At 35.9% G+C, this 72,089-nt stretch overlaps 1 protein-coding gene across 2 annotated transcripts; it reads right to left on the bottom strand.

Annotated features, from left to right (window-relative positions):
- Window positions 1-40,574: 40,574 nt before the first annotated feature.
- LOC150102079 (uncharacterized protein CG3556-like) lies at window positions 40,575-66,557 on the bottom strand. Of its 2 annotated transcripts, none has more exons than XM_090400727.1 (10): window positions 66,463-66,557; window positions 63,184-63,300; window positions 62,772-62,906; window positions 55,383-55,599; window positions 51,730-51,986; window positions 44,265-44,497; window positions 43,829-44,021; window positions 43,487-43,661; window positions 42,107-42,240; window positions 40,575-40,759 (listed from the first exon to the last, which is right to left on the bottom strand). In XM_090400727.1, exons 1-10 carry the CDS (start codon window positions 66,512-66,514, stop codon window positions 40,695-40,697), a joined length of 1,578 nt encoding a protein of 525 aa, XP_090256853.1. In that variant the 5' UTR covers window positions 66,515-66,557; the 3' UTR covers window positions 40,575-40,694. The 2 variants fall into 2 exon arrangements, with proteins under 2 accessions (XP_090256853.1, XP_090256854.1); XM_090400728.1 differs by having other exon boundaries at window positions 62,772-62,885.
- Between the last annotated feature and the right edge of the window lie 5,532 nt (window positions 66,558-72,089).

Genomic DNA, 72,089 nt, shown 5'->3' with positions numbered 1-72,089 from the left:
AATCGCCATCGATTCGTGTACCGTTGATGCGATTAGGTCGTGGAGTTCATTCGCGGACAAATGTGAACTAGCTTGCGGTGCTGATCGTCAATTAGTTCAAGCTTAGCTTCAGGCGTTCCTATTTTGATGAAAAAATTTAGATCATAGCATGGATGTGCTGCTCGAAATATTCGAGTCGTCGCCGAAGTTCAGGAGCTGTTTTACCGAAGGGAGGCACAGCGAACTGAAAAAGAGATGTTTGAGGTCGATAATATCTTGTGCGCTGTTTCATCTATTTTTGCGAGGGAAAGCTGTAGCCAGTAGCAAAATAACTCGCAAAACATAGCTTTTTTTTCATTGCTGATATCAATTTAATTGTTGCGTACTGTATTAAGGTATGGGTTAACCACCACAACAAATACAGCATGTTAAAAAGGGTTACCAATAAAGAAGACATCTAGAGCGCTGGAAACTGGTTTCTTCCTCATCTTTGGTGCATCAATTCGATAATTGGTAAATATAGCAGCACATCACAACATCCTGTCTTGTGACTTCCTTTTTATCTCTTCATAACTCTTAGCGCCAGTTAGCATCATTATGTTATTTATATATGAAATTCTTGGTCTGCCTCATGACCTCTTTCCTTCTACCGTCCCCTCCATTATTTCTGTAATCAGTCCCCCATGCCTCAAATGGTGTCCAATTAAGGTTTTTCTTCTCTTCTTGATGTGTTTCATTAATGACCGCTCTTCATGAATTATATTCAGAACTTCTTCATTACTTTTCTTTTCTGTCCAACTAATTTTCATTATCTTTCTCCAGCACCAAATTTCAAATGCCTCCAACTTTTTCATGTCTTGTTTTGTTAGAGTCCAGGCCTCACAACCATATAATGCAACGCTCCATATGTATGTTTTCTCTAGCCTTTTTTTGAGCTGGATGCTAAGTCCTTTACTGGTAAAAATGTTTCTTCTCTTATAGAATGCTTTTTTGGCTAGGATTATCTGTGCTTTAATATCTGATTGGTTTCTTCCATCTTCTGTGATAAGACTTCCAAGATATTTAAAAGGGGATACCTGTTGTAGTAGGTTATTATTTATTTCCAGGTTTATTTTCATTGGATTTGCTTTACTTGTAATTAATAATTTTGTTTTCTTATAATTTTCTTCCATCTTTGTTAGGGTGGCTTTCTGTTTGCTTTCGTTATCAGCTAAAACTGCTATATCACCCGCAAACCGTAGCCAGTTAATATCAATTCCATTTATCTCAGTTCCGGTTTCTATTAGTTCTTTCAGTTTATTTATTGCATCTTCAATGTACAGATTAAACAATATGGGTGAAAGAGAGCACCCCTGTCTTATACCTCTATGTATTTTTGCTATTGCGGTTTTTTGTTGTATTGCTGGCAGCTTCTATTAGGGCTTATTGGTGCTTGTAAAGATTAAATATCAGCGTTCTATCTCTCCAATCTACCTTTATTGTTTTTAGGAGGGGAAACACTTGATTCCAATCAGTACTATCGAAGGCTTTCTCCAAAGTCACACAAGTGAAGTTTAATACACATATGAATAATTTGATAGTAAAGGTTTCAGTAAACTTGAAGCCAAATCATTCTGCAAATCGTGTCCTAGGTTATTGGATGAATGGTAATACTACAGAAACCTTAGGGATAAGGTTTCTGTAGTATTACCATTAGGTTTTAGATCCAGTCTGCATTCCAGTTCGATGAATTTACAGAATGATTTTTAAATGTTGAATCCTGTTATTGGATGAATGGTAATACTACAGAAACCTTAGGGATAAGGTTTCTGTAGTATTACCATTAGGTTTTAGATCCAGTCTGCATTCCAGTTCGATGAATTTACAGAATGATTTTTAAATGTTGAATCCTGGAAAATAAATGTTCAGTCTTTCATGATGTGTAACCTCTGAAGACGTCATTCATATTTCAAGCAGCTTGAAAAGAAGAAACAAAAAAATTATATTTGTCCAATTAATCCAAGTAAAAGACAGCTTCGAAATGTTTAAGACACCTTAAAGTGTATTTTTTCTTTGATCTTCACAAATCGTATCAAACAATCGATTTGGAACTAATTTGGAATACAATACATAGAATGAATTGATTACGCTTCCCAGAGAATTTAACTCACATCAGACAAAACTAGGTGTGAAAGTGAGAGAGATATGTTTCACAGACGATTATATAACTAACATCGACGAAAACAGTGGCTTAAAGTATCCCGAAAAATTTAGCATTAATATGTGAAGAGTGCTCACTGTCCTTGCTGATATATTTACAGCAGCATCTTTCAATCCTTTGCAATGTATTGGGAAGAAATTCGGAGAGCAATTGCAATTTTATGCTGCTTAAGAATGCTGGATATTTTCTGCATAACTTGGCCAAAACAGTAAGAAGGTTCAAGAAATTTCGACCAGCAAGTTGTTGATTGCATTACCAATTTCTTCTAAAAATAAAAAAATAAGTGACATTTGAAACAAGTCTCGTAGATGAGGCAAATAATGTGGATGAAGAAGGGTAGCCACAGTTTAGAATCAGTCACTTGTCTAACATTATAAAATTCTGAAAAATACTTTAACATGCAGAGACAAACAAGTTGTTGTTCCTCTGTATCGAGCCTTGATAAGACCCCATCTGGACGAATGTGCCCAGTTATGGGCACCAGGATTTCTTCGTGATGGGGAGGAAGTGGAGAGGATCCAGAGACGAGTGACCAAGATGGGAGCAGGGCTGTGGAATGAACCTTATGAGAACAGGTTGAAGATTAGTGGGTTGCAGAAATTGGTCGATAGGCGAAGGAGGGGTGATATGATTGAGACATTCAAATTACTGAAGGGTTTCTATAAGATTGATCTAGAAGATATTTTTGAAAATATGACTGGTGGTGGGAGGACTAGGGGCCATGAATGGAAGCTAGGCAAGAGCGTGGTTGACAAGCGTGTTAGAGCTAGGTTTTTTACTTGGAGAGTAGTGAATGAGAGGAATAGGCTTCCAGAGTCTGTTGTGGGTGCTACGACCGTGAATGAGTTCAAGGCAAGGTAGGATAGATACTGTGTGAATGTCGAATAGTTGTTCTTGACATGATGTTAGGGCCTCCCTCGATGAGTCTGTCGACTCCTTGGAGTTGCCCGGAACAATAATAATAATAATTATTATTATTGCTTTAATCGTGTCATATGTAAATTCCCCTCTGAAAATTGAAGTACCCCATGGTTAGCAACAATAATTACTATTAATTATTAAGAACAGTGTGCAGTAAATTTACTATATGTAAATTGGAGCCATCTTTGTGCTTCTTCATTGCTTAATTAGCTTTTTTTTTTTTTTTTTACAAATAAGCTTCATGTTTTCTACGGCTATTGGAAATATTAAAACAAAATCAACAGAATTGAAGACAGACCCCATCAATGTTAGAGATACGAAGCTAACAGGAAAGGGAAATAATGCCATACAAAACCCCGGATTCGATGTGACTCGAAGAACCCTTATAAGGGTTTATCAACTGAAGTTGATACCTGTATGTAACGAACGAAATAATCGTAAAAAACACAGACAACTCACAAACTGGAAGTTTGTAAGACAGTGGCCAAGTAGTTGCATAGGGGGAAATGTTTACATTAATATAAATACAATATAGTTAATAAACGACGTATAATGTAAACTTGCTCTAAATTAATTCCTCATTGTTTGGTAAACCTGCAGATTTGATAATATAGTCCAAGTATTACGGACAAAGTACTGTACTTACTCTTCTGTTTTAACACGGACTTTATCGTGAATATAATTTTATTTTATTTATTATTTTTTAATGGGGAAGATGGACTGTGGATTGTTTGTCCCAGGAAAAGTGATGCAAGTTCACAATCTAAGGTAAAAACCAACTGATTGAAAGAATGAAGTAATTTTGTCTAAATGGATCGATAAATTACACCTTCACGAAGGTTTCAAGTCGTTAAAAGGAAGTCCACGGAGGAATAAATCACGTGAAAAGTAATGTATGCTTAGTTTGATAGATAGAAAAATGTAAGATAGCGAAGCAGTGTGGAAAACTAGTATTGTTATTGGCGTGTCGAGTGTCCGGGACTACCAATATTGGCATTTGGATCCGAGATGAGATATTAGTCATGAGTTGCCACTCCATATCCAGGAGCCATTGCAGGCTGCGTTCATTCCACGAAATATTTAATGTATGTAGGTGTGGTTGTTCGCCGGGGAGATTTTCCCGTGTGAATGATATAAAAACAGAGTTTCTAGTAAATAAAAATAAAAAAAAACCCTCCACTTCTGTATGAAGTGGCCGAATAACTCACCTTTAGTTGAAATTCGATAAGGTTATTCACCTCATAGACGGGATTGGAACCATTTATTTATATTTATTATTTTTGAATTGTGAATAACAATAGAACAAATTCACTTTTAATTATTATTATTGAATTTCTGACTTACGATTAAATTTTATTCCTTTTTTTTCGTCTTTTGATTAATTCAACGAAACTGATTTTTGCTGTAAAATGAAATTTGGCCTAATTCATGTAACTCGAAATTAGTAAGGATTTATCTCTTCGATTCAAAAAGTGTTTTAAAATTCATTGAAAATTGCATTTTTTAAAAGTTTGTGTTGAACAGGAGATACCGACTGATTTCTTTTTATTTATAAGTTCGTATTATATACAATGAAAGCATTTTTCCCATTTCGCAATCTCTATCTGCATTGTCTGTCATTAACAACGTTTTTTCTTTTCCGATCCGGGAATTAACGCGAAGCAAAACTAATTGTTCTTCAGTAGGTGTTCGTGCCATAAACGTTTTTTTTTTATTATTCGAGAAAATAAGGCAATGTTCCTTCAAGTTAAATCATTACAATGTTTTATATTTAACATCACACGGATCTCACTTTTTTAAATCAATCCATTTTTGTCGTTCTACCTGGTATGTATCTGTCGTCGTCTATAATAGTGAGATCGAAATATAAGCTCTTCAACAAATATTATTAGTTAATATGTTATGTTTTTGGTGTGATCTAATACTTTGTGAATGAATATCTGTAAATATCATTTAAGGGTGCAGTCTCTTAATTTAATCATGAAGATCGAAGAACAAGTGGATTTTATCCCTACTTGGATTTCAGTTTGAATCTATGATCAATAAATTTACAACATGAAATCTTACAAAATCCACATAAAACAGAAGGCTATTTTAAAAATTTTAAATAAAAAATAAATATATTATGAAAAGTTCTGACAATTTAAAATACAGTTGCAATGTAAGAGTATTTTAAAATACTCTTAAAAGCTAAACAATGCCGTCATAGCATTATGACGTCATTTTATATTCTCGAAAGCAAAATGCCAAATTTTTCAATAAATATTATGTCATCATTTAGCTGAAACGTTTACCGGATTGGTGTAAACATAATAATTCTAAACTATCGGTTCGAGAGTATGAACTCATATATATATATATATATATATATATAAGCAATATAGCTTTTGTTTCACTTGTTTTCTGAGATTCTTACTTCACTCTCAAATTATCGAGTTAAAGTTGGCAAATTGCAGAATTTATAGGAAAGAATAAGAAAGGTAAGAATTTATTTAATTTTTATAAATCGTTATATGTTTTATCTTACAGATTAATTTTAATTAACAATATAATGTCTTAAACAAGCCTAACAAGTTTTTGATAATTTTAACTGTTTTTTTAATAAATTACTTTAATTCATACTTCGAAGACAAAACATTTATATAATTCTCGTAATAATGATTTAATCACTTTAATGGTGGTCTATTTCTTTACTGTAACATACAACTAAAACTCGTTTATCTTTCTTTTTTGTTTAGATTGTTTCATTTGGATTTAAAGGATGGCCGATCAGCCACTCAACGCAAGTCTTCCAAACTCCGTGTCGGAATCAGAAGAGAAACTGCCTTTAACTGGTAATGCCGATACGATCCAGCCGAAATTTACAGACAATGGGCCAAGAAGATTTCTACTTCATTTGAATGGGGGATGTGTTGCTGAAAAATTACTGATGAAAACTGACGAAGCACAGCCTGGAAAATGCAAAGGAGTAGGCAAGCAAGGAAAGGAAGAAGCAAATGAATATAACGAAGCACAGCCTGCATTACCCAAAATAATCGGCGAAATGTGTACTTTGCTAGAAAAGAATTTGACATATTATTACATTTTCCAACAGCATCGCCATCAAGATTCATCAGCTGCACGTAAATCTGATTCCATTCGTGAGGAACTGAAAGGGTTTGCAAGGAATTTCCGTTTGCGAAACTCCCCAGAACCATCGGAAGGAAAAGAAAAGGATGCACCCTTGCAAGTAAAAGAAGGCGAAAATGAAATTCACAAACATAATTTGGGATTTCCGCTCTTTGCAGAAAAAAATTCAAATCTGGATACCTCTTCCTGCGTTGATCCTCCTATCCATAAAACCTACGAAGGCTCTGAAACATCAGCAGTCTCCACCAAATCGGTAATGCATTCCTCACTACTTCCCAAAAAGATGCTTGAAATGTTCACAGATAAAGGCCTTAATGGAAAAACAGAGAAACTACGCAGAGGGAGTCAAACGCAACTTCTGCAGGTCAAAGAGGCAGCTTGTTGTAGGCAAATCATAAAAGAATTTGATGGTGAAACGGATTTTCGTAAAATCTTTGTAGGCAACGTGCCTAGCAGTGCAACCGAGGAAAACCTTAAAGAACACTTCATCTCCTGCGGTCGCATTCTTCGAGTGAATATTCTACAGGGCAGGAAAACGGGAGATTCAAAGCGATGTGCGTTTATAAAATTCACCAGTCCAGAACACGTTTCAAAAGCACTGGAACTGAACGGATCGCCCTTCATGGGATCGAGATTGTTCATTGAAAGAATGAAATCCGACGTCAATCGGTATCCTGAAGAAAATCTGACAAATGATGTCATCGGAAAGAAGCAGCAAGAAAGCAACATCCGTCGAGAAGTTGATTGCATGAAGGATTCCCTCAAGGTGTTCGTATACAACGTTCCCACCAGTGCCACAGAGGAAGGGCTTAAGGAGCATTTCGTTTCGTGCGGAGATGTTATTGGCGTTAAAATCTTTCGCAACAGGAAAACGGGAGAGTCGGAAAAATATGCAATTGTACAATTTTCAGTTCTGGAACATGTTTGTCAAGCGCTGAAACTTAGCGGGTTACGGTTCATGGGGTCAAAACTATTAATTAAATCCCGAGTGAGAGCTCGAATGACGTCCTAGTTACTTGTAAGATGCCGTCAGAATGATGTGTAAGAGATTGACCAACTTTATATTTTAATGTCTTAAATAAATGAATTTTTGTTATTTTCATTCTCGACTTGCGTCATTTCTTTTAACCTTAATTTAACTTTAATAATAATTTAGTTAATTATTTATTAAATTATCACATTTAATAAACCATCATGTTTAAAAACTAAAATGTTGATTGGGTATAATATATTGAAAACCATTTCAAGCAGAATGGCTTTTCTAAGTATGATGAAAAAATTAATTTTAAGAAGAGAATTCATCAAGCACATTCCTTATATCTACACAGATTTATCGTGCGTTGGACAGATTGCGAGAGAAATTTCTTTCTTCTTAATTTATTTTAAGGTGCAATTCTTACCTGCATTATCAATAAAAGGCAAAAGATTTTTATCCACGTGATCCAAATAATATAAAACATCTCAGATATGATAAATTTGCAAACATATTGTTCGATATATTAATAATAATCAGAACACGAAAGAACATCCTTCGTTCTTTATGTTGATGGATTATAAGTTCGGATAAAAGAATTCTTTATAGGGATCAGCATGAGTTTGTTAAAGGGAGGTCTTGTTTTGCAAATATGCTAACATTTCATAATAAGGTGACCACCGCTTCGGAGAGGGGTGATTCATATAGAGTGATACTTCTGGATTTTACAAAGGAATTTGAAAGGCTACCACATAATAAACTAGTATTATGTGATAGCCTTTAAAGTAGTATGTAAATTAAGGTAAATAAATGGAACTGGAAAATCAGTTGGTTGTTGAATTGCAGACTGGCTTTCTAAACGATATCAAACAGTTGTGTATTGAGGTGTCACTTCTCTCACGAGGAGAGTTGCCAGTAGAGCCCAAAGGGTTCTGTTCTAGGGCCGATGCTGTTCAATTTGTTTATTAATGGTATTGTAAATTGTCTGCGAGCTGATATTCAGCTGTTTGCTGATGATGCAAATCTGGGAAATGTTCTTAGGAATGATGGTGATGTACTGGTGCTTCAGAGCGATTTGAATAAAGTAGCTATGTGGGTAGACAGGTGGGGATGTCAGTTTAATACCAGTAAGTGTAAAGTTTTACGTTTTGGATCTCAAAAAATTTAAGCTGCTTATCTTGTTGGAGTAGCTGTATTACAGGAGGTGGAGGAAGAGAGAGGTCTTGGGATATACTCGGAGAGAATTCAAGTTGAAGGTATTGCGAAAATGCCAGTATACTAAGAAAAACATTGATCAGTAGATATAAGGATGTGGTCATTCCGCTGTACAAGGCTTTGATTAGATCACATCTGGACTACTGTGCATCGATTTGGTCATCTGCATTTCTAGGTGAAAAGCATTCTGTGGAAAGAGATTTAGAGGCGAATAACGAAATCAATATCGAGATTGTGGAACACCAAATATGACGAGTGGTTGAGAGAATGTGTATTACAGACGCTAGTCAGTAGGCGGAAGAGGGGCGATATGATTGGGACATATAAATCCTAAGGGCTGCTTATCAAATAGATACCGATGATCCATTTTAAGATAAGGTATGACAAGAATAACTTTGTTAGAATACATCTTACTATAGCCTCCCTTGATGAGTCTTGAATCCAGGAGGTGTTTTTATAATAATAATAATAATTCACGGAAGATGTCCCACTTGGAATTGCTATAGTCGCAAACTACCCTTGTATGGGCGTGTTTGTGTAAGCGTTATTGCATTTGGGAAAATATGAGCACCAGATTGTGATCAGAATTGCCGAAGGGGGGGGGGGGGCACTACATTCACACTGCATTTGGAATGGTCGTTGTGGAAGAAGAGATCTAAGATGTTCGAAAAGTTGTTCGGGTTAATGTGGCATACTTGCGTTTGAACAAGTTGTGTAAGGACGTTGGTGATGGCAAATGTTTCATCATCTCTGCCTTCAAGATCTGTACAACTGAGGATGAAACAAGTTGGTGTTGTGGACATTAAAATCTGTTAAGAGGATAATTTCTCTGTTGGGAAAAAGGGACTGCAGAAAATCAATTTTTAAGGGGAGGAAATTAAAGTGCTCAGAGTGGTTAACTTGCATTATGGGAGTGATAGAGACAGCCAATGAATTTTACTGAGTGGGGGAGGCATATTTTCAACAAACGAAGGTCGAAATTGGGCGAGTTTGGGTTGGGATCTCTGGAAAGTAATATCAGAACGGATGTATGCACATTCGCTACCCATGTTAAAACTACACGTCTTCACGTTCGCCTTCTCTGAGTCACTCTGACATTCTCTAATGTCAGAATAACTCAGAGACTTTCTATAAATAATGATCTGCTGGAAATTTGCCAATATCAAATTTATAGAAGATCATTATATTTTAATAAGAGGAAATTAAGACTTTTTAAGGAGCGTAAATTAAATAGCTCAGAATGGTTAACTTGCGTTATGGGAGCGATAGAAACAGCAAATGAATGTGGTTGAGTGGGGAAGGGATGTTTTCAACAAAAGATGGTCAAACTTGGACAACTCTAGGTTGTCCAAGTTTGGACAACCTAGAGTTGTTCTGTTTCATCTATTTTTGCGCGGGAAACCTCTAGCCAGTGACAAAATAACTAGCACAGCATAGCCTCTTTTTTTTATTGGTGACATAAATTTAATTGCTGTTAAATGTTTCAGTAAACGTGAACCCAAATCATTCTGCAAATCGTGTTCCAGGTTATTGGCTGACTGATCTCTAAGCTTTCTGTGGCATTACCATTAGGTTTTAGATCCAGTCTGCAATTCAGTTCGGTGAATGTACGGAATGATTTTTAAATGTTGTATCCTGGAAAATGAATGTTCAGTCTTTCATGATGTGTAACCTCTGAAGACGTCATTCGTATTTTAAGCAGCTTGAAAAGAAGAAATAAAATAAAATTATATATTTGTCCAATTATATCCAAGTAAGAGACAGCACTTCGAAATGTTGAAAAGACACCTGAAAGTGTCTTTTTTCTTCGATCTTCACAAGTCATATCACTCAATCGATTTGGAACTAATTTGGAATACTGTATTGATTGCTCTTCCCCGAGAATTTAAACCAAATCTGATAAATCTAGTTGTGAAAGTGAGAGAGATATGTTTCGCAGACTCTTATATAACCCATATCGACCAAATCGGTGGCTAAAAGTATCCCGAAAAATTCGGCAGGAATATGAGAAGAGTGCGCACTTTCCTTGCTGATACATTTATAGTCGCATCTGTCAATCCTTTGCGGTGTATTGGGAAGAAATTTGGAAAACATTTGCACTTTTACACTACTTAAGAATGCTGGATATTTCTGCATAATTGGGCCAAAACGGTAAGAAGGTTCGAGGAATTATGACCGGCTAATTGTTGATTGCATTACCAATTTCTTCTAAAAATAAAAAAATAAGTGACATTTAAACAAGTCTCGTAGATGAGGCAAATAATGTGCACGAAGAAGGATAGCCACAGTTTAGAAGCAGCCACTTGTCTAACATTAGTGCTTTAATCGTGTCATGTGTAAATTCCCCTCTGAAATTTAAAGTACCCCATGGTTAGCAACAATAATTACCATTAATTATTAAGAACAGTGTGCAGTACTTCATTGCTTAATTAGCTTTTTCTTTTTTTTTTACAAATAAGATTCTTCATGTTTTCTACGGCTATTGGAAATATTGAAACAAAATTAACAGAATTGAAGACAAACAACATCAAAGTTAGAGATACGAAGCTAACAGGAAATGGAAATAATGCCATATAAAACCCCGGATTCGATGTGACTCGAAGAACCCTTATAAGGGTTTATCAAGTGAGTTGCGTTAACCTGTATATACCCAACGAAATAATCGTAGAAAACGAAGACTACTCAGAAACCGCAAGTTTGTAAGACTAAGCAGCTGCACAAGGGGAAATGTTTACATTAATATAAATACAATGTAGTCAATAAACGACTTATAATGTAAACTTACTGTAAACTAAGTTCTCTTTGTTTGGTAAACCTGCAGATATGATAATATAGTCCAAATATTACTGACAAACTACTGCTACTTTCTCTTCTGTTGGAACACGGACTTTATCTTGAATAAAATTTTATTTTATTTTTATTTTTTAATGGGGAAGATGGAGTGTGGATTGTTTGTGCCGGGAATGGCGATGCAAGTTCACTATCGAAGGTAAACACCAAATGGTTGAAAGTAGGAAGCACGTTTGTCTAAATGGATCGATAAATTACACTTTCACGAAGGTTTTCAAGTCATTAAAAGGCAGTCCTAGAAAGAAAGATATCACGTGAAAAGTTCCAGATATCCCAAGAGGTAAATCATAATGTATGTTTGGATGATAGATAGAAAATGCAAGAAAGCGAAGCATTGTAGCAAAACAAGTGTGCTCTGCCAGGTTGGCAGGAAAACGAACCAGAGGAAGACCAAGATATAGGTGGAGTGATACAGTACAAAGTGCCTTAGACAATAGAAATATAAGATCTGATAATGTTGGAGTCTTGACAAGTAACAGACTGATTTGGAAGAAAATTGTAGATAGGAAGTTAGTAATGATGTAATTTTTGTCATGTAGTACTATCATATCCTGTACACCCCTTGAGGGTACATGGCAGGAATTTGATGATGATGATGCGAAGCAATGTGGAAAACTAGTGTTGTTATTAGCGTGCCGGGTGTGCGGGACACCAATATTGGCATTTGGATCCGAGATGAGGCATTGGTGATGAGTTACCATTCCAGGAGCCATTGTATGCTGCGTTCATTCTGCGAAGTATTCAATGTATGTAGATTTGTGGGGGTGAGTTCGCCGGGGCGGTTTTCCCGTTTGAATGATGAAAAACCAGGGTTTCTATTAAAAAAAAAAATAATCCTCCACTTCTGTATGAAGACGGCTAACTCACCTTCAGTTGAAATTCGATAAGGTTACTCAACTCATAGACGGGATTTGAACCAAGATCCTTCTGATCAATGGGCGTTGTTTGTACCGGCTGAGCTACGGAGGTTCCTGAAAGTAAACAAAAGTAATGGAAAGGATTTTGGTAAAAATATAAATAAAACGAACCTGCTAAATTTTCTGGTAGCTATTCAAGAAGCTGAAAAAAAGGCGAAAAGGTGTAAATTGAATCAGAGATAATTAATAATAAGATAAAATATGCAAGCCAATTTTAGATTATTCTCAAATTTCACTTGGTAACTCAGGAAAGTAATTTAAGTTTACAAATGCTCAATAGAACAAACAAGCGGATAGGGTGAAAAGCCTGAAGAATTTATATGCAATAACAGAGGAATCAAAAAAAACGTTTAACTAACTGTATACAAGGTACATCAAACCAATTCTAACTTATGTATACAATAGCTCGGTTAGAAATGAAACGTGATCAAAAGGTGGAGATCACAATTGATTCTGAGAAAAATTACGGAGGTTTATTTATTTATTCATATAGCGTTTCCCCCCGTCCTTATTGGGACGTGTTGAGCCCCCTCATGGGGGGTTAAATATTTATGGCTGTAGATCCGTGTGTTCACAGGGACGGTTTGCTTGCTTGCGAGATGAAAAACCCCAGATAAACTGGCGTAAAAATCCCTACTGACCGCGCCCAAGACCGGCTAACTTGGCTATGGCTGAGGAAGATCCTTAAGCTCCTCACGTCGGAAAAGGGAATCGAACCCAGTACACTCCTTTCCAGGCATATGGTTGCGAAGCGCAAAGCCACTAAACTAGCAGCCCTGACATTACGGAGGTGAATGTCAGTGGCAGAATCGGATACCGATGTTCTGTCGTAGAAGTTTCCACGGGTGATGTTGCACCATATCCGATATCCTCCCCGCAGAACTTTGCACGGTAGCTCCACCCGCGAGTTATGTTTTAAACCAAACCGTTGAAATTTATTTATATATTTCAAGTGAACTGTAGTTATGCGTGAAATGAAACCTCACCCTGGGTAGTGTGACATTTGCTTTATTTTTTGGATATGAAATGGTAAACTAAGCGTGACTGAAAACGTTAGCCATTAATTGAGAGTTTTACAATTGCTTACTACTTCGTAGGTGATTACTTAAATAGGACTTAATTGCATCAGACTTAATTGCAATAACAAGAAGAAAAAGAAGGGATGTTTTTGGAACAGACATTACAAATTTCAAACAGCGTATAATTTGATCTTCAGCAAAAGGAAATATTGATTCTAATTTCGAAAAATTCCAAAAACGAAAAAAGCATTCCGACTTTACTGAAACTAACATTAATTAAGAAGGAAGTTTTGGAATTCCAAATTTCGTCAGGTAAAACACGCCTAATACAATCGTTTTTGTGAGCGCATGCAAACCTATCATATTCATTTGAAAAGCTGGGGTAGAAACTCCCCGGAAACCACGGAGGTTCCTAGAGACATTGGCGGTTAATCAGGACTTCCAACTAATCTACAATGAGGCCAGGCCATGTTCTTAGCTCACGCCTCAGATGAAATTCATACACAACCGAAAATGGAATTCTAATTCTGGAAGACCAGGGGGTTTAAAACATTGCATTCCCAGCATAAGAAATTTTAGCGAAGGCCTACCAGCTGCAAAGCTGGTAGGCATTCACTACCAGAAAATGCTGTATAGAAACTGAAACCAAATATTCTGTTCAATAATACCGCTTTATACATAATTGTCGTCCTTATAATCCTCAGGGCTGGTGCAAAAATATAGTCGGGGCAAAATATTTTTTCCTTGAAGAGATATAACACTTTGTTGTTTATATTCTGACATCCAAATAGAATCATCTTTGGCTAGGAAACAGCTGCATAATATCTCCTAATTTCTTGTTTATTTTCTGATTTAGTTTTCTAATTTATTCATGGGTCTCTTTGTTTGGACCTCTCGTTCCTTTAACGTTTCTTGATTCACAGAAGGCAGGCAGAACCACATGTTCCCACAGCACAACGGAAGAAATTTCTAAATTTAAAAGGATTTCACTTCATTAGGAAAAGATATATCAGTCTCTTTGTGCAGTCCGCCCGACACATGCACTTTTCGTAGAGAGATGATGCAGGTTCGTTTCGTGTAGTTTTTGGAGAGAAACGTGTGAGGTTTTTGAACAATTTTTGCTACGTTAACTTTTTTTTTAAAGACAAAAAATTTACGAAATTTTAATTCTCATTCCATAAACATGCATGTTGAAAATCAGAATCTTCAATGCAGGAGGAGTCTGCTTAAAAACGAAAAGAATGTCACCAACGTAGGATCATCTGCTAGTGTTCAGCGAAATATATAAAAAGAATGCTAAACAGCACATGAATTCATTACAATGAAAGGACTTTTCTCTGTACTTTTTTCATCTTTCTAATTCATGAAATGTATGAATGGAAGACTGTGGGAGACATTCGTCCACCAGTAGACAGAAATATTTGAAGAGGAAGGTGATGATTGTCATTAAGTTACATATCTCAATGGGCAGAGTCAATACAATGGCATGTACGGATAGGCATATTGCTGTTACTCCTCAAACTACATGTTTGCTTTCATCAACTGAGGTGTGAATACATTGACAGCCTCGAATATATCACACTGCATCACGACGATGTGCCTCTGAGGGCTGGACAAACACATGAATACGAATACTACCGTCGACCGGGCAGCACAGAGGCAGCCTGCCTCACAGCACGACTGAATGAGGACGCTCGTTCAGCCATATTGCGCAAAAGCCGCCGTGGCCACGCTAACAATTTTTATTAGTGAAGCAAGTGCGGAAAGAAGTTTTTCCAAGCTTAAACTGATTTGGAATTATTTGCGAACAGCAATGACCCAAGAAAGACTGGTTGGCCCAGCAACTATATTGATAGAGGCGGACATAACTTATAATTTAAATTTAGAAGCGCTTGTAAATAGTTTTATTGTGCAATATCCGCGTAGAGCACACATTTGATTAATAATGAAATTGTTTTGCATTAATGTTTCTCTTGTAATAAAAACAAAATAGCAATTGGAGATTTTCTTATATTTTTGTCTTATAATCCATCAACGACGATATCTAATTACTTGCCTCAGGGCGCGATCTAATCTGCCGACGGCCCTGAATACGAAATAAACAGCCAGATGGATGAACTGAAACTTAATAAGCCGGCACTATTTAACGTGATGCATATCCATAATCAGGTTTCGCTTTCGAGTAAGTTGGTTTGCAGTAACGCCTACCAAAACTGCGGAAGAATACTGAAATAAAGTTGAAATTATTCTAAAAAATTATATATATATATGTACACACACATATGTGGAATGTTTAGCACGAAATATGATCGCACTTACAGAAAGTATGCCGTGAATATCATATATAATTCTGGCTGGCATTTTTGACTTGAAGATAATTTTCTGCTTTGAATGATCCTTTGTGAAGATAATGTACAATCGAGTCTTTGTATAGTAAACTGCTACAAAATGGAAGCTCAAAAGTAAAGGAATCTACTCAACTGTTATTACAAAGCTCGCTTTGAGCTCTCTCTCACATTTTTTAGCTTATAACTTCCTGATGGATATTATTCTTTTCTGTCCTCACTGTACATTTTGCAATTTGAGAGTACAGACAATTCCGTTGCTGTTAGTTTAAACAGACAGTTGGAACATTTTAGATCGAAACGAAAGTGTAAACATGCTTGGAAGGAACTTTCGGCCAACGGAGAAAATTCTTCCGATTCTGCTGATAATTTTGGTTGTGACTATCGAGTATATCAATTGTAAGTAATTTCAATTTCTTTCGAATATATTGGAAGTACTTTTATGTAGTAATTTTCGGTATCCTCTTACCGAAGAAACTGTTTATTAGGATGAAACTATTTTACGTAGATGGACGTCCATTCCTTTTTAAAACGAGAACTTGCTTAGGTTCTTATCTTTGCTAAAATATGCTTCATTAATTTTAATATTTTTTTATTGAAAGCACGAAATTTTTAGAATAATAAAAGAAAAGAAAATGTTGCAGCGAGAATTTTGGAAAGCATACAATATGTCAGATTTTTTTTTCCCTTTTAGGGCCTTTGCATGAAACTCATAAATCATCCTCACCACGCCTTTGCTTGCGTAAACGGAACCACGTGTATTTTGTTTGCAAAATTATATTTCCTGAAGGAGCCTCCCAAGTTAAGGCGGAGGCTTAACTTGGGAGGTTAAAAGTCCTCAACACAAATCGCATCTAGAATGCTCAGGACCTTTATTCACTGCTTTTCGTCTGAAAGCGAATCATTCTATCTGATGAGGCAGTGGTGGGGTTTTCCTACTGGGAATTTCGTTATTTCATCTCAGAAAACCGGCAGAATTCAGGAACATACGAAAGGGAAATGGAAGAAGTCTTTCCCACTTTTCATGAGTCTCGCACATATCCTCTGTTTCATTCCAAATGTTTGAAGTTTCTTCTATTTTATTTATGGCAAAAGTTGATTTTGGCTGAATTCTCTTCAATAATTTCATTCGAATCTGTTTTTGATTTTCAGCAAAATTAATTGTGTACTGCGGTTTTTATTAGTTATTCCTTTACTGTAAATGTTCTTAGAAAGTTGCACTGTGTATATAAAATTCTACCTTTTTTTACCATTCTCAGTAGCATTTGGAGTTACATCTTTCTTGTTGTATATATTGAGTAAGTTTAATCGCACCTTTGTGAGATTTTAGTGAATACCTTTTACTGTCATTTTCTGACAAATAATAATTAAGTAGAGATATTTTTGTTAAACAAAACCTTTATGGGATTGGCTGTCATCCAGTCACTTCGACCTTTGACTTACTAATAGAACTGAATATCTCGCATTTTTACTCTATACATGAGTCTAGTGCGGTGGGGAAAGCTATAACTTCAGTATTTTTAATCTCTTGGTGCACTTTGCGCACTTCACCAACAGTGACCCCATTGAAACCGAACTGCAGCAAAAGATGAGGTATATATATATATATATATATATATATGTGTGTGTGTGTGTGTGTGTGTGAAACTTTTAATTGCGCAGAGCTCATCAGCGCTCATCTTAATTCGTCCAATGCAACTGACCGTAGGATAGCTCTGAATACATTAATTTATCAATCAATATAATTTTCAACATGGAAAGCGTAAAAATCAAATGACCAATAAAATACCTATACCTCACGCTCGCCGTTTATCTGAGAAGCACAAAGGGTTTACGCTTCGTGTTGAGATTAGATTATCACTGCAAATACTACAGTGAAGCACGGATAATTTGAATTTTGATACGGTTTATAAACACAGTCATATAATATGCACAGAAATCTGAAAACGTAATCACTTGGAAAATTATTATTCTTCCGGATTGAACCAAAGAAAGGCTGAATTAATTCTTTTTACTTATTTATACACACGTTCCATCCTCCTACGACTATAATCATACAATCCGCGAAGGCTCTAGCAGAAAACAAGACATTGATTAGATCGTCAGTACTATTTCCCATTGTAAATATGAGTAAAATGATAGGACTTATTTATAGAAAATTGTATATTAAACACTTGTCCATATCGGTGTCCTAAACGTGAGAATTCACAATGCACGCACGCAAAACGGATGAAACACAGAAAACAAAAACAACAACTCATTAACCAATCACAGCCATTGATTTCTAAGTGTTATTGTTTCAGCGCACACCCTGTCTCGTCGTCTTGGCGCTTAAACCAACTGGAGTACCTAGTATTTGACCCACTGTGCGATTTGTACGTCTATTCAAAGAACTGAAAGGTGTCCGTATTTGTGATCCCACACCCGGGATATTAACGCGAATGTGATGCAATGCTGACACGTCGCGAAGTGTACTCTTCATAAAGCATTAATATATTACTAATTATATGAAGAGCCAAAGGCTTCAATTGGGCGACATAACTTATTTAAGTTAAAGGGATATTACATCCCATATTGTTTCATAGCCGAATAAGAAACTCAAAGAGTTTCATGCCGGATATAGAAACTATATAAAGTTCGGCGATTCCAAGCGTAAGCAAATACCTGGATACTGCAGCAACTGACCCTTAATGTAGTGCAAGCTGAGGCAACTTATGTCAAAGGTGGAGCAAGCTCCGAGCACTATTCTTGATATTTACCCATAATGCGAACTTAGCTTCTAGGAGCTGAGGTCTCATCAGTGAGTAGGTAGACCTAGTTAATATCAAGTTTGTAGCGAACAGAACTTACATCCCTTTTATGAGAATTGCCAAGAAGGTGTCGTAATAAATTACTAATTATATGAAGAGCCAAAGGCTTCAATTCAGCAACGTGAAATATATTAGGGTATGTAAGTTCTGTTCGCTACAAACTTGGTATTAACTTGGTCTACCTACTCACTGATGAGACCTCAATAAAGGTTTAAAACTTTCTTTATTATCTCTTACTATCATACCATACCTTTCGTACTCTTCCCCTCTTACTACCTGCTGACCCTCAGCACTCTTTATACTCCAAAGGCCGATGATGAGAGACATGAACTCCCATTCTTACTCACGATGAGACCTCAATAAAGGTTGAAACCTTTTCTTATCCCTTAACTTAAATAATTTCACGTCGCCGAACTGAAGCCTTTGGCTCTTCATATAATTAGTAATTTATTAGGATACTTTCTTGGCAATTCTTATAGTAGGGTATGTAAGTTCTGTTCGCTACAAACTTGGTATTAACTAGGTCTACCCTCTCAATAAAAACTAAAATCATTTAAACCCAACTATTTCTCATTTTACGGAAGAAAGCAATAATTATCAAAACCATTATTACGCCAATGTACATGCATACAATTAATATTACTGATGTTAAGGGAATAGAAGAAAATCAGTTTTACAAACCATTGATGGAATTTTTTTTGGAATAATAGAAAACACGAAGTCAGGAAAGACTACCAAAAAATAAAAAGCAATCAAGGGGGATTCTCACTTCCCAGTTTTAAATGTTATTTTACGCAAATACTCTTAAAACCATACGGAAGGCTTTAAAGTCTAACCATATTTTAGGCAATTAAATACTTCCTAGGACATTTCCTTCCCTACTTCGGGATCACGGGTCATGCTGGTCCCTGCGCGGAGGTTGTGCCCGACTGGTATTATTCACTTAGTAAACACATCAAAAAATTTAAAACAGAGGGAATAGATATATTAAAATTAAAATCACAAGCAGTATATTGGGAATTTTTCCAGATGTGGTGAGCCAGATTTAGATACAAATATGCAAATCCTATTCCAAAACATCGGGAATAGCTGGGGACAGCCGTTTCATAGGGATTCAGCATGGCGAATAGCCTATGGACAACTCTCTGTGAAACTGATCAAGACCCGCTATAGACCAAGTCTGTGCGACCCCTTCTGTGACGTCTGCCAGAGCGTTGAAACGGTGGGGCACTTCTTTTACTTTTGTCTCCCGCCCAACGTGTCTGGCAAAGACTAAATACAGTGTTGGGAATCCCGGTGCTGACACTGGAGGAGGTCGTACATCTGTAATTCCCCCCCTCCGCTCAGAAAAATCCAAAAATTCATAGTTTGTCTGATCAATGTGATCAAGTATCGCATCTGGAAAGTGCGGAAAAAGTCCCAGATACTGGACGAAAGCGTAATCTACGCAGGAGTCGTAAGCGGGCTTTTTTTCTATCTGCCAAAGTTTCTAGCCCAAGAAAGGCATCTCCTAGGAGATTACAAATTTGTAAACAAATGGTGGAACCCACTCTTAATATGTTTCCTTATACAGAGGCAAATAAAACTCGTATAAGGTAATCCATAGGTCTTATAATTCAACAAACAGGAGGAGGCCTTCCTGAGAACCCGAGCAGCAAAGGCTTACGTCGGGGCGGTGCGGTTCCTCGTGAGCTGCATCACTCGGGCCAGGTTCTTCCCCCAAATCTCCGTTCTCAGGTTTTTTCTCCCCTCAGTCGCCCTTCAAAACAATGGATCCCTTTCTCGGCGCTAAGCTAATCAGTTAAGTTCCAAAATGGAATCCTATATACTCGTAATTTAAGATTAAAATGTTTTCAGTTTTTCTTTCTTGTAGGAACAGGAAACGTCTACAGACACCTGGTTTAATTTAATTTGAGTCACGTTTTTTATATATATAGAGGAATAGCTGTTAGGAGATGACATCTTCACACACCTGATTTAATCTAGTTTAAGCTATGGGGTAAAGTAAAGTACGTTTAAAGTTTTTTTTAGAACAGGTGAGAAGAGATGACATGTACGGACCATTTAGTCACAACCTCTTTTGGTTACATAGCTAAACAGGTTGAATGAAGCCTCTTTATTATCTCTTACTATAATACTCTACCTTTCGTTCTCTTCCCCTCTTACTACCTGCTGACCCTCGGCACTCTTTATACTATACTCCAAAGGCCGATGATGAGTGACATGAACTCCCATTCTTACTCACTGATGAGACCTCAATAAAGGTTGAAACCGGTCTGGGTAGTGACCTTCTCTCATAATGTAGAACAGTAATACAGCTCCTAGGAGCTAAGTTCACATTATGGGTAAATATCAAGAATAGTGATCGGAGCTTGCTCCACCCTTGCTAGGAGTTGCCTCAGTATTGCACTACCAAATTGGGTTATGTGTTGCACTATCCGGGTATTTGCTTACGCTTGGACTCGCCGAACTTTATATAGTTTCTATATTCAGCATGAAACGCTTTGAGTTTCTTATTCGGCTACGAAACAATAGGCGATGCATTAATATATTGTTTATTTATCTAAAAGTTTTAATTTTAGGAATCACGCGAAGCCAGGAAACAATTGGGGGAGTCATTAACAGGAATAAATGCAAAAATGTAGCATCGGCGATACTGCTATTCCGAGCGGATATTCCTAGCACACCCGGAATATACACTCCAGATATATACTGACACTGGTCTTACTCTTAGTCAAGGTTTTCCGTTCTGAAACCTTTACTGGGAGTGAGACCAAACTATCAATAAATTAAAGCTTCTCAGGGGAGAGGGAGAGAACATCAGACAACTGCTGTCTACGTCATTAGCGAATGAATTTTTAGAATTTATTTGACATTTGAAACGCCCAAGGAAACTTTATTTATAAAATTCGCATAGCTAATTAAAGCAGGTGTTCCTGCATTGTTATTACAGCGATATCATTCACTACGTTCAAACTTTGCAAATTCTGTTTGACTCCTGAAAGTTCTGTACTTCATAATATTTTGTTCGAAATGTATTATTTTTTTTTTTAATTTACATAATTGCTTCTAAGACACTAATAAATAGTGATAGATGCCCAGTTCGATAAATATTCTGTACAGAAATGATATTTGCGCTTTATTTGTGTTTTATTTTATTTTCAAATTTATGTAGAGTTTTACATGATTCACGTCGAAATTTTTTCTTCAAAAAACCAAAACTTGGAGATAGTACTGGGAATGTACTGAATAATTAGCACAGTACAGATTTACAAGTTTCTAAGTGAATCTAGGTTATAAAAGGACAACTGAGAGAGGAGAGACTGCATGATCACAGCAGGGAAATTATCTGCAATAAGTCGCTTTGAATATTTACGCAGGGGATAAAATTTAATGGAAATTAATCAGTAAGTTTTGTATAAACAGCAAGTTATTTTTATGCAATGTTTTATGGCAATTAGAAAATCTAAGAATTTCTCTTCATTCAAGGCTATCCTTTGAATTGTCTCTCTCTAAAATTACAGACTCTACATGGACAACGACGATAACCCATAATCAGTAAAACATTGTGTGTGTGTGTGTGTGTGTGTGTGTGTGTGTGTGTGTGTGTGTGTGTGTGTGTGTGTGTGTGTGTGTGTGTGTGTGTGTGTGTGTGTGTGTGTGTGTGTGTGTGTGTGTGTGTGTGTGTGTGTGTGTGTGTGTGTGTTTTCCTCCCAATAGTACCCCTACCAGGAGGCAGGGTTACTATTGGGAGGAAATAAATCCTTCCTGCTCTATTGCATACAATGCTTATATTACATGTAGCTTACGAGTAAGTACTGATTAATATTTATATTTTTGTATCAATTTTCATATTTACATTTAGATTTTTATATATACATATGCTAACACTATACAATATAATTCACATAATAACAGTATTTATGTTAGATCTCAGGGACTGGAAATTGATTTTATTAGAAAATTTAGTTAATTCTATGTAATAGTTTTCGATAAGTCTCTATCTTGACACTGGCCACTTGTCTCCGGAAGTGATGACGTGTTGTATTAGGAGCATCCGAATGGAGTCCAATAGCTGACAGTCGTAAAGTATGTGGTCTACAGTCTGTAAGGTGTGGACGGCAAATGCATGATGGTGATTCCAAGATATGGAATCTGTGTAGATAGTGTCTTAGTCTTCCGTGTCCCGTTAGTAGCGTAGTTAAACCTGGAGAAATGGCGTGTCTTTTCAGCCGGAGTCTGTTTCTGATGCTAGGAAAGAATTCTTTTGTTGTTGTTGATCCGTTTTTTGATGTCTTCCATTCTTCTTCCCACACGTCTAGGCTTTTCTCTTCTGCAAGTGTTTTTATTGCAGATTTCGAGAATTTTTGGTAACTTGTTTCTAGCCGCTTCTTTAGCCAACTGATCCGCCCTTTCGTTTCCTGCTATTCCAGTATGCGCTTTCACCAGACAGAAATTGATTTCCCATCCATCTCGAGTGAGATTTCGAACCAGATTTCTTGTCTGTTCTCTCAATGCAATATGGGTGTTCTGGTTTTTGCCGTCTATAGTGCTTATACTATCGCTATAGCTTATTGCTGTCTTTTGCTGAGATGTGTTGAGTTCTAATTCCTGGAGATATGTGAGTGACTGAACTTAGCAAGTTGTTCTGCTTGGTTGTTGAAACAGAGAGGATGCAGTCTAGAACAGCGTTCTTGTATTATGGACTGTCTGTTGTATGCAGTGAATGAAAAACCGACGTTCCCTTCGGTTTTGCTTCCGTCAGTGTATATTTGGAATTCGTCACTTTCAGAGCGTTCCTTCTCCTTAATATTTGTTTTCTTTGCTGGTTGAGGCCACTTACTGTAGTGAAGCGGACTTTCGTAGCAATTTGGATCGATTTTGTAACTTTCGATATATCTTCCGGAAGTGACTTCATATATAAGAGATAATTCTTGTATTTTCAGGCAGATCGGTGTTAGAGCTGCAATAACGCAAGCTGCCTCGAAAGATATTGTCCTGTATCCTTTGATTATGTGTATGGCTATAAGGCGTTGAACTCTGTTTAGTTTTTGTCGGTTTATCTTAGATTTTAGTGTATGTTTCCAGGCAGGTACAGCATAAGATATCAGTGGTAGTATAGCACCGGTGTACATCGTTTTCAGCGCTCGTTGGCCTAATCCCCACTCAATCCTTGCCGACTTAGCTAGAAGGTTTACTATTTCTAAGCTTTTTTCGGCAACATATGAGATATATTGAAGGTGACTTATTGAAGGTGAATTTTTCGTCTATTGTTATATAGCTCGCTGGCTACCTCGAGAACTTCTCGGTTCAAGAAGACCGAGAAGTTCTCGAGGTAGCCTCCTAGGAAGGAGGACTTCGCTGTTCGAAAAGGGGGACAGGGGAAAATCAATTTTTAGGGAGAGTGCAAATTATAGACCTCAGAGTGGTTAACTTGCATTATGAGCGATAGAGTCAGCAAATTAATTTCGCCAAGTGGGGAAGGGATATTTTCTACCAAAGAAGGTCATAATTGGGCTGTTTTAGGTTGGGGGTTCTCTCTGGCCAGAAATATCAAAATGGATGTATGCACAGACGCCAGCCATGTTCAAATTATTGTCTTCACGTTCTCCTTCTCTGAGTTACTCTGAGATCTTTTGACGATATATTAGATTTCTAAAAGATCGTCTTCCAGATGTTATTTCTATAAGGAATTTTGGCTGGAGTGCGGATAAGTTATCCACTCGGCCAACCAGGCCGGTCTGGCTGACCGAGTGCTTAGCGTATCCGCTCTCCAGCCAAAAGGCTGCTGGTTCCAATCCCGTCGTGGGCATGGTAGATGGCGTTGATGTAGTGGTAGTCAGTTGGTGATTGAATGGTGGAGACAGAGTTATACAGAAGGTGCCCTCCCTCGATCAGTTCTTGGACTTTCTGGAGGTGTCAAATAATAATAATAATAATTTTTTTTATAGTTTATTATCTCTCAAATAATTACATGAATATACTAATATTTAGGCAACAATGCATCTTTTTCTTGCAAAATGGTTCAGTAAGAATTATAATTACTCTTAATATCATTATCATTTGCAGAATTTTTCATTGACACAAGAGTAAAAAGTGTGTATTATTACCATTAATAATAATCATAGTAATCGTGTTTATTATTAATGACTCACAAGTTAAGCAATATTACTTATGTTGCAGTTTACATAATAATAATGTTTTTTAAATTTAAATTGTAAATTAAATATATAATTTTAAACTTAAATATATAACTGAAGTATTACTATCACATTTTCTGTTTACTACTAGAATTCATTACAGAATGTTAAGTGAATAATGTTAGATAAATACTACTACTGGGATGTAACTCAACTGCACCCTCGAAGCTTCGTAATTAGCTTATCTGAGGGTGATACTGGTTATATATACATATATTTGTTATTGATTTGGTTGCTCTGTTGGAATTAGGCAGATCTTTAGGAGGTCAAATGAATGATCTGAAAGGTCGGATCAAAGTGAAATTGCCGAAATATCCTGTGTTATTGCATTTGTCTTGATGGTTCACGTTCTTTTTTTATTGTGGGCTTCTTTTTGAACTATTTAGGAGGCTTTTTTCTTCACAGTGGCAGCCTTTCTATGTCTTCTGTGCTTTTAATTTGTATCGGCATTGAAGTTTGTGACTTCCTTATGAATATCTTGACATCTCTGGTCCACAAAAATTGGTAATTTTTTTCCATTTTTGCTTTTCTTGTTTGGTACAACAGATTCTGGTTGAATGGTGTTAAATATTCGGATAGGAAGATTGGTGTATTGTTTTGCTGTGCGTTCAAGTCCTTGGCAACTGGTTTTTTCTGCCTGCTGGCTTTTATGAGATTGTCTCTTGTGGACTTGCTCTTAAGACGAATTATGACTGGTGCAGGTCGTGGGAAGCCTTGGTTTTTGCTCTTCCTAGGAATCCGATTTACGGTCTGAATGTCGTTAAGCTGTAGGGGGGTATCAATTACATGGCCTAATTTTAAAACCACGTCTCTGAGGTTTTCTGTAGGTGCAGTTTCAGGAAGACCGTTTATGACAAGATCTTTTTTATGTTGTTGCTGATTTAAACGTTCGTATTGTAGTTTTAGAGAATGAAGTTCTTGACGGAGTTCGGATGTATCTTTCATCAAATTGTGTTGCCTGTCTTTTAGTGCGTTAATGCTCATTTTAATGTCTTTTACCGTTTGTAATACTTCTATAACTGCTAAATTATTATGTTTTACCAAATCTTCATATTCGCTAGTTTTTTTGTTATTTGTTAGTTCTGTTTCTTAAAGAGTTCTTGCCCAAGATCTACTAAGCTGACTTTTATAGTCACTAGACCGTTTTCTATTAGTATACTTAAAGAGTTTAAATTATAGGACTCACCTGCGCTTTTTTGTCTGTTCAGTTCGTCATCTGATTTTGCCTCCGGTTTAATCGGCTGCATCGTAGGTGGCTGCCTTACGTGCGTTTCTTTGTTCCTCATGCAGATTACACACTTCCATTCCTCACGTGTTACATCGGGTTCATATTTATGTTGCCCGGTTGTTTCTGAAAAGCCGGCACATTTTAAGTGTAGAATCCTACTCCATTTCGTACAAGTTATATTATTTCTGTTGGACGATAACTCCTCCAGGCATTTGATACACTTCATGACTCACCTTTCTTCCTTTAGGCAGTGAGGCGTGATTATAAAGATGGCGACGTCCTTTGTTCTTCGCTGGTTGTGGACCACGGTCCTCTCTGTTCCCTTTTCAACACTTCAAAATTTGGTTTCTTCTTAGCTGATCTCGTTGAATTTTATATCACTGTCTTCGGCGTGATATGTAGGGTTACTTGGGAGCACTTTCAACTTAAAACAGGAGTTGGAACTACTTTAAAACTATAAAAAACTGGAGCAGCGATATCACCGTGCGATCGTTCGTATGCCTACACAGCGCCCTAATAATAATAACAATAATAATAATAATAATAATAATAATAATAATAATAATAATAATAATAATTCTATATATATTCAATTCTATATAATAATAATATATTCTCTTCTATATATTAGTTATAATATATTCTCTTCTATATAATAATTCTTCTTCTTCTTTCTTCTTTGAGTGCCATCTCCTATCGTAGGTCGGCGACCACCTTGGCAAATTTTGAGCCATTCTCAGCTATTCTGAGCAGTCTCTCAGAGTTCATACCAGTCCACTGTCTGATATCTGCCAGCCAAGATTTTCTTCGTCTTCCTTGTCCTCTTCTTTCATTTATCTTCCCTTTTATAATCAGTTTAAGTATCTTATATTTTTCATTACGAAGTAGGTGACCAAGATATGCAGTTTTCCTTCTTTTTATGGTATCTAAAAGTTCACGTGATTTCCCCATTTGTTCCAGTACTTCCTGATTGGACGTTTTTGCTGTCCATGGGATTTTTAACATTCGTCTGTATAACCACATCTCAAAGGCTTCAAGTCTTTTTACTGATGTTGTCATCAAGATCCAAGTTTCTGCACCGTACAGCAGTATAGACCATACATGCGTACTCTAAATTCTAAGTTTAAACTGCGGTTACACAGTGTTGATTTCATCAAGAGAAAATGTTTTCTTGCCATTTCAATTCTAACTTTTATTTCCATTTCTGGATTGCAATCTTCATTCAACCAGCATCCGAGATATTTAAACTTTGCCACTCTTTCTATTTGTTTCCTATTTAAAGAAAGTGCTAAATTAAGAATTGGTTTCTTACTTATGACCATGAATTTAGTTTTGGTGATATTTATTTTTAATCCTATTTTTTCACTCTCTTCATTTATTAGTTCCAAAAGATTTTGAAGATCCTGAATATTGTCAGTCAGATGAGCTGTATCATCGGCATATCGGATGTTACTGATGATTTCACCATTTACACTAATCCCTTCCTTTCTTCCTTCCAAAACTTTTTGAAATATGGCTTCTGAGTATATGTTAAAAAGAAGTGGTGACAGCACACATCCTTGCCTTACTTCTCGTTTGATGTTAGTGGAGTCTGTAATAATGTCATCAACTTGAACAGATGCCTTTTGGTTCCAATATAAGTTTTCAATGATCCTGATGTCCTTACCATCTAATCCAATTCTTTTTAATAGTACAATCATTTTAGCATGTTGGACTTTGTCAAATGCTTTCTCGAAGTCGATGAAGCAAATGAATATTACCTTGTTTTGGTCAATGCATTTTTGAAATAAGATCTGAGAACAGAAAAGGGCATCTCTTGTTCCCAAGCCGTTTCTAAAGCCGAATTGGGTATCACTGACGGTGTCTTCACATTTTCTGTATATTCTTTTTTGAATTATTTTCAGAAACATTTTGAGAACGTGACTCATTAGGCTGATCATTCTATAGTCATTACAAGTTTTCGCATTTACTTTTTTAGGTAGCATGATGAAGGCCGACTGTAACCAGTCTTGAGGGATGATGCCTGTATCGTAGATCTCATTAAATAGCTTTACTAATATGTTAATGTTGTCACCTTCTAATAACTTTACTATTTCTGCTGGTATTGTATCTGGTCCTAGGGCTTTACCATTTTTAGCCGAGTTTAGTGCACATTCTACCTCTGATTTTAGAATGCATGGATTTTCCATATGTTCATAAGTATTTCTGGGTTCTGTCTGTTATCAGTAAAGAGTTCTTCTATATATTTCACCCATTCTTGCATTTTGTCATCCTTTTTGGATATAATTTCTCCGTTTTTGTTTCGAACGATACAGAATTGTTTTTTCTTACATATACCTGAGGTCTCTTTATCTTTTTGTGTAGATTAAAATTGTCATGTTTTTCCTGTAGAATTTCTATTTCTTTACATTTTTCATTCATCCAGATTTCTTTTGCTTCTTTGATCTTGTGTTTAATAATTTTCTGAACCTCTATATATTGTTGGATTATGATTTTTATATGATCTGCGTTGATCCATGAGAGAAAGAATTTCATCAGTCATCCAATCTTTATTTTTTACTGCTCTATTAGGACATTAGGTATTGGTACATTTCTCTATGAAGACAGATTTCAATTTGTCCCATCAAAATTTACACAATAATATTCCATAATATTCAGTTTGAGAACATCGTTGACACATTTTGAAAATCAAAAATCACAAGATTCGTTTTCATTGTCCTCCTCCGAAAATCTTCTGTTATGTCCAAAGTTAGTCTGTAAGAAACAGATCTTTAATTCGGATAATTCAAAATTATTTTCTTGCTGATTTAGTCCTTCCTGTCTCAGTCTGGTTATTAACCTGAGAAAAAATTTTAGATCGATTTAACTAATAACTAATTCTGTCATTAGTCTCAGAAGTAGATAGATGAGCTTCTTCCCTGTTGAAACTGAGCTTTTACACTTATCCACAAAACATACAAAATCGTCATATTGAAAATCATTAGAGTTTTCTTTTCTTCTTCATTCAGCCTCAACTACAAGAAATGGTCCTCGTTCTCTAGTTTTTGTGAAGAATTATAACCACATTCACCGTCAACAACGCGCAATGGAGCCATGATGTAAATCCCTCTAAGCGGAAACTAAGGAAGATCTGATGAGGCTGATTCTGTTCAAGAAGAAGTTGAAAAAACTCTGGGCTTAATTTAAATGTGAGCAATTATAAAGTGATGGCTTCAGGCAATTTGGATGAATTTATGACGGAGATAAAGTAGATGAGAGTGAAAGTTATGATTTTCTAGAGTCTAGAATTAGAAATGACAGTACATGTACTGGTGTAGATTAAAATAAACGAAGTATAACCATGTGAAAAAAAAATATATTCATCCTGATGAAATTATGAATTAAAGAGGTGTGAGTAAGTACACGAAAGTTATAATTGTCAAAGCAATGGTGTTTCTAGTAGTGATGTATGGAAGCTGGATTATTTTGAAGAACAACAGAAAACCAATTGATTCGTTTGAATTATGGGTGTGGAGGAGACTAATAAGAATTCCATCGATTCCAAAATGACCAACAAGAAGATTTTAAAGAATATAAAAACAGAATGCACCTTGAAATAAAGATTTCTAAACATAAGTTAATGTTCTTTGGGCATATTATGCAAGCAGATGAATCATTGGAAAAGACATTCACAGTGGGGAAAGATTGAGGACAAGAGAAGGAGAGGAACTCCGCAAAAGAGTTGGATGAATAACAAAAAGGAAGTTGCAAAATTGAATTTGCAGTTATTGAAATAAACAACAAGATACCGAGTGACATGAAGCCTTTGATCATACCATCACCAAGACTCGGAAGCAACTGTATGGCGCATAATAAGAACATGTTGCAATGTCTTAATGCCATTGCCTCACATGAACCGTTTACTCTTTTTTGTTTAGAATACAGAGAAACATGAGTTGGTACATTTTCAATTTATCTGCGCTAACGACGTCCAGAAATAATAGCCAACCCAATGACACTAGGTTGTACTCTGCATTGGTGCATTTTTATACTTTATTGTCGTTTCTTTAGGCTGCAATCCCAGCTTGGATATCTTTCGGTGCAGGAATGGACAGTGCATTGAGAAATGGAGAATGTGCGACAGAAACTACGACTGTAGTGATGGTACAGACGAAGGTTGCTATTGTAAGTATCAAGCATTATGATCATACTTCATTTCGTGCATTCGTGCTACAAACAGAAAGAACGTTTTGCGTACCAGTAAGAATTCCATATTCCTCCGATTTTTCTTCAGCATGCAGTTATTCAAGTATGTTTCGATGTGACAACAAAAATTGCATTTCGGAAGAAAGTATGTGCGACGGTGAAAGTGAATGCAGTGACAACTCGGATGAGAAATACTGCAGTAAGTTTTTTATTATTATTTATTTACTTTTTTTATGTTCAGCTCATACACGAGAGGTTGGTTGATCAAACTATAGTATATTAGTATCGTATGTGGGTAGTGCATCTGGCAAAGGAGGAACTTGGTTGCATTTGATTGCAACGACTGTATATTGTATTCCTTAGGGAAAACACAACAGGGGGAAAGACTGTTCCACAGTACCGCAGTAGCAAAGATGAAGGAGGAGGAAAAGAAACTTGTTCTGTGAGTTTCAAGGTGCACTGTGAAGGAATGTTGAACGGAAGCTGCACGTGTTCCAACGGGCTTAGTACTAAGTAGTAGAATTACTGATGCTATTTCGGATGAACATTTTCATGGAAATATTTGTAGAATATACAGATTGCGGAGACCAGGCGTCTATGCGAAAGTGGGAGGAGGGAATTGGTGAGGGATGGGTCATTCATTAGTCTAATTGCTCACCTCTGTATTGAGTCAAGCATTTTGAGGGCGCTTTTTGGAGCCCCACTCCAGATGTGAGAGCAGTATTCAATAGCTGGGCGGATTTGTAATTTGTGTAAGGTTAGCAGCTGTTCAGAGGTGAAGTAACGTCTTGAGTGAAAGAGAAATCCTAGTTTTTTTAGAATCGGGGAATGCAATCGTTGTGATATGTTTATGCCAGGAGAGGCTTGATGTCAGGGCAATTTCAAAAAGAGAAATCTCAAATTGTATGGAAATTTGGGTGTTGTCAAAAATAATACTGGGAGAAAATATATACTGTATTTTTTGTTAGAAATGATACAGAACTTAGTTTTACTAGCATTTAAATAACGAGGTTATCTGAACTCCATTGGAGGATGGCTTGGAGATCAGAATTACGGGCAGTGGTGGTTGATGTTCTGTAGATTCCGGTGAGTTGTGTAGAGTAAGGTTTATCAAATGAAAGGGAGGAGTGCAATGTGCCAGTCATCTGCAAAACTGGGTCAACTGATGTTGATCATTGATATGAAAGAGGGAAAGGGCTTGTGAGAGAATAGAATATTGTAGAACCCTGGCATTAGATGAAACGTGAGTAGGTTTCCTCCAACATTAGCCATAGTGTGCGTCCAGACAGAAACTCACAATCCTGCGACAGACCAAACAATGGAAGTTGACTTAGTAAGCCTTTGTGCCAGACACAGTCAAAAGCTACGGAGATATCAAGTGCAACCACTTCAGAGTCAACAAAATTCCCTATGGCATTTATCCAGAGATAGGTGACATGTGAGAAAGTCTCCTGTTCCTCAACAGTGAGAGAATCCATACTAATAGTCTTGGGAACGGGTTGAATATAGGCCAATTTCCAGTCTGTGCGATAGATACCAATGGAGTTAGATAGTACTCGCAATCAAAATAAAATTGGAGTAAGGTCTGGTGCACAAACATTCAAGACAATTGGAGAGATTCTATCAGGGCCAGGAGACTATTTTGTGTTTATTTTGGACAACATTTTTCTGATCTCTTTCTGGCAAGAGGATGCAGGGGGAATTTTATGTTAGGCAGTTGGAATGATTGGAGGGCATTTCCCATTGTCAGTTATTCGTGCATTGGAGGCAAAGTCTGAAGCCAGGAGATTGGCTTTTTCTGTAGGTAATGATGCAATAGGGCCATCTGTATGATAGGGGAGGGAATATTGTTTGGGAAGAATTTATGACCAATTGATTTGGCAAGAGACCAAAAAACTCGGATACCATTTGGACAGGCTGCTAATTTCCTGCATGGTTTTTCCAACTCTGTAGTGTAAGGGCGATAATGACGGCAAATGTTTCAACATTTCTCCCTACAAGATCTGTACAACTGGAGGAGGAAAGCCAGTTGGTGTTCTGGACATTAAATCTCTTAGGAGGATGATTTCCTGTTAGAGAAGTGGGACCTGAGAAAATCAATTGTAAGGAGAGGAAATTGAAGATCTAAGATCACACAGCGGTTGGTGGCATTAGGGTAGCAATAGAGACAGAAATGAATTTGATTGAGTGGAGGAAGGAATATTTTCAACCAAAGAAAATCAAAGTTGGGCGATTCTATATTGGATTTTCTCTGGCAAGGTATGTCAGAGCAGATGCCACCCTTGGGTCGAAAGGAGGTAAGGAGTGAGTAGTTTGGAAGGCCAAGATGAGTAGTGCTGGGGAAGTTGAGATTTGAGTTTTTTCCCAAAAGAGTAGGTGGATATTTCTAGAATCGAAGGTGCATTCTTCTGCTATTTTCCTGATGTCTTCTTTAAGTGATTTTCCTTTTTCCATCGGAAAAGTACAAATAAAGGCCTTAAGAGCCTGTGTAGCTCAGTAGATGTGGAGTTTGCACACCATGGCACTTGGCCCCACGAAGGAAGACTTGATTTCGAGTCTAGTCGACGACTACAGGAAATTTCTCTCAGCTTTTTTCGACCGATTCCCAAGTTAGTCGATCTCAGACACGTGCAAGCAAGTTTTTTCGTCCCGTAAACTCAAGAAAATCGACTGTGGGGTTGTCGACGATCGATGGCAGTGTGCTGGCCAGAAAGATGCTCTTTCCTCATTGGCTTTTGTTGCCGCCATATTTTCTACGTATGGTAGGCAAAGCAGGTGCTTACATGCCTGTTTTTTTTAACTGGAAAGATAACTGATGTGACGTACTATAAGTATTTACAGGTTGTGCAGATGTAATGCGCTTCTCAGTACCCGCTGTTGTTTCCATTTAATGATACATTTTAATGAAAAACACTTATGATAACGACAAAATGGAGGCGCAACTTTAGGGTAGCTTATTCACAGACGCTGTCTGAATTATTACGATTGATGGGCATATTAACAGCAGTGCAAATTTCATTTCCTACGATTAATCATAAAAAGACGTTTTCAATTATAATGCGATGATAATAGTGCAATTTAACGATAAACAAAATTATTATGAATATTCTGTGATACAAAAGTAACCGGAAAAAAAACCTCTTTTGTCTAATAAAAAATAATATACATATAAAGAACAAAGTTGGAAATTGACAGGAGAATACTGAAAATCAATCAGGTTAATAGATTAAACAAGCAATTAATATGCGAAGGTTTCTGTGGTTTATCAGTTCATAAGAAAGATTCCGGTAATTGGACCACATGTTTATTGCTATAAATAACAATAAAAAAACAAACCCGACAAGTTTCGTAAGTCGTATGACACATCTTCAGGGGTCAAACGTAACTAAAAGTTTAAACACACGCAATGAGAAATTACTCAAAATAGTTCATTCTATGCAGCAAACTTTGTTCAAACTTAGCATCGCACTGAATCTACATTCGGATATTCAATTTAATGATCAGTTAGACAACTGCATACAAAGAACTATTTGAGTAATTTCTCATTTCGTGTGTTTAAACTTTTACTTACCTTTGACCCCTAAAGATGTAAGTCATACCACTTACGAAACTTGTCGGGTTTGTTTTTTATTGTTATTTATAGTACTAAACATGGGGTCCAATTACCGGAATCTTTCTTATGAAGCAATTAAGTGATTATAAGAAATCAAGTGACATTTTATCTCAGCTTGGCTAGCTAAAGTTACTTTTATAATTTTCGATGTACACGAGGAATGGAAACCGACTGCAGTGTGGAAGCCACCGCTGATAATCACAGAGGGCAAAAATACTCCTGCTGTTTCATCAGTGAGGGCCCAGAAGAACTGAATTATTAGTATGCTGTGGCTTTTACAACAGCTAGTGTTAGATTGTCAATCCGGTAATGGACTCCATGTAAGAAAGTTTGTCTTTAAAATTTTTAAAACTTTGTTGTTAGATCCCGAATGGAGAAATTTACAAGCGAATTCTTTATTCAGGATTTAACATACTAAATATTACTAATTAAGGAGATATCAGCACATAATCACAAAACTTTCCTTGTGTCATGTGATAATATGTATTCTATATGCGCTATATATTGAAGTATATTCCTGTATAACTGAATTCAGAAGCAGAGAATTTTGTGTTGGAATACTGAGAATTGTGTAAGGGAATTGTTAAATTATTTCTAAATCCCATTAAGCTGTCTAGTACATTACAAAATTTCCAAACAGATAATAAGTAGTAAACCAAAATAATCGTATGTAATCTGTATGAGTCCAGCGTAGCTCCGGAGGCTGTACCCACGCGGAAAGTGACGTCAGAATGACTACTTGGAATACGGTAACCTAACAGATTTGGGAGAGTGTGGGATCACCAAAGGAGCATGCACTGTGAGGTTCTTGCGGTAGAAAACACATAGAATAGAGGGTGCACGAAAGGGTGAATAAAAGACGATGCGCGCTGTATTACAAGGCTTTTTTCTTCTTTGGTTCCTGAATTCCAGCTTTAGGAAGTTTCGTCAGGTGACTCGTGAGAAAGCGGTGGGTCGATTACAACGATATCGGATGGACGTGGCCTATTCCTGAGAATGTTTGAAGATTTCCAAGCGAAGCTGATCGTGATATGACGGCCTATGCAGAATCGAGCCTTCGCTACAAGTCCCATCGAGGAGATCTGAGGAAGTTTCCTGTGGAGCGGTAGAAAACACGCCACAGGAGTAATTCGAGGACTGCGTAGTGCATCGCCAGGCGCAGAGACAGCCGATAGATATACAGGAAGGTAATACAAAAATTACATGTGGAAGCATCAAGACAGTCAGAAAGGATCGGGTAATGTAAAGAATTTCATTCTATGTTAAGATCGCTTTGAAGAAAGGGAATTTTGTGTGTATTATGAGAGAACTTTTAATGTGAATTTGATTGAATTAGTTAAACCCCGTGGAACAAAGAAAAATTGTTGGTAGGCAGTCTTTTGATTGAGAATGATTAGGCTTCACTAGTGAGATTTTGAATTAAGATAGCTATTGATAGAGTATTTATGAAAGTGTTTAATGTGCATTCAATGAGTGATTTGTAAAGAGGAATTATAATTCAGTAGTACTATGCTTACAATCAATCTTCTCTTTTCGTAGTTGAAGGACTCAGTTTACTTAATTTCATTAATGTGATTTATTATGAACCCTAACTTAGTGTGAGTTTTATTCTATTGAATAATTTTGCCAATGATTAATTTTCTTAACTGTAAATGTTTTTTGTTTTCCAATAAATATGTTTTGTACCTTATACCTGAGTTATGCCTGATTACGAATTCAAACCACCACTTATGAAATAGAACCTTTTGGAGAGAAGGAATTTAGATATTGTAATTTAAGTGAGATTCGAGTCACGACTGCTAACTGAATCTGCACAGCGCTAGTGTGAGATTAATTATTGTGTGTATCCCTTTTGAATTTCAATTATTTCCCTGAACAAGAGTCTCTTCTGTTATGGGACACTGGCTGGCGCAGCACAATGTAAATTTTGACAATATCCGAAAAAGAAATATAACTGAATTATTATTTAAGAGGCACAACAGTAGATTAGATAGCAGGCTAATTAGAGATAGATAAAGTAAAATATAAAGAAAGAAACGACATAACATTGCACTGCAGGAACCACTCAGTTCCATCCCCCCTCAACCTTTCAGGATCTGTCTAGAATGAAGGGATGAGATAGTTTTTTTTCAAGTTAACAGCAAAGAAAGTTAAAGGCGGATCATAACATGTTGTTACAAATTAATAACTTCGATTTTAAAGCATCCCACAGCCCTAAAGCCATGTGCTTCCCTTATAATTCCACATTTTCTTTTTTCACATCTGTGCTTTCCATGCTAAATGTACTGTAATTAACTATCGCAGGTATTCACGAGAAGTTCAGTGTGAATTTTTATGGCAACTGGACTGACATTATTTCTCAATGGTCTGAAGAACAACCTTTTCTAAAACCACGTAAATTTAGTATACCTCTAACCAGAACGCCAAAGTTTTCGGGGTTTTTTTTAGTAGAAGTAAAATAGAAAGTTTAAATTAATATAAGTAAAGTGAAGTCTTAGTATAAAAAAAAAACATTTCAGCACTTATTACTCTCTTTTCTGTAATTGTCTTTCCCTTGTCCGTTGCATGTTTCTCGAATTTTATTTTTATGAAAATGTAAATCTTTTACTTTGAATTTTTTGCTACCACATGGTGTTCTTCGATTCTATTTCTTCTTCATCTTATTATTATTATTGCTTGTAATAATCAATACTCATTGTACTGTATGCTTTTACTAATCAGAAAATATAACATGTTAGAAAAAGAAAAGATGGGTCCATCTCCACTTCTGTCTATCGCAAGCCGACATTTTCAGGTTGCTACATTCACAATTCTTCGACTCATCGCCCATCTCAAAAACTTGACATAATTTAATCATTAGAAACTAGAGCACATAGATTCTGCTCCTCTGAAGAATCCCTAAGCCAAGAATTGGAAATAATCAAAAATACAGCCACAGTAAGTGGATACAATTCTAAAGCAATGCAAAAAAACCATCAGTCACTTTCCCGCACATCAACCTAGACAAGAAAAAACCCGTAGGATTCCCATACCGTATGTCAAAGGCATCTTCGAACGTTTTTCAAAAATGATGAAGAAATACAAACTTGCTGCTACTTACAAACCAATCAACCAGATCTACAATTGGTTACTTCTCATAAAGACAAACTCTCACCTCTGATGCATGCTGGTGTGTACGAGGTCTCATGTTCCTGTAAATTGTCCTACTATGGACAGACAGGCAGATCCATCAACAAACGCATTCCAATAAATATGTTTTATACCCTACCTGAGTTTATGCCTGATAACGAATTATCAAACTTATCCGTCTTATCAAACTGCAGAAATCTGGCCTCGCACAACACGGAATTGAAAACCAAAAGCATAGGATCCATTGTAAAAAACCCAAACTACTACATAATTATTTATATTAACATGAAAGTTTATATAAAGAAAGTACTAAAGCCCTAAGTCACAGACCAAATCTGAACAGTAACAACGTTCTTGCTATCCCTGAAGTATGGGAAATTGTCATTCAAAATTGTGTAAAATAATTTTTATATATGTAGTTATCTTATTTTACTGTAATCTACCTTTTGTCCAGATATATTTTAATTTAATTCTATAACATGCTACTGCACGCATAGAGGGATTCCATTGTAAGCATGTGCCCTAACTCAATGTTATTTCTAATATTGTTTGAAATACTGTACTGGGGATGTCCTATGTTACTTAGAACGAAATATTTAATAATTAAAACTTATTAATGTGGTTACCTGTTTGTTTAGTCATAAAGATTATCATTATTATTAAAAGTTATATTACATTCTGTTTACAGATAACCTGGATTCTATTAAAGGGGTGAGGAAGGCCAGTGTAAAAGCAGTAAACTGGCTACTCAACCAACGTCGCTTGAGCTGGGGATGGAGAAAAGAGACACCTCGAGCAGTCGTTGCACTCTATATCTTGCAAACAAAGAAAGCTTTCTAAATAATGACACTCTGATTGAAGTACTGGTGGGGTTCCTGGAAGTTGAAATTGCTCTGGCTTTGGCGAAGTAAGAAGACCTATTATTATTATTTATTCATTCCCATAATTGGCACATAGTCGATTCAGATTCTACCCAAGAATGTAAATTGTAAGGTAGTGTCGTAAAATATGGGCTGTTCTAAGTAATGCTGTTTTTGTAGGTCATTTGGGATCACTTCGTTGATGTTTAATTGCTGCAAATAGTTGGATAGCGTCTTTGAAATTGCAACAAGTGCAAGTGCACCGATAACTATTTCGATAACTTTAGTGTGTTTAAGCGAGAGCATACCAACTTCGATTGTTCCAGTTCTTTGTTGTTAATGTTGTTATCTTTGTTGTTAATGTTGTTATCACTAGGTACTGCGATATCGATAATCCAAACCTGTCGATGTTCGAAAATTGTGATGTCAGGAATATTGTGTTCAAAATGCCGATCAGTTTGTATTCTAAAATCCCAGAGATTTTTTGCTGTTTCGTTTTCCAATGCAGTGTTTATTTTATGCTGCCATCAGTTATCAGAGGTGAAAGCCATATTTTTTGCATACACGAAAATTAATTATTTTTGGCCACTTGATCATGATCGTATTTATAGTCAGTTTGAGCTATTTTGCTGCTCGAAAAATAATGTTTAGCAAGTAAATTGAAATGAATTAGGGACTTTCCAGAAACCATTGGAAAGTCAATCTTCCCGCAACCAAAGGATCTATGTTTTGAAGTGTAGTCTTTGATGAAACTTGCAATCACGGCGAAAACGTTTCGGTTAAGTTTGCTTACATGCCACTCATATTTTAATTATGTCTAATAACTACGGACTTATGAAAAACAGCAAATTTTTCAATTTAAATTAAAGTTTAAATGTAATATAAAAGTAAATGTTGCAATACAACTTTACAAGCGGGAAAAATAGCTTCGTAGTGGTTGAAACGAACGAAATGAATGTCTACCGTTCCGCATTTTCACAGGGTGGGTACGACATTGTGTTGACTCCGCAAATTATTCGCTACTGCATCGTACAATCCCGACCATTCTCTCAATAAAGCGAGAGTTGGTTTTCACCTGCCACAGCGCAAAAATATTGACTATATAACTTTGATTTTATTTCCATCAGTCTCACACAGAAGAGATCACAAAGGTGTTAACACAACAGTGCCCTCTGTGGACAAAGTGGTTATGGTGGGGGGGGGGGGGGAGAAGAATCTGGCCTCATACTAACAGATCTCATGAGAATGTGCCAGAGACAGAAATATGGTTCTGGGTTTCTTATCACCAAATAGACCAATCAGCCAATACATGCACTTTATAATCTAAAAAATGATAGTTTCATAACATGGTACTGGGCCTGCCCGTAATGGTCGCCTGTCAACAATGAGCATCCTGGGCTCGCTACGGAGGAACCTATCTGGTCTCTTTCGACCAAAGGTGAGTTAGTCGGTCTCATACGAAGGCAGGGTGTTTTTTCACCCGTAATCTCGGGATTTTCGGGTGAAAAACCCGAAATCAGGCAGACCAGCTCCGTGAACACACACGGATTACCGTCAGGAATACTCAAGACCCAGCCATAGGCCAGATTCGTCAGCTTTCTCGAGCCCGATAAAATTAGGGGGATTGAGATGGTGCCGTACTTCCCCGTAAAAGGGACCTCACGGCCGTTGTATCATCATATGATACAACGAAATAATAATAATATATTTCTAAAAAATAATTTATCGGCATCGACTTGATTTACTCGTTACTTAGACATCAACATAACTTTATGAAACTTCCCAAAATGTTTTATGTTCTGATTGTGTTCTGAAATGTTCTATATTTAAACACTTTATGTTCCGAAAACAATTATTTTCTATCCAAAACTCAGTTCTCACTTCCAAACATCGAATTTTGTAAAGCAAGCATATTGCCTCACCTCTCCCTTTCTTTCTTTTTTTTTTATTTTAGTGGCACGTGAAGGCTGATGAAGCATTTTTGTATTTTTTTAATTTTTTTTTATGAGATGACTCTTACTCTCTGTTCTGTTCTCGAAGCAACGCTTCCTCAGTGGCGAGCCCAGAGTGCGCTCATCTTCGAAAATATTTGCATAAATACTGTGCTTTGAATTCAGCATGTTACGTGACTGTTTTTTTATGTAATTAATTTTTTTATCTTAGTGACGTCATCACGTGTTCTCCTTTCAGTGTCACGGTAAGTCTGACAGATGAAAGAGAAAAGAGAGTGTTCAACAACAACAGCTCTTCTGGCCTTCGCCAAAAATTTCAAAAAGTGTGAGGGGGCGACATTGTCGTAGTGATGGAAGTAATTAACAGATCGCAAGATTTCGAAATTTTTTTCCCCAAAGCTATTTCTCATTATTTCTATATGTCATAAGAAGACAGCGTTGATTCATTCGGAATTAACAGACTTTGTTCCTGTTTTGAATTGGGAAAACCAATCAGATATTTTATTTCGGCCGATCGCATCCTCTCCTAAGGCAAGTTTTAACATCCCGAAGATATCTTATTGAACCCAGTTTAAACTGGGTTCAATAAGATATCTATCGTATGTGATTTCCCATCCACACGTTCGTATGGAATGGAAATCACATACGACACATAACTGATGGTCCTCCAATTTTGAAAATAACTGCAAAGAAAGCAGTTGGGTTAATACTAAGCTTCTTCGCTACATTGGCGCTGAAGCTGTGAACTAATTGCCGTAAAGTCATATAGTTCTATGGTCATAATTGATTCTACGGAATAATTTAGGTTGATGTTTCCCATTTTTTATCTCATCAGGTGGATTTCGTGTGAAACGTTTTGAAACTAGATAAGATTCTCTACCCCCTTCGAATGTCGTTTGAAGTTGGCAACGAGTCTATCCTTCTTCGGGATGCTCTTAATTTTATATATCAAAACAAAAAAGTAAAAAAATATTCCCATAAAAGGTTTTAGTGTCATCTTTAAATGAGAACGCATTTTTTCTCTAATAACAAAATAATAATAATTTAAATTAGTTTTATATAAGCTTTATTAAGTAACATACAATCTGGTCAGCACCAATAGTAAATTTATATAACTAACGGTAAGGATTAAATCCAATGGAATTTCTCCGTCGCTGATCCTGAAGAGTTCACAGCATACTTCTGTACCACATCACGATGTGATCTCCGTCCTCGACCTTCACGTCCTGAGGCCCTGCAACGAGAAGGGAAAAACACTTTCATAAATACGACACACAAGTGCTCGAAACGTGTGATGTGGAAGAGTACTTTCGCTTTCAGTGAGAGCGAAGGTTTTCTTTCTTTCAGAATGAACGTACAAGTTTTAACACAACAGCGTAACAGTTTGAAAAAATAAATAAATACAACAGCTTAAGTTGGTAAATCAAAAAAAAAAAAAAACATAAAACAAAATAAAAAATAAAACTCACAACTTTAATGAAAAGAAATCTAAAGTATAAAATGTTAGGAGCACAAGTGAAAGGATGTATTTTTCTATCACACCGAAGGCAAAGATTAACCCACAGGAAGCAAATTTCAAATTTCATTGCACAATTTTTTTCTCACCGCGCAGTTTTTCCCAGTGTACAGTTTGTGTCCACCTGCCCTTTAAAATAAAGGTTGGATTAAACCATTTAAGTAGAGGTTTACAAGCAGTTCTTCAACATCCTCTCATCCAAATAAATTCCAAATATTCATATTTCAATGCGTCTAAGTATTTTAGCATAAAAAAGTTTAAAACGAGTCATTGTTAACATCCATTACAGTTCTGTTACTTTTGATTCATGAATAGGAGATAAAATAACCGAATCATTTTTAAGATAACCTTAGGGGAAAATTATTTTACGCCCAGTTTATATAAATATTTAGCTTTAAAACCGCAGTATTAAGATGCAAAGGAAACAGAAGTCATGAACTACTAATTAATCTTTGACTTCCTGAATTACCAAGGTGATGAAAACGATATTGTGATGTCATCACATACGTCATTTTAGTAAAATACGAACTTCACTATGCAATTGTTAGCGTTCGGAATGTAAAGCAGGGAAATCTCAAATAATCTACAAACATAAATAAAGATAAAAGGTATGACTGCGATTTCAATCTGAAAACTAAGTTAATTTTAAAAGATAAGGGACCAAATTTTTCTTTTTTTTTCTTCTTATTTATACGAAGTATGTGATTCACAGTTTCTAAAGATGAGTTTTTAAATTTCTTGCTATGTTTTTGCCGGATAGACGTTTTTATTTAATTTTTTTCTATTCTCAGAGGATCCTGTTAATGTTTTTGATTCCTAAAAAATGCATCATTTGAAGTCAGTTGAACTAAGTTTACAAAGGCCGACGTCTGTTGGCAAATGTTTGTGTACTTTCCCTTTCTGCTTACGATTTTCATTGCCTATACTTATGGTTTGCACACAAATATATAATATCATGAAGATACTTGAAGATTAAACCATTCAATGAATGTTAGTCTTGTAAAGAGAGAGAGAGAGAAATTTCGGATATTTAAAGACAGCTCACCGTGATGGTGGTGAACTTACCTTGTTTGCAATGTTCCAGTGATGATCCATTGCGTTTTCTAAATAGAAGCCAAGCATGTCCATGTTCTGGATCATTGGGGATTCCAGATACCGAGAAGATATGAGGACCGTCATCTGTGTCCCTGTACTCAAAGCTGTTAAAAAAAAAAAGTAAAGAATTTCCTTATTGGGCAGGACAAATTAATCCTCATACAAACAAACATCTTCTGAATGTCAGAATGTTGAACGTCAATGATATGTGTTGTCTGGTCTAATTTTATTTATATTTTTATTCAATGTTTATTAATCGAATCATCATCTTTTCAATGACAAAAACTCTTCAAAATTTTTCCTTCTTACCACTATCTAAATATCTTTATACATTACCGCAATGAATAAAAACGAATTCCAGAGTTCTCAATGCACTATTGAGATTGGCATTTAAAGATATTTTTTAAAGATCTCATCTTATTTTCCCTTCAATGTGGGCAAAGTAACTTAGCTTCACATAAACTTATATGACGCTCAATCCAATTTGTAATTGTTGTAGCAAGTGATCCGAAGACGTGTCATTAAAGGAATTAAGAATATTTTTATGTGGATGTTCGTAAATGAAAAGTTATCGTTTTATAGCGACGATTACTATTTTGACACCTTTTCAAAACGTGCAAGGAATTTTTGCCATGCCGTAGAACAAACGGTGCTGCCGCATTTTCCGAACATTCACTGTGAACTAAAAGTGCAACATGAGGTGGGAATTTATTAATTCATTTATTTATTTTAGGAAATTAGAATGAAGTAGCGCAGTTTACATACGTGAAGTGGTAATTTATTTATTTTAGGAGATTATAATGAAATTAGCGCAGTTTCCCTGCTTATCAAGTCCAAGAAATATGGCGTGTATTTTAGGAATACGTGTGTCTGACCTTTCTGTGGAACGTTCCTAGAGAGAGAGATCCAGCTGAAAAAACGATATTTATTTGTTTGCTACATGTTACATAATTTCAAGCGACAGTTTCATTAAATGCATTTATTTCAGCGATAATCATAGGAATAGCCTGGAAAGATGTGGGTTGGAATTTCGTCCAGGAGGCGATGAATCATTATAACAGAATTTATTCAAGTGAGGGAATTAATCGACCTCATCCAGAGTATAAGAGTTTTATCTTCTAGAAATCCCGTTTTATTCCGTAAAATAGCTGCCAGAAGAAGACACACGTAGCTAACCGACACAACATACGTTGGACCCATATAATATAACATCAATAACAACATAAAACACAAAACATCAAATATAAACTATATAAGAACAGCACTATCCGATAAACCGAAATTGTCGCCACATAACCAGTAGAGCCGCACATACTAATGTGTGGGTCCACAGAGTTCAGCTCTTAGTACCTAAATTTGGCGTCCAACTTTGCTGCTACTTTCATGATGTCAAAGAATGAGGTATTGGCTGCCACGCGCAGTGCGAAGTTATAGCCTTGCTCCTTCTTGTCGCCAATTCGGATAACGTATTGCATTTGAGATTTCGGTCCTAATTTGTCCTTAATTTCTTCCAGCATTTGGTTACCTGCAAGAGTGAAGGAATTTGGGTTAGTGGGTGGCATGAGATTAAGAGGTAAACCCTTCTTCACTGAAATTCTATAAAGAAATCAAATAGAAATAAAAACCTTCAAACTTTAAACCAAACGGCAGGAATGCGCAAATAGTGAGCTGCTAGTAACCAATATAACGTACCTGTTTTTTTGAGAAGCTTAGGACAGTTAATTGATTTTAGATCCAGAAGATTAGACTCACTGAGAACGGGTAGTACAAGGTAAGTGGCAAGGGATGTACCAAAATAGCCATCGTCATTCTGGTGAGATAAAAGATACGATGCTGCTAACTGTGATTCCCATCCAAAACCGTTATCATCAAGAGCAAACAAAGTCTGAAAAAAAATAAAAATTAGTTTTTAAAAAAAAAGCTGTCATGAGTGCTTCTGTTTAAATTCGGTATTCTGGTACTTTTTGTTCTCGGTGACCAATGTTAGTTTTCTATTAGTATTAAATGAAAGGAATCCAGTATTAAAAGGATTGCTTAATTGTACTACTACCTACGAGTATGTGTACTAGAGATTTACAATTGGGAGAAGGTATTTCGGATTCACTTCATCTACACAACTTTTACTCACTTGCATTGCCAGAGCTGTGGTGTATATGTTTCCAAAACCTCCATCGGGAAGCTGAAGACCTTTAAGCCAAAGGATTTCATTAAGAACCACTTCATTCAGATTGTCCTCGCTAGTAGAATTACTGGCAATTTCATTCCATGAGGTCCATGAATTCAAATCCCTATTAAAATTCTTCCTCTTGACGTTTATGTCCACGACGCAAGCTAAAGACAGCAGTGCCAAGATCTTTGAATCTAAAAGAAAAATAGCACAAAATTACAATGATTATGACAAGAAACTGGCTCTGCGCGATAAATGCAACCCAAAAGAATTCTTTCGATATGTTGCTAGTAAAAGAAAGAATGAATATTAAAGAATACCAGTTCTAAACCATCCTGATGGTGTGAAGGTTACAGATGCAGAAGAGGTTGTTCCGTTAATGAGTGCCTATTTTGTTAAAAGCTATCAACCTGGTGTACACAATATTTTGCTCACTGTTACATCTTCACTAGATTATGAAACGTAGGTATATGAGGAAGAGGTATTAAAGCTGTTGCACAAATTGAATAAGAATTCAATTTGTGCAACAGCTGTTCAGCTGAAATGACTATTCCTTTGACCAGGATGTTTAATATGAGTCTCAGAACAGGTACTATTCCACAGGAATGGAAGGAATGCATGGTAATTCCATTGCACAAGGGTGGTGCATAGATCGATGTATCCAACTATCGACCGATTAGTATCTGAGGAGTGGTGGTGAAGATTTTGGAAAAATTGGTTAGGGCTCGCATTCACAAATGACTTGACAGTGAATCTCTACTTTGCAATGAACAACATGGGTTAACTAAAACATGTCATGTTTTAGCAACTTGCTGACATTCTATAACAATGTTACCATTCAACTAGACAAGGGGAATGGATACACCATGACACTTTGGATTTTACTAAGGCTTTTGACAGTACAGCATGGCAGACTGCTGCATAAATTTGATAAAATGAGTTTGGGTTATAGTATATTAGCATGATAAGAGTATGGCCGAATGACAGACATCAAAAAAGTGGTATACGAGGGATGTGAGTCTGCAAGATTTAAGATAACAAGTGGTGTACCACAAAGTTCACTGATTGGTTCAGCAATTAATGATATTGGGAAGGATTTGACAAGCAACATTCAGCTATTTGCTGATAATGCAAAGTGAGGTAGGGTAATCAGGAATGCTGCTGATATGCAGTATTTGCAGAATGATTTGAACAGGCTGGAATTGTGGACATGGGAAAATTGGTTTCAGTTCAATGTCAGTAAATGTAAAGTAATTCACTTCGGCATGATTAGATATCCAATGTCGTATTATATTGGTGGGATTAGGCTGGAAGAAACTGATGAGGCTAGGGATCTTGGAGTGTTAATAGATAGGAAGTTGAAGTTGAGGGGTCATGTGGCAAAGATTGCAAATACAATTCAATACTCAAAAGCAATGCTGAAACGAACGTTCACACGTAAAGATAAGGATGTCAATTTGCCTCTTTACAAGGCCTTGATAAGATCTGACTTGGACTATTGTGCGCAGGTCTGGTCTCCATTGTGATTCTGATATATTGGGGAGAGTACAAAGGAGAGTATTAAAATGATATCAGGAATGAAATATGAAGACAGATTGAGAATTTGTAGACTGCAGACACTAGTAAACAGGAGAAAGAGGGGAGATATGATTGAGACCTACAAACTTCTGAAAGGGTCATACAGGATTTCAATTGATGGAATTTTTCGATTTATTTAGATTGCAGAAAGGATGAGAGGGCATCCTTCGAAGCTGAGAATGAAGGCCACTAAGAAGGATGTGAGGGCTAGATTTTTCTCTCATAGGATGGTGCATGATTGGATCGGATTGCCTTTGGGTGTTGTGAATGCAAGCAGTCCGAATGAATTCAAGAATAAGTATGATAGCTGGTACGTGTAGTATGTGGCCTCCTTCGATGAGTCTCTGACTCCCTGGAGGTCTCTCTTAATAATAGTAATAAAAAAAATAATAAAAATCAGCTAACGCCGTTTTATTCCGGTATAGGGGATAGGCGAGGCCGTTTTTAGCCCCTATCTAACATTTGGAGACTGAGTGGCCAGTTCAATCTCCACTGGTACCCAATCAGAGATAGCTCTCCCAAGGCTATCACTAATTAAGTGGCACGCAGTGAGGTGTGACGGCTCATCAAGTGCCGCCATCTCGTGGTCCAAGACCCTAACATTCGTATTTAATGTCTGAAATAATGTGGGTTCTAAGGTCAATTTTCTTGAGTTTGCGTGACGAAAAATCCGAGTTTCCGGGAGGAAAAACTTGCTTGCCCGTGCCAGAGATCGACTAACTCGGGAACCGGTCGAAAAAAGACTTAGTAAAATTTCCTCTAGTCGTCGACTAACGCAATATGCAGGCCACCCAACTTAAGCACCACAAAATTCCTAGAAGACCTAAACAGATGGCTTTCAGCCACGGAAATAGGCACCTCAGAATACTTGATAATAATAGGAGACATTAATATAAACATTAGGAACATAAATAACAACACAGAACAATACCTAGACCTATTATCGGCATATAACATAACCCCATCCATACACGAGAAGAGATAGTCGGAAACACAACAACCTCATCCTGCATTGATCATATAAATATAAGGGCCCCTCCAAACAGCCACACAGCAGCCGTCATAACATGCAAACTGGCAGACCATTATTTCACAGCATTGCAGTTACACACTGAACCAGAACCCATAAAAATCACTGAGACTACAAAACAGTATCATAGCATTGTAAACGAAGCAATAGTGAACGATGAAATCAGAAAAGCAGACTGGATGCAGATAGCATCTCTAGACTCTGCTGAAGCTGTATACAATAATCTTAAACTTGCATTTAACAAAATATACAACAAAGCATTAACAAAAATAAAAATACGCCCCCAAACGAAACAAAATCCATGGATAACAGACAACATACTAACAGACATACAAAGAAAAGATGCCTATTGGAAACAACTTAAGAAGTCGCCGAACAATATCGCTTTACAAGCTGAATACAAAAGAAAACGGAATCTCCTAACAACACAGATAAGAACGGGAAAAAGAAACTATTACAGCAACAAATTAACAACAGTTCAGAATGATATAAAGGAAACCTGGCACCTGATTAAATAAATGCTGAACAATAAACACAGAGCCACTGCCTCAGAAACAATAAAACACAGCTTTGCCTGCGACCCCAAATCCCTCAAACAGTTGGCAAACAACTTTAATCTGCACTTCGTGAACTCTGTCCAAAAACTACAAGAAACAACCTTTCCTCACACAAACGAACATTCTCCACTAGGTCCACGAGCAATCCAGTCGATGTGGTTCCCCACAGTAACAAAAGAAGAACTATCACTGGCAATTCAACAAATTAACCCTAACAAAGGACCGGGGATAGACGGAATCAGATCAAAAGACATCAAGAAACACTCAACCAACCTACTTCCAGTTATACAAAAACTGTTAAATAAAATCTTCGAAATGGGACGCATGCCTGAAACACTGAAGACTGCATTAATCACACCCATTCACAAACAGGGAAAAAGAAACATTATAAGTAATTACAGACCCATCGCCACGCTATCTGTAATCAACCAAATCATGGAGCGCATCGTGCATCAGAAACTCTCCACATACGTTGAAAAATTTCAAATCATACCCAAAACACAATATGGCTTTCAAAAACATAAAGAAATAGCAACACTCCTGGAAGATTTCACAGATCTAATAAACGCTGCATTGGATAAAAATAGAAAAACATTAGTGGTATTCATTGACCTAACAAAAGCATTTTACACACTAATACACAAAACCTTGTTAACGAAACTAACCCATATCGGAATTGGAGGTCGTCTACTCCAATGGTTTAAAGCATACACGAAAAACAGAAAGCATACCACACGTATAGGATCAGCATACAGCAAAGAGCTATGTGTAACCTGTGGAGTACCGCAAGGAGCTGTCCTATCTCCCATTCTATATAACATATACACACACACGACATAAGCCAACTCCCCCTAAAAAGTAAAATCTTTCAATACGCAGACGACACGGCCATAGTATCCATTCACAACAATGCAAATATCGCTTACACAAATATGCAACACGACATCAATCAAATCACTAACTGGTCAACCGAAAACGGCATATATATAAACCCAGGGAAAACAAAGCTAATGGTATTCAAAAACCCCCAAACCCTGCCCATAGAAACTAAATATCTCACTATCCAACATTCATCCTCGTATACACAAAGCGTAGAACCTAAAATCACAACCATCGCACAGGTGAAAACAACACGCTATCTCGGACTTCACTTCGATGCAGATCAAAGTTGGAATAGCCATACAAACTACCTACATACCAAGCTTAGGATAATAGCAAGCAAACTATACAGATTAAAAGACATTGCCCCAACCCACATAAAAATACTAATCTATAAAGCATTATGTGAAAACATTTTAAGATATGCATTCACATCATACGCATTCTGCGGAGACTACAATGGTTGCATGATAAAATGGTAAAACTCATATTCTGGGAACAACCGACTCTTATGCAGGAAGCACGGAAAAAACACAAAATATTTAAGGTGAAACACTTATGCCACTACAAAGGCATGTTAAAACATTACTACAGCCCAACATATAGAGTAACCAGAACAACATATCAAATAACAAGACCACAGTCAACAAACTACATAACATATGAGTACAACAATCACTACGGCAAAGCCACCTTCTACGTACCTGACATGATAAACAAACTGCCGTTCGACAACAGAAACTTAGGAACATACAGAGAGCTGAAACAGGCGCTGTATAAATATTATAGCGAGAATAAAAATTAGAGCAATTCCTGTTTCTGTCCCCCCAACACACACACACGCACACACACACAAACCTATGATAAACCCCCTCTCAAAAACCATCACTACAGGAACACAAAGAAACAAACACACCATGTCTAAATCCAACCCTATTTGCACAAAATAAGAAGAAAAAAAAAGTTTAACTGTAATAGCAGTTGAAATCTTTCCAGCATGTACCAACAAACAGTAAAATTAATACCTGGGTTGTGACCAATATAGGAACATAACCATGAAACCACCACCATCTGTCATCTATTATCTTCCTCAGATAAGCTCTGCTAAGCTTCGAGGAAGAAATTATTAACTTGCAAGTATCTGTTATTCACAATTGTAATGTGTTATAAATATTATATATATATATAATTATTACAGCATCTATGTATGCAATTTATCTGAGACATAAAAAATAAATAAATAAAATAAAAAAAATAAATTATTATTATTAATATTATGTATAGTCTATATTCAAAAATTCAGTATAATCTTTATTGTAAATATTAGAAGAACATGTGTTATAAATACATAATATAAAGACAAAAATATTTTTAAAAATTTTAATTGAAATCCAATGTAGAAAATGTAGCACTTTGTGCTGAATTCTCTAAAATTATAAGTTGCAATGTCACTCGAGATGTTTATTGTATGTGTAAATATTTTAGCAGATCAATAAAAATATTATCATATCAAAAAAAAAATTATTATTATTATTAGTAGTAGTAGTAGTATGCCTACATCCCATACATGAACAGTAACAACACAAATAGTGAAGCTAAATCCCGCTCTCTTCATAAAAGCTAACCCATGCTTCGAAGTAGGTGCGATTAACTTGCCTCACTCATCTACAAGTAATCCTTATAAGCAAATGCAGAAATTTGTATGTATAATCACTCTTCTCAAACTTTAAAAAAAATAATAAAATAAAAAGAAAACAAAAAATAAAAAATTGTACAAAAAATTCTGTATAATCTTCATTGATAATATTAGAACATGTGTTGTAAGTACATAATATAAAGGCAAAAAAGTATTATTAAAAATTTCAATTGAAATCCAATGTAGGAATTGCAGCACTTAGTACTGAACTCTGTAAAATTATAAGGTGCAATGTCACACAAGATGTTTATTGTATGTATAAATATTTTAACAATCAATAAATATTTTTAAAAAAATTTTAAAAAAAAAAATAATAATAATAATAATAATAATGGAATTATTCTGTTACATCAATTGCACACTATGCATATTATAATGATATTAATTAGAACCTGTACTTTATTCACATAAAAGAAAATTTAGTGTCATGATCTGAGATAACATAATAAAGTGTTAAAAAAAATTATTACTATTATTATTATTATATTGTCATCCAAATAATTTAAAAAAGAAATTTTCATGAGGAAAATACACGAACCATCTTTTCTAGTTCTGCTCTGCAATAGCGAAGGCATCGACATTCCACAATATGCGTTTTATATTTATCTAGTTATTGACTGCTGCAAACCAACCTGCTATTTGTCTTCTCACGACAGTGTTGCCTCGGTATATGAAGATTGAGATTGCCTAATGTTAGTCTTGTTAGCTTATGTTTGGAATGGACAAATATAAAGCTTTGATCCTAATCTCTCTTTATCTTTATCTTTTGTCCAAGGGATATTTCTAGCAAGCTTTTTTGCTTTATGGAGAGTTGCGTTTTATGAAGAGCCTTTGCAGATTTCTGATGATGGCTATGATTTGAAACGGATTCAGTATATAAAAGTTTTAATTCACTTCCATTTGTGTATATTTGCATTATAGCTATGTAAGCAATGCTAGCCTTCCAGAATGGTTTTAATCAGACTATTTCTTTCTTCCTTTTATTTTAGTCATTAATATGATCGCCTACAATCTGTCTCTTCATTCACAGTTTTATCCTTCCGAGGGTTTTGTTTCAATGAGAGTACATTAGTCAAATGGAGATAGAGATTTCTTTATATCTGGATTGATTTCGTGCACCATCATTGATTTAGATTCGCTTTATATAACTTCTTTTATCAATTAAGTTTAAATTTCAAACGTTTTTACTTCTTCTTTATATGGTTTATCAAACTTGGATTTTACTCAAAGCACGCAAGCTATAACTTAGATTCAAACCACGCTCATTTACTAAACGATACGCCTTTCGTACCATTTTATTTGAATTTTAAGAATGTCTTCATTCTGTCAGTTTAATTCATGCTCTTTAATGTACCTTAATCTTATGTCATATCTTAATTTATGCTTCAATGGCGCATAAATTGTAACCGAAATGTAGGTTAGGTTGAGACGTTCCATGAAACAAAAAAGCCTTCTGTAAACATTCCTATGTAATGTGTCAAGGAGCAACATAAACTTGAAAAAACTTTATATACAGCAAAACAAAAGCAAAATAATTCTAAGGTGATTGATCGCTGCCTTCGCTATATAGTCGTTGATAAGTTCAGTGTAATAAAGATAACAGTTAACCCATGAGTTAATTAACTCCACTAAATTTCATTTTCATTATAATTCGGCTTTGGAAATTACATTAAGGGTTATATTCACCTGTGTAGTAAGGACCATCTCCTGTATTCAATACTCGAAGAAGGAGGGCAGTCTGATTGGTTGTTAGTTTTTCTCCTGCAACACAAAGAGAGAGCGTCACCATTGGATTGGTGAAGGGGTTGGTTTGATTAAGACTCGCTTTCTTCAGATATTCAAGCAAGTTAAAGCCATGAAAATTGTGCGGATTTCTGCACGTGGCTAAGAGTGCCCGGATGTATTGAGCCAGCTGTACAGTAGTTAAGGGATCATCTCTTCTCCTGCAATTATGCCAAATGGAAAAAATATAATATTGATACATTTTGTTGATTTCTAAACTGTGGAAGTACACGAAAAAATTCGACATACTCCACAAATAAAACACCATTTACATTATTAACCATTTTGTTTTAAATTCACACCGACATTTTCTGATTGGTACAACTGTATACTTTGCATACGGGTTACATAAATGTAGCCTGTGCGTTTATGGTAATATTTGTGACAATTTGAACGGGTTGATTATTGAGTCCAAGTACTTGACTTAGGAGGCGACATGTTTTGTATAATCATGTTCCTTATCCAGGTATATCTGATTTTTGAACAGACTCATAATATTAAATACAATGCCATGTTTTTGAAATACATAAAAACATGAATCTTTGATGTCGTAATGATATTTGAAAAAATTAATTTTAAATTAATTTTAAAAATGTTAGGACATGTAGAATCAGCAAACATATTAATGTACGAATATTATATGTTGTTGCTTATTAAGGAAGGTCTTTTTTCTTTGACTCATGTCTTGAAATGGCTTTATAATCTGCGCACGAGTTGAGTATGCATACTCATAAAGTTTCCATCATATGGAAACTTTATGAGTATGCATAAAGTTTCCATATACATTTTATTACTCGTGCTTTGTGCTATGGAATATCAGAATCCCCCAAAGAAAATGTCTGCGTGGCTGTGGTGGATGTTTGGAATTGTTGGGGAAGGGGGAGATTTTCTAGTTGAAACCATACAGGAATTAGTGGAAGAGTTTTTAAAAGACCCGAAAGTTGGCTTTTTTGTTTGCATGATCGTGCAAATGAATGAATGATCCGAGTATGGCAGGAGTAGTAGCATTGTTGGACAGAAGTTACAGTTGATGGCTTTGGCAAGAGATCAAAAGGGATCACTGTGGTTTAGAAAGGGGATTGCTAGCTACGGCATGCTCGATTCTTTACTTTTACACACCTTTCGGATAACCAGTGTATAGTTACGGACTGGGAATGTGGAATGGAGGCTGGAATAAATGTTTTCATACCAGCTAGGATTATTTCATTGACACAAGCAGTAGGAAAGTTTTAAATCGTTTCTCCTCACAAGAAAATGAGCCAAGGAAGTTGCGAAGAACATCCCACTTGGCATTTTCAATGTAATAGTATCCAGCACTGAAACTGCTATGTGTATGGTAGTCTCTTTAAGCAATAAATTACGAGGGTGGTTTGAAAAGTTCTCGGCCTAACAATGAAAAAACGAATTTATAATTAAAAAATTATTTCAATTATCAAAATAATCTCCCTTAAGACTAATGCGTTTATTCCAACGATGCTCAATCGCCATTATCCGGTCTCTGGAGTGGTTCTCAGTAAGATCGGCAAAATACCCTCTTCAGCTGCAATCACATCTTGATTCGAAGAAAAACGCTGATCAGCGAGGAAGAGTTTTAGTTTTATGAACAGATAGAATTCAGAGAGAGCCAAATCTGGGTAATAGGGTGGATGATCCAACAATTCATAGTGTAGATTCCTTAATTTTCCCATTGCCAAAACACTTTTGTGGGCAGGTGCATTGCCATGATGAAAGATGATTTTTTTCTTCTGAAAACCAGGTCTTTCCTCACGAATTTTTTCTTCTAGTCTGGTTAAAAGATCGGAATAATATTCAACGGTTATTGTTTTACCATTTTCAAGATAATTAATAAACAAAATGTCTTTAGCATCCCAAAACACCGATGCCTTTGCCTTTCCTACTGATCGAACCGACTTTGTCTTCTTTGGCGCTAAACAACCGGTTTCTGTCCACTGTTTTGACTGCTGTTTGGATTCTGGGTGTGCTCATCGTCGAAAACATTTGTATAAATTCCGTGCTTTGAATTCAGCATATTACGATGTGTGTTATGGTGAATCCAAGTCTCATCCATAGAAATAAATCAACGCGCAAAATCAGTTTTATTCTTATTAAAACGCTCCAAGCACTGTTCAGATATTTTCATGCGCATGCGTTTTTGATCTGCTGTGAGCAAGCGAGGCACCCATCTTGCGCAAACCTTTTTCATTTTCAATTCTTCATGCAAAATATATCCTACACGTTCTTTTGAAATTCCTATAATCTCAGCAATTTCACGCACTTTGATTCGCTGGTCATCCAATACCATATCGTGCACTTGATCAATGACTTTGGACGTCCTTCACGTGGATCATCTTCAAGACTGTTACGACCACGTTTAAAGTCGGCAACACATTTCTTAATTGTCGGCAACGAAGGAGAAGAGTGCCCACAAAGTTTTATGAACTTGGAATGAATTTCTTTTGGCGTTAAACCTTCTTTTACAAGGAATTTTATAACCGCACGATGCTCAATTTTATCCATTTCCAGGGATACAGATAACACTTTTGCTTTAGACAGCTGTATAAAACAAACTACTTGATAGAATTACTTGCAATTTCACATGGATGCTCATGACAGATGTTCCAACTTAGAAGAAAAAAATCTTGCCGATTGTGTTGCCATCTATGGTCGAGGCCGAGAACGTTTCGGACCACCCTCGTACACCTGTTCGTTAAAGGATATATTCTAATAGCCATTGAGAGTTAAATCAAGTGTGCTAGGGAATAAAATCTTCACCACTCTAATCAATTAACCAGAAAATTATGGTCTTCATCTCATCAGTAACTTTGCTCATTTCAGTAGTGTATCGCCATCATGCCATATCATTGGTGTTATTAACTTTTCTACTGGCACAGTAAGAATTATCTCATCAAAAGTGATCTGCTTATCCTCTTAGCGATAATTTACAGTAAAAGACATGAATGAAGTGCGTTTCGTGAATATGCCTATTAATCAGAAAGTAAAAAATTGCTTGCATATACAGTACTCAATGGCAAAATGTAACATTGCCAAATTAATCACACAAAAGATCACTACAAAATGATTATCAAATCAGTAACAACTCGATATCAACTCGATTTACGATGTTTACACATAAACGTCTAAAGCCCGTGCGTAAAAACTTGATTCAGTAAATTGCAATAAGTGTACACTTACATCCAACAGTGCAGTACATCACCACAGAGCATGACCGTGCTAACAATATTAAGGAACTTGAACACTGTAAGATGATTGACCAAACTTGCCACGAAGTAACCATCCACGCTTTTAATTTATTTTTGGAATGCTTAGTTTTAATGTTCGTTTTTTTTTAATATTGTTTGCAGTCATTTATTAATATTATTCTCACATTTTAAATTATTTAAAAAGTACCTAATGAAACACGAAGAGAGTTTATTCGGGAAATGTTATATCGAGTTGAAACGATACGTTTCGAGCAAACGTGTGGCAAATCTAATAGACTCTCAACATCAATTTGCTTAACATTTTAATTAAATAATAGAGAAAAGTCATGGGTTTACTTTGCCAACGCCACAGCTATTTCCACTTCGAGGTACTCTCCCAGTACTTCAATTAGAGTTTCATTGTGTAAGAAAGCATCCTTGTCGGCCAAGTAGAGAGCAACGATGGCTCGAGATGTCTCTTTTCCCCATCCCCAGGTCAAACGGCGTTCGTTGAGCAACCAATTCGTTGCCTTCAACCGAGCTTCTTCCGCCCCAGGCATAAAACGGATGTTTCCTGCAACAAAATAAATAACCGTTAACAGCACAACTAAATCATTTCCTTTTTAAAAAAATTACAAATGGATACATTTTGTGTTAGCCAAACATATCTCGTCTGATGCCCCACATGATGATTGATTGATGTTAATGCATGTTGCAAAGCTCTGTTAAATATTGCCTATAACGCAATAATTACATATCAAAACGAAAACTTTAGATAGCAGTAAAGTCATGCTAGTGACTTTACTGCTATCTAAATTACTATCTATATTACTGTAGAAGGATCGTTTCAATTATCTAGCAGCTGATGACGCATGCTATTTTGATATCGATGAAATAAAGATATTTGGTTACCCTATCCTTTAGATGGAAAAAATATGTTTTGTTTTCCATTATATTGCTCCTGGCATCCCATTACTTACGACAGACATTTTTATTTGTCAGATACACAAATATTAACAATTTCGGATGGTTTTAAAATTTAATCACATCTCATTTCCAGGATGTTCTATTTCTGATTTCTTTATTGCCCTTTTAATACATTTGATTTTTCCGATAAATTATTTTTTTTCAAGATGGCAGCTACTTGCTTTAGGTGTCCTTATTTATTTACTAGGGGGCTCTGCCCCTGAGCCCTATGGCACCCAAAACCCCGTGTTCTGGACTAGTAGTAGGCCGGTTCACCTTAAATTCTGATGACTCAAATTTTGAAGACACTCGACACTCTGGGTAGCCCCTGAGTTTCAAAACATTTCAGAAAACGTGACATAAAAATGCTTATCATTTGCAAAGAAGACTTGACTTCAAAATGGATCTCGGTGACCATTATATTCTGAAATGCCAAGATGGGGATTGAATGCTTGATGATACAGGACCTGGTGGATTTAACATTTTCTCTATTAGTTGTGAAGAAGCTGAGAGATTTTCACAGAAAATATACGACATTGATAATCATTTACTATTTTTGGAAACTGAATTACCAGCAATTCGTACCATGGGAAAAATTATCGCTAATCATCTAAATTCATCAATAGTAAAATTAGAGCCTCAAGATTTTATTCAATTCGATAAGATTCTTTATTTTGGTATGCTTGCGAACATTTTACAAAAACTGCTTGTGTATATCTGATGACAAAAGAATACACAGAAAGCTTAACGAGGCATGGTGTCATTTCTAGACTGATGCAATATCAAATGTATGGAGCAGTACTAACTATGGTTACTGTTCTAAAATCTCTTTTGCATGACCAGCTATTTTGATGTAATGTAACCAAGAAACAGTGAGTAATGAAAATTTTATTCATTGAACTCTTTGGAAAATGTTAAGAGTCTAAACTAAATATTGTGAAATATTTTTAAGTAATTATATGTTTCGAATTTTTCTCAGTGAATATACTTGTAAATAGTATTTCAGCAAAATAAAATATGCATTTGTAAACTTAAATGAACAAAGATGTGTGCTTTTGTTGTTGTGTTTTTCCACAGTGAATTTTTTAATCAGTTATTCTGATTAGAATTTGATATTTAAATCCATAACTTTATACCTCAATGCAATTCTGTTTAATTATTTTAAAAAATCACTACTGTGAAATTAATGCCAGGAACAGGGAAAAAAGTGTTGAAAACTGATATCCATGTAATTTATTATTATAGAAATTGTCTAATGCTACCACCTATTGACATTGTTTGAGTTATCTGAAAACAATTTGTTCACATAATCGAAAATCCGAACTGTTAGAATTTGGTGGTTTTACAGAGAGACAGGAGATAATTTAACCCAAAAATGTGACTTAAAGCCTTAAATTTTGGTATAGAAAAAATGTTTGGACTCTCCGGATTTCACAAATACAAATTTTACCTTATCCCACACAAAGTAAGATAAAAACACATCAACAGTATATCCAGCAGCATGCAAAAACATGTCGTTGAGTCATCTGTGCGAAAGATTCATTTTTGAAGGAATGATCAGGATAGGGTTGGATAAGGTAAACAGGAAAAACTAAGGAAAAACAATCAAGTTGAGTGACTTTGGACTTAAGGTAATCGTTCATCCACTGCAGCTGCTATATTGTGTTGTAGTGTTTTGTGTCCAGTAATGTAAAAATAATGGGTGAACCACAAAATTCTTTGAAAGTTTCTTTGTGAAAAGTTCTAATTGTTTAGAATTTTGTAACAGAAAGTTAACATAAAATATAAGATTAGAGCTAATAATCAGTGAAATAATAATTAACTATTTATTTGTGGTGCCATATGAAGTAATGTAAGAAGAATGAAGGAAAACGAATATGAAAAATCGACAGTGGGTGAAAATACGAATTTTCAGTTATCATTGGTATAATTGCTTGTCAATTTCTTTTGAATAAGAGTTCAAATTTATTTTCTAAAGAAATTTTTATTTCTTACGGAATTATTTTAAGATATGCATTGATAAAATAACCTTGTAGTTGGAATGAATTATCTGAAAGAGTTAAAAAACAGAATTCTTGGTTAAAAAAATATAATCATAAGCTGACCTGGGAAATTGGTTCACTATCTCTTTGGACAAACTAAGAAATTGGATGATAGAATTAACATGCAAATATCAAATATTGCTCGCCAAATGAAGAGAAAAATCAAAAACATTAACAAGGTTGTTAGAGACCTGTTTTTGGTTTAAATGAAATTGGATGCCTAAAACGTGAAAACATAACGTGTACTTTTAAATGCTTTTGTAAACATACAAACGTTTCTGTGCTTTTAATAATGCTCAAAAATGTATGTATTGGTTTCAAAAAAATAAACATGTGACCCTTAATTTTACTACAGTAATAAATTCCCAACGATGACAAATGAAGAAACTTTCAGATGAGAGTCACATTGTTGAAAACCACATGATGGCAATTCCTCAACCATGGGAAGCACCTGTGAATCATAGCGAAAAATTAACAATAAGCAGAAGGACAAAAAAAATAAGTTTGTATTTTTCACTTTATTTATTTTCTATATGTTATATTCAGTAAATACAATTGTAAATAATATTTCACTCAAATAAAATGTGTAAATTAAAATGAACAAAAGGGTGCTGTTTACGTGTTATGCAATTTTAAGTAAGACCATATATATATACAGGGTGTTCGGGATAAATTTGACAGTTTCGTAAGGAAAACGAAAATCTTCTTTGTATCTATTAAATTTAATGAATTGACAAAAAAACATTACAGGCAGAGTTAATTACAATACTATCAACAAGATTTACTCAAAATAACCACCATTACCATCGATCACAGCTTCAATTCTGCTTCGGAACCTCGAACAAGCTGATGCTACAGTCTCCCTGGGAAGGGCCGCAAAAACTGTTTTAATTTTATCCATTAACTGGGCTTTTGTATTACTGGAAGTGCGATTGGTGTCTTTTTCAACTGCGCCCCATACAAAATATTCCATGGGGTTAAGGTCTGGGGAGTTTGGAGGCCAAACATTTGGACTGGTGAAGTCGTAGAAATTTTCAGACAACCATTTTTGACTTTTCCCAGAGGTGTGGCAAGGGGCCGAATCCTGCTGCCATACATACGGCCTACCCTTGTTATCCAGGGCTTGACTACAGTTAGCAACTCCACGAACAAAGCCCGAATTCCAATGCCAGGGTTCTTCAACACCTGTTCCTGCAGATTTGCGAGGAATTCTGCTGTACGAACGCAATCAGATCGTCTGCTAGGGATCTTTCTTCTTGCTACATCCTCGTAGTCACCATTGCAAGTCTCTAGTTCATGCCTGATTGTTTTTACTGTATTCAGGGAGCATTGGGCAGCAGTCGTAATATCCTTATTTTGATGGCGGGCACGAATCATCATGATACAAGTTATTCTCTTCCATGATTCAGGTGGGTTCCAGCTATCCATCCTTTCTGACATCTTGTATATGAATGAAGAAGGGTCCAAACTTTTAAATGAAGAGAAGTGTGTGTTAATACATGTAACTTACGGGAAAATATAATTAATTATAAATATGTCAAATTTATCCCGAACACCCTGTATATTGTTAAATGAGTTGATGACTTAAATCAAGAGTTAGGTAAAAAAAGGGGGGGTTAATAGTAAAACATTATTAGTTTTGGCTTATAACAGCTTTCATCAGGTGACATTATAAAAGAAAAGAAAAAAAACTATGACCTAACTCTATTTTTTACCTAACTCTCAGTTTAAGTCATTCAACTCATTTTACAATACTTCAGTGTTTCTTGTTTTTTGTTTTCTTTTATAATGTCACCTGACGAAGGCTGTTATAAGCCAAAAGTAGTCATGTTTTACTATTAAACTATTAAACCCCCATTTTTTACCTAACTCTCGGTTTAAGTCATTCAACTCATTTTACAATATGTATTTCAACTGAGTCAATGAATCGTCATACATACATATATACATATATGGTCTTACTTAAATTTTTTTTTCTTGTGAAATTTCTTGCCACAAATAAACCAGCGACTTTTCTTTCTTTCTTTTTTTTCCCGAAATTTACTTAATTAATTAAAAGTCTTATTTATTCATGCAAGCCCTCAAATATTTCAAGAAATTGTGTCAACTCTTGCAAGCAAAAGGACATGGTTTAAGATGACACATTTAAAAAATCTACAGTGAAGAAATTCACACAATTTATTTATTGATTAGAATTATATGTATTGGTTTTAAAAAAAGAAAAATGTTTGTGTTGTTGTGTGATAGAAATTAACAAACTATATTATAGAGCTAATATTCATTTGAAATAATAAAAAATAACTATTTATTGATTTCCGGTGGCAATAAGAAAAGGCTAACGGAGAATTGCAAAGCTGATCAAAGGATGTCACATGTGGGAATTTGCCATGGGAACTGAAAGGGGACCCAAAACTAAGACTGGAAATTAATGACTTATCATCAAGAAAGACTAATGAAAATATAAGCACTGTGTGAGGAAAAGCAAATTCACACACTATTATTTATTTATTTATTTATTGCTCAGTTATTCTGGCTAGAAAAATGTAGTTAAGTGAATTTTAAAGTAAAATAGAGGAAAAAAAATTATGAGTCTTAGTACCAAATCTACCAGTATTCCATACTCTAGCAGCACCCTGAATTCCAAACAGGAAGTAACACATACTGTCAACAAAATGGCATTTAAAATTCAAAAATATGATGTTATTTTAGACAGAATCCAAAATGTACAGTAAGTATAAGGAAAAATAGTCAACCGCCTTTTCAGCATTGTATTTGTGTTTTGTTATTTTACACAGAGACTGTAGATATTTTATCCATCACGTTACCAAAATCTTAAAAAGGTTGGTGAAGAAATGAAGGAAAAAAAACTGGGGAAACTGATATCCTGTAATTAATTATTTAGAAAATTATCTAATGCTAACTATTGTTAGCATTTGATATAAGTAAATATAAGTAAACATAAAACTAAAATTGAATGTCCGAATTCGCCGACCAATCAACTGCATCTATAGAAAGTGTTATAAAGTTAGTTACAGGTCCGTCCCGTGTAGGCTCTGTGAGGAGACACTCAAACGTGATGTGTTGTATAGTTTGGTTATCCTCGCCACAGTCACAAGATGTGTTTGGTCTTATTCCCCAAGTTAACAAGTAAGCTCCGCACCTACCATGGTTGATACTGACCCTATTTGGGAGGTCCATGTTTTTCGAGGTAGGTCGAACCCTGATAGAGGGTTGTTTGGGTTAAAAACAGTCTGCCAGATTACTTGACAGACTGTCTTGCTTGCAGATTGCTTGGGCAGTCCATTTCGTGTGTCATGTTATAGCCCTCAATGACAAGTCATTGTACTGTTATGATAGGCTACCTTGATTTAAGCTCTGTGATGTAAAGCTATCAGTATCAGGGTGTATAGGAAACAGTGGATTCTGGCAAATTTTGTTATACCCGGGAATCAAGTTGTCTTGGCATCGTAGTTGTAGCGGATGTATATTGCCCAGGATGATGCAGCCACATGCAATAATCAGTATGATGGAATAGAGTGTCCTGAGTGCTATTTTTCCTAATTTTTACTCTATTTATTCCCAATATCACCTTGATTGAAGTGTTTATTTCTATAAAATAAAAATAAACTCAGTTTGAAAAAAAAATCAGGTTCTGATTTTGAAGTCCAAAAAGCGACTTGGGTAGACAAATAAAAAACAGAATTTTATAAAAAAACACTTTTGATGGGTAGCTACAAAATAAAAGTACAGTATTCGTATTCTGTTAGTTTCATGCTTTCAGCTTCGACAGCCTTTCCTTAAAAATGAAGAACATTTCAATTTTGTTTCATCTTTCAGAACATAATTAGTACATCCACCTATCTCATTTTTTAGAATTACTAATGGTGTGAATGAGAAAATTACATGTTGAGGTTTTTAATATGTCGCCAACATTAATATATAAAGGTAGAATTAAAAAAACAATAGAGGATATTAATGATAAAACCTTATTTCAAAGCCTGATCTACATAAAAACTTTTAAAGTTCCCAAAATGTCACTTCAATGTAGACTTCTGTCACGTACAGGTAAACTGTTCGTGACAGAAGTCTACATTGAAGTGTGACGGAATAATTAGTGGTGGTTAATAATTAATTGTGAGATTCCAGGAAGCAAAGACACTCATGGTTAATTGATTTCTTCAGTTTGTGGAGAATTGTAAGATAGTCTGATTGAATAGCACCTGCATGTTTTTTCTTGACTCTTTCAAATTAATCTGCTCTGGTCTGCCTCACAAATCCACTGTACGGTAAATTAAAATCGTCTAGCCTACATAATTTTTAATTAATTAATTTCATGGCCAATTTTTTATGGTAATTCATTAATTATTCTATCAGAAGATTCCATCTTTTCATATTTCCTTAAAACATGAGTAATGTTTTCCTTAGTGACCTCAAATCCTAACCTTAGTTTTGTTTACGACAGTCCGCTAATTGCCACTTAACATCCGCAGCCCGTATTCGTCCATCAGCTTACCGTCTTACCCCTCATCGTTTACTAAAGTACAGAAATAAGCGAAGCATTAAAAGTGACAAAAACCCTTAAATGTTCTTTTTTTAGTAATAAAAAAGTCACCTACTTTTTCACTCAGACCTTTTAATTTTGCTTAAAAAACTTAAGTCATAATAAAGTATTCTAAACAAAAACTCAACCATATTTCAAATGAATTCAACAAATGATGACAACCATCTTGATACTTACTGCAGTATTTCTCGTCCGAATCGTCTCCACAATCATTCAGAGTATCGCATGCAAACTCTTTAGAAATACATTTCTTGTTGTCGCATCTGAACTTCTCTCTATAGATTCCATAGCCTGTAACATCGAAATCGGAGCCTGTAACATCGGCACTGTGTTAGATATAATCTCAGTATTGCTATGATTATAAAGAAAGCATACACTGCGTTTAATTTTCTGAAGCAAATGCACGCATGCATGTACAATGAATGAAAATACATATTTTGGAATATTTTAATTGAAAAATACCAAACTTGCTTGCGCCAAACTGCCATCAGTGTGTGTGGGGGTGCGAAATCGGCAGATTTATTGTTGATTTCACATATACCAAAAACTGAAAGTCATTGACATTGTTATTACTATTATGACTACTTACACTGGCATTTAAACTCATCAGAACCATCACTGCAATCGTATATCGAGTCACAAAGGCTACTTCTCGGAATGCATTGGCCATTGCTGCACATGAATTGGTTGATGCTGGGCTGACAACCTGTAGATATATTAAAATAAACAAAAATTCATAAATAAAGGAATTTTGGATTCATGTTACAGTTCCCAGTTTGAGTTATTTCGATGTGCTCTCACTATAAAGGTCTGGTTATGACGTTCGGAAATTCAGTAAATAATGTTTGGAGTTACGGTAATGTAAGCAGCCACATCCTCAAATGGTGGGAAGGAAATGCCCATCTGATATCAGGGTTAGCTACAGACAAGGTTAGAAAGGGCTAAATGCACACTAAAATTGTGGTTGGCTCCATGAATATAATTATAATTCAGCTTTTAAAATAATGTTCCAATAAATATAAAAAATCACATACTACAGAAGTTAGGAGATTCAGCGTGTCCTCCGTTGCGAAGTTCAGTAGGTTTCCTCTGACCTTGAATTTGGGAAAGGGAAGTATCCACCACCAAGGATAATTAAATTAGTTCAAGAACCTATAGACGGAAGATTCCGTGAACTACTTTGATAACTGGAATCATCACTGGAAAAGTAGGGAGTTTCAGAGAATGGAGAGGTCAGGTCAGGGTTGTTTAGAATTATGACCGTAGCAGCTAAGGCTATGAAGCCAATGTATTAACTGCGTTTGTTATCGTGGCCAGTTTAAATGATTTGTGGGATGAAAAAATAAAGTTTTCTGGAGAAAATATTCTTTGATATCCGTACCAGACAGACCCAACTAATCTCAATTTGAAAACATAAAATAAAGTTTCTTTGTATTCTCGACGGGACTCGAACGCACGACATTGTCGATAGTGCCTGAGCCACGGACAGGTGAAAGGTGTATTCAAAAAGCTGGCTCAAAAAAAAAAAAAAAAGCGAATGAAGCAGGAGAATGATGATTATATTCCATCTGAATCGTACCCAATGTTGGGTGAAGACCATTGAGGGAGCGTTGGGTCTACTTCTGCTATGGTGACCCACTCCACATTGTGAGAGTGTATACATATTTGTATGAATGAATCTTTGAAGGTGAAAGACAACCATAAACATCAGTGCCCGAGGCGGGATTCGAACCCCCAGCCTTTTGAGTGGAGAGTGGATACGCTAACCACTCGGCCAACCAGAGAGTGCAAACACTATTTTATTATAAGAAAGGGATGAAAGGAAACGAAGTTGGAATAATTTTAAGTTATACTCTTTAAAACGAAGATCCAAACGACAGTCAGTGCGATAATAATAATTTAAACAATGTACTCCAAAACACTAGTAAGGGGAAAAAAATCGAAAAACAGAAAAAGAAAAAAAAATCTCAAACAACTACTTTGAACAAACTCATGTGGTTATCTTTGATATTTCCAAGCCACTAGATCGAGTCAGGAATCGAAGCCTTCTAAGCAAACTACCCACTTCTGGTTTCCCTCCTTACCCTTTGTGATTTGGTCGCAGATGTTTCTTCTCTGTTCGTCCAGTCATGGTGTCGGTGTCCTCGAATCAGATTTCTCTGTCAGTGCTTAAGTACTCCACGTCTTTGAGTTTTCACACACACACACACACACACTGTCTCTCTCATAAACTTCACTGACTTTCTCTAACATCTCAAATCGCTTCCAGAGTTTTGATGAGGATAATAAGCTTAAACTCCATTTTTCACCAACCTTGTAGTGCTCAAATGATTCAGGATTCAAACATCTATGATTAACACTTTAAAAGCTCACCTTAACAGCATGCACGCTGCTTCGATGCTATCAAAAAACAGTCCTGTCATTGACTAGTGCGGAGATGAACAGTATTTCAGTGTTTTCCATGGTCTAAACTGTTCTGGTTTCCCTTTCCTGTCCGGCTAATTCCTGTTATTCAAATCAGAGCAGACAGTTAAAAGGAACAGCCCTCGAGAAGTGAGAGAAAGAAAAAGAGTTCTATTGAACATGCAAAATCCAAAGGAGCGCTGACTAGGCAGTTCGTGATTTGGGTGGGGTTTTGTAGGGAAGATGACAAATTGGTTGATGAAAGACAAACCGGATATGCTGATGTAGGAATCCCTACAAAGATAAGCGGAGTTTTATTAAACAATCAGTCTTTTTACCTAATCTGGTTACATTTTATGAAAGAGAAGACGCAATCACCCTTTCAAATTTTCAGATATTTCCCCACATTTCTTAAATACTCTTTTCGATGTTATTAATTTATATACTGAAAGATTAGTATGCATTAAGACTATTTAAATTTCACTTATATTTTATTTCTAATTTTGAGTAGTAATTTCCAATGCCCTTTGGCTGGAAAACCCTGCGTTTCAATAATCCCATATAAGAGGTGAAGAACCTCTATAAGAGCTTTCCGAGTGAATGTAAACTAGTCGATCTCATATGGTTGAGATAGAAGGGTTTACTGCCAAAATCTCTTGTTTTTCATCCCGCTAGAAAGAAGTTTACAATTTAGTTGCTTCGGTTGTAATTCCAAACAACGGTTCGAAAAAGAGAGAGGAATATCCAAGAATATTTTAAAATAATTGAAGAATGACAAGAATTTAAGAATGTTTTATGAATGATTTAAGAATAATTGAGGAATGATCAGATTGAAGAATTTAAGATGATTGAAGGATAATTTAAGATGATTGAAGGATAATTTAAGAATCATTGAAGAATTTAAGAATAATTGAAGAATGATTAGAATGATTGAAGAATAATTGAAGAATGATTAAAGAATTTAAGAATGATTAGAATGATTGAAGAATTTAAGATGATTCAAGAATAATTTAAGAATTTAAGAATCATTGATTTATGTCTGAGATGATTGAGACACGGAATGATGAAAACACAAGATATGAAACCATTACAGAATCATTAGACATACAACTTACTTTAACTAAATGTCAGCGATCGGTTGTTTCATATTAAGCTGACAAAATTAGGAGTCTTGCGTATATTATGTGTACATGGTTTGTGTTCTGCAATTGACCTTTCGTCATGCCATGCAAGACGAAAGGTCTGAGAATCTGAGCGCTCACCCCTGATTGAAAGGTCCTTAAAAAATCTTCTAACACTGTAATAAACATCGAAGTCACTAGTTTTCTTTCCAAATGAAGAGTGCCATTGTTACCGACCGTCCTAAGATGATCTGTGAAACATGTTTATATTATTTTACAAAGAAAATTTAGTTTCTTAGTGACTCAAGTCATCAACAGAAGCATTCAAAAGAAATTTTACTTACTAAAGGCGCATTCAACAGTCAGGGCGAATGCAACTATCAGCAGCAATCTCATGATGTCTTCTTTCAATCGAAGTTCTTACGAAGTTTGTTTTAAAGTGAGAGAACATTAATTGCTTTCTTGATTTCCTAAGCAGTCGTATTTCTGCTGTATTATCGTGAAGATAACAGAATCTCCAATAAGAAGCAAGTAGGTGGCGCTGTCGTTGGAAATCAAAGTGCGGACTGACCTGTAACGTGTGGAAGGCCTTCGAGTGATTTATCGCACAGATCGAAATCTATGTTAAGTTCTTTGCTTTTTAGTTTGGTAAAACCACATATATCTAACTAAAAAGAAAGAATAGAGAGAAAGAGAAATGAATCGTAAATTCTACACATTACTTTGAATCTAAGTTGAATTTTACATTCCTCTCCTATCACAGTGAGAATTTTAAATTTCTGAACTAATATTGTATTTCTAATGCTATCATTAACCCGATCTTCAGTGGCTGATGTACAAAGAGCATCGGTTTCAACGATGCTCTTTGTACATCAGAAAATACGGTGATTAGACAACCCTACTAAATATTTGGATGAAATGCAATCTTTGTATTCCAGGGCATCATTTAAAGAATTGTTTGTAGTTATGCATTAACTGGTCTTTTAAGCCTTTTAAACAACTGCAAACAATATCCTTTTACTTTGAAGTTTTGAAAAGGTCTGTAACATAAAAACAACAACAAAAACTGCATATTGGGATATCGTACGTAGTAAGGGATTAATTAACCCCCATATTGACGTCCGGATTGTTTATGAGTTTAGAGCAAAACTGTGTTAAGTTCGTCTTCTACCCAACATCAGAATATGAGACGCACTCCAACAGAGGCTAATATCTGAAGGTTGCTTCCGATGCATTTCATAGCCATTGATAGCAAAGTGCCTTGCACGAGAACAACGTCATGAATTAAAGTGCATGAGAAAACTTCTGTCGCGTATAAATGCTGTTCTTTTTCGATTGTGATTGTTTGAGTTTTGATTGCGATGTTTGAAAACTTGAAAAACATCAAGTTTCCAAGAGGTAACCATTCCCTGTTACATCGGAAAGACATCTGCTATTAAACTTCAGCTGAAAGGGATTTATAAAACTCCCTTTCGTTGTGTGACTGGAATCGAATCTAGACGATTCCTCCCAACGGGGTACATGTTAATAAATGTTTTCCGACAACGCTCTTATCCTTGTTTTTGAAACAAAAAAAAAGTGTCCATTGTGTCAGTCTAGTATCTTTATGTAATTTTCTGGTTGGGAGTTATTAAAACAATATTTAATAATACAGTAGGTTATTAGAAACATCAGAGTTATTTTTGATTTTCGCACTTCTTGTTTATACGTACAAGTTAACCGTTTAGAACTCAGCGAACCTGCAGTTGAGGGGGTAGTTAGTCGGTCTCATACAGTTAATTCTGTTAATTATACAGTTAATTCTGTCGACTAATATAGGTTTACTTAATTGGCTTCCGTACCGCTATTTGAACGTGGCCATGTTTCTGCTCAAAATGATGCTTGATCCAATCCAAGAATCAATTTCTGAGATAACGCAATATTTGTTGAAATCTGGGGTGCTCTCTACTATGTCAAATCCTCCGAGAAAATTTGAAAGAAAATATTAAGTTAATTTTGAAGTAAGTATAAGTCCACGAGATCCTGTGTTTCTTCTTTTAATATATATTATCTAAAAGCCTGGTGACCTTCGTCATACCTTTTAGACGAAGGTCACCAGCGTTCAGCGTTATCAATTTCATATCCGACTTCTGTGAGATTTTTTTTAAAATGGGCATGACGTTATGTGACGTTTATCCTATTTTACCATCGTCTATCGACATAACACGAATGGACTATCATACCTGCGGAGTATGGAACAGTATTGCCAGATAAAAATGAACATTTGAATTTTTGCAGCTTGATAGTCAGTAATTTTTTTTTATTAGTTGATATGCTGATTTTGGCCATTTTGATTTTGGCGAATTAGAGATATTTCTTCTTTTTGATTTTGAGAAACATTTTTTGCAAAGTGAAGCTATTCAGACGACGATTTTGTTTGGAACGGATGCATGGATTAGTACGATTGTAGTTTTTTTTTTAATTTTTTTTATTCAAACAGATTTTATATTACACTGAAGTAGTCATTTTGAATTGACTGAATCAGTCTTTAGCCACAGTCTCGGAAAAAAACTTGGAGACCGGCACCACATTTTACTCTTATAATATGTGTTTAAACCTCCTTCGCGTTTTTCATTACTTTGAAACTCTGTTCAAATTCCCCACATAGTTATCAAAACATCCATTTCTGTCTTTATATTTCACTTCGTGTATCTCAACGCCATGTCTTTCTTCGTGCTACCAGTCAAAACTCAGACATTACGATAATATTTTACCTTATCTTTTCTGTATTTTATTCTTTCACAATCTGTGCAACTTGCAAGCCCGTAATTTATTCATAACTCCGCCCTCCCCACATGTTTTCACTTGCTGAGTAACGGTCTCACCTTTATAAATAATCAGAGCAAGTCTTCAACAGTCTTAATATAAACATCTTTTTATTGCCTTCTTATTCGCTTACGACAGTTCTTGTCCTTTTTGCTTACGCTTGTAATCATCTATTTCATCATGTCACATACATCTAAATATTGACAGCTGCTTTCTATAACGGGCTGTAATCGGGCAATGAATACTATTCCAGTTGTATGGTTTGAAACCGTTCTCAGTTAACATTTTATATCATTAAATTGAGGTACAAATTAATTTTGTTAACTGTTCATACTTATGTGAACGTCATTCTCGGGTAATGACCGATGTGAAAAGTGGAAACAGAAGTCCTAATGGATCCCCGCATCTTTTGATCAGATAAGAAATATGTCTAGAACAGCAGTTTAGCAGAACTGACCCAAACACCTCTTATTCAATATAACCGATTGCCCTCTAGATAACCTCTTTTCACAAGAGCGGGCAAATCTTGTAATTTTAAGAAGACATTCTCAGGGTTCGTTGGCTATCAGATAGCCAACGTCCAAACGTCGGAAATCATCAGCATTTTTCATTCGTACTTACTAAAATAATCGTCGGCAGGTTCTAATGTCAAATTTTATTAACAATTTTTTTTTTCTTTTTTCTGCAGATGCTCTGTAGCTCACTTGATTCCGACGAAGTCCTTTTGTTAAGAAAGAGGTGAGTTCACTTCGAATCCCAGTTAAAATGCTGAGAAATTTATCAGAGCGTTTCGATGAAAAGTCAGTTGACCCGTCTTGAACGGAGGTGGAGGAATTTTCTTTCAGAATCTCGGGTTTTTCACTCTACAAAACAGTAAACAGGGAAAATGAACATTTAGTGTATAAATAATCCGTGTGAAAAGCATTCAGCTATTCTGGAAATGAATAGCTATTGGGTTTACAGTTGTTTAATTGATTTACTTTTCACATTTTCAAGGCAGCTGGGTTAGCTGTAATAGCTTATATTTTGACAAATATTCCCTTTGCCACTTTCTTGAACATTTACTGTCTAAGCAGCAATCTTCTCACCAATCAGGTAAATATCTTAATGACCGAGGTTTTGTCTTCACTGAGCAGATTGCCTATAATAAGGTGGGTAACAAAATCCTTGAACGCAATTTCTTTGTGCAGTTGATGCAGTGGTCTAATCCCGTGGGGAACTGGAAGTGGACGTTTCAAGTGAAAATGGGTTCACCTCATGTTGACGCTAGCTATCTTCGGTCACTCCCATTGAAGATGGGTTGGTGGCACTCGGACTTGTCAACCACATTAAGCAGGCACATTAGAAACCGGGAAGTAAATACGCGCAGTCGAAAGAAATAGCAAAGTACGCACACAGGATTAACGACCTTCTCTTAGCATGAATTACGTTTGCAATAATCCAAGTTCCTTTGCGTAATAATTCAAAGAGAGAAACCAGATTGAGTGATAATGATATTAAAAGCGACTCCAGTTCTACTGAAATGCATCGTTTTAATATTACATGAGATACAAGAAGCTTCGTGTCTGTTAAAGTATTAACTTTACTCTTAAGGTTTTCCTTCAGCTAAGAAGCGGAAATGCACAGATTTTAAAGTTGGATTAAGTAGCCATTGTAGTTGTTTGAGTGGTTATCGTATCCGCTCTCCAACCAACACACTATGGGTTCGAATCACGGACATGGATAAACGCATGTGATTGTGTTCTAGGCGATGCATGCATTTCATCGATCGGTGGGATCACCGCTGCCCGCTTATTAGAAGCCTTAAGTAGCTTATTAAAGCTACTTAAGGCTTCTAATAAGCGGGAGTCACCTTATTAGCATTAGCAGGGTCGTGATCTCACACTGCCACATAGTTATTATTTTCATAATTTCTTGCAACATGTTCCTTACGATGTTCTAAATATGAGAATCCGACACAAGTAATATTGCATTATTTATAAATATTCTGATAATAAATTCTCATGACAAAAGTGAATGACCATAAAAACAAATAACAAAAAATCAAGATTATTGTGGCTCTCTTTGGGATGGAGAATTTTCTGTTTATTCTTGCATGATAAGTTACATAATGAGTAACTTTAATCGATAAGACAGCTAATTAAATTAATGTAATAATTTAGCCCAATAATTAAGTTATTTCATTCAGTCTAAATAAGTAAAATAATTTACGTTTTTTTTTTTGTTGTTGTTTAGTTAACTACAAATTTATTTTCATCTATTTTTATCAATTTAAATGATTTCCACTGGCTCGCGTAGCCAGTGGAAATAACGTTCATATTCATTGCACCAGACTGTCAAAGGAAAGAAAATAACGAGTTGGATTTCAATGTCCACTTAGAAGAACTTCTTCTGAGACTTATTTCATCCCCTTCTAGCACAGGAAAGTAGGTTGTGTTTTCCCCGGAAATTTCGGTTTTAAAATCGCAACTTAAGAAAATAGCCTTAGAGCACTTATTTGAAGAGTAATATACACCTGTTAAGGATTAGGACCACGAAATGGCGGCTGTTATCTGCTATATTGTCTCCTATAATTGCCTATTTACTATTGGTAGCATTGGTATCAGCTATCAATAACGCGTAAGGGTGAGAACGGCTGCCTGTAGATCGCCAAAAAGTTAATTAGGGCTAAAAAGAGCTTACCGGTGAGCTCACCCCAGAGTTGATCGATCTTTGGTGAGTACAAATGGGGATTTTCTGCCCTTAATAGCTCAAGTTTTAATAATGCGGCGATAAACAAAACACTTGACTGAGAAACGCAGGAGTGCATTTAATGAAATACTAGTTAGGGTTAGGAGCAACTTCATTAAGCATAACTCCCAAAATCCTTCAGCATTAGTCATGATGAAGGTCGAGGCTAGCAGACTACTCCTTTCCAAAACGTTAAGGCTAAGCTTAAAGAGTGCCACTCACTTTGAAGAGGAAGGCAGTTATGACGTTTATTTCTTTACTTGCTTTATGTTTCTTGACTCTAATTGTAATTATTATTAATAATTAAAATTGTAAACACCGCGCTGGTTGGCCGAGTGGACACCCACTTGCCAACCAAGAGGCCGTGGTTCGAGTCCCATCTTCGGCATGGGTGTTCGTAAAAGGTTGCTATGGGCGAGCTTATGTAGCTCCTTGA

The sequence above is a fragment of the Typopeltis vanoorti genome, chromosome 11, assembly GCF_054136105.1.
Source record: "Typopeltis vanoorti isolate ZY-2024b chromosome 11, IOZ_Tvanoo_1.0, whole genome shotgun sequence".
NCBI lineage: Eukaryota > Metazoa > Arthropoda > Arachnida > Uropygi > Thelyphonidae > Typopeltis > Typopeltis vanoorti.
This window is presented reverse-complemented; position numbering and strand designations above follow the sequence as displayed.

Coding starts and splice junctions, on each gene's coding strand:
- LOC150102079 (XM_090400727.1), bottom strand. CDS start 66,514: ATGAGATTGCTGCTGATAGTTGCATTCGCCCTGACTGTTGAATGCGCC. Junction 51,987..55,382: donor ATAGCTGTGGCGTTGGCAAA/GTAAACCCATGA, acceptor GCATAATTGCAG/GAGAAGAGATGATCCCTTAA. Junction 44,498..51,729: donor AGATGGTCCTTACTACACAG/GTGAATATAACC, acceptor TTTTTCTTTTAG/ATTCAAAGATCTTGGCACTG.